The sequence below is a fragment of the Lemur catta genome, chromosome 1 (assembly GCF_020740605.2).
Source record: "Lemur catta isolate mLemCat1 chromosome 1, mLemCat1.pri, whole genome shotgun sequence".
In the NCBI taxonomy this organism is placed as follows: domain Eukaryota; kingdom Metazoa; phylum Chordata; class Mammalia; order Primates; family Lemuridae; genus Lemur; species Lemur catta.
This window is the reverse complement of record NC_059128.1, coordinates 126,450,114-126,522,202: the sequence shown is the minus strand read 5'-3', so window position 1 is coordinate 126,522,202 and position 72,089 is coordinate 126,450,114.

Below are 72,089 nucleotides of genomic sequence, written 5' to 3'. Positions count from 1 at the left end.
TGTGATTACGAAGGCTGAGAATTCCTGTGATCTGCCGTCTGCAAGCTGGAGACCCAGGGAAGTCAGTGGTTTTAGTGAGTCCAAGTCCAAAGCCTGAGACCCGGGGGAGCCATTGGTGTTAATCCCAGTCCGAGAGCAGGAACGATGGGATGAGATGTCCCAGCTCAAATGTGAAGCAGGAAAAAAGGGGCCAATCCCTTTTGTGCTATTCAGGCCCTCTGTGGACAGGATGGTGCCCGCACGGGGGAGGGCCACCTGCTTTACTGAGTCCACTGATTGGAAACCTGAACTCGTCTGGAAACACCCTCACAGACACACCTCGAAATAAAGCTTAATCGGGCACCCTGTGACCCCATGACCCAGTCACATAAAATTAACTTTACAGCCAGTTCCTAGCATGTGACTTTGGACAAGTTACTTATCTCTCTTGTCTCAATTTCTCTGTTTACTAAATGGGTGTAAGAACACTGTATAGCTCATAGTGTTGGTCTAAGGATTAAATTAATGGATACATGCAAAGCTATAGAAAAGTATCTGTCAAACTGCACACGATCAATATGGATTATTATTCAATAAAGATGGCTCTTTAAAAGACAATGAAAAAGCTCATCCAGAGTAGATCCTGGGAATCTACATTTAAAATAATTATTTCTAATGATGCCAGTGGCTTGTGGGCCATCCTTTGGGAGACAGTGATCTGGAGCAGTGGTCTTCAGGGGGGTGGGTAAGCGGGTGACTAGGATGACCCTTCGGGCTTTAGGAGGGAACGTTGGAATTCTCTTTTTGTTTACTTTCTTTATCAAAAATAAGAAATTTATTTTATAGTATTTACAATACTAATTGATACTAGGGCCCCCACTGGTCTTATATGGTTTGGATGCCCTAGAGGGGTCTCTAGGAATTCCCTGCCAGGGGAGCGTGGGGGTCCCACAAAACAGGGGCTGGTGGTGGTCCCCTCGCCGACAGTTTACGTTCAGTGCATTGTGATACATTGCAATGTTTATTCACGCTGAATGGAACAAATTTATAGATTATATATCTAATTATAGATAAATTAGATGTATCCTTACAAAATAAAAAACTGGCTTGAAGTGATTTTTGCTAAAAAAATTAGACATCAATGATAATGCTAATGATTTTAGGAAAAGTGAAGAACAAGGAAATGGCAACATTGCCATTTGCCTTGGTTTTGACACAACCCCTCTGTCAAACACGTCTCCAATACAAGCCATTTTCATATAATCCATCTGACGAAAAAGAGGCCCCCAAATGATGCATTTATCAAGAACACTATTTGAAATATTAATTGCTTCTGCTCTAGTTAATGACGATTTCATCGCAAGTATATGAGGACTGCCCTGAAAGTGTCCTGCCGTGGTTAATATAATTTTTCATATTCCATGGTGGGATGCTTTCTGGACACCCCCCGTATATTATGCTGTGATCTATTAAGGAATGTTATCAGTGCATTAAAAAAGTTCAGAGAGCATTAGAGTAAATTTTAAGATTCAAGATTCTCTTTGTCAACCAGTAAATTCACATGCACAGAGATCAATAACAAAGTGAGAGATGTTTTCTTCCTCTCTCTCTCTCCCCCTCCCCACCCCTACTCTACTGTTGATGGGTGGCTGTGAATTGTGCTTTTGGGGACTCACTAAGCACAGAACGTTGACACTCAGAGTAAACTAGGTGCTGTAACTTCCAGAAGGGAAAGGAACTAAAGAAAGGCCGGCCTTCTATTCCTTAACTGTCTCCCATTAACGGGAAAAGCTGGGTGGGGTATGCAGACCCGTGCTGTGCGGGGCCCGGGGAAGGGCACCTTTTGAGGACTCTCAGGCAGGAAAAACTCCCAAACACAGAAGGCTCAGAGGGGACTGATCTGACAGATTCAAAGGAACGTTCACTCTTTCATGTTCAAACTGTAGAGAATTTCTATAAAGTCACACAGCAGAATTTAAGAATTTCTTAGAAAACAGTATGGAATATACACCAAATACCAAAATCCGATCACATTCATTAGACTTGCTCAAGCTTCCTGCACCCGTTTTTGCACTTACCAGAGAATGTTCGTAACCATAATTGTCCTACTTAACTAATCTGGAAACCCTCCTGGGATTTAGCCCAGAGATTAGCTCTAGCAAGACTTGCTTTAAATTCTGATAACGTGGTTGTACCTCTCGCATATGCTCAATAGACAGTATTGAGCACACGGGTGTACATCCTGCTGGCCTCCCATTTGGTTACCCCAAGGGAAACAGATTTACAAGGTGTGACTGTAAGATAATGACAAAGCTTTTCATAAACACTCTCTTAGGGTAATGCCAACCGTGGCACCAACTATATTCCAAACAATAACCTCATCTTGGGAATGGACGTATAGGCTCCTGCAGAGACCAGCTCAAAGGAAAATTTCGTTTGTTTGGTTAAGCTGCAGTCTGCACATTCACACAGCAATTTCATTTCTCTAAGTTTACAAACTTCCTGACCTTGCTAGGCATAGATGTCTTTTGGGAAGTGAATACTGTATATTCCATTTGAAAGACTTTAAAAATTAAATGAAATTGCTCTGTGAATGTGCAGACTGCAGCTTAACCAAACAAACAATTTTTTCCTTTAGAGTTCAACTTCTTTTTGCAGGGGCTTCTTGCCTATGAGGTTTTTAGCCCAGGGTTTTAGAGATATTACATTTATGAGGGTGTTAAATGCAGGTATAACATTCAGGGCTCAGGGGCTGGCTTTGGAGCCCTGGGCTGGAGTTGAGCTGCTCCCCAGTGCTGCCATGCCCAGCCGGACTTGAGGATTGCTTGGCTCTAGAGCTGATTATTTTAATAATTTTTGGTTTCCAAAAGTGGCAATTCATATGATTCAACCTTTGCCAACTTAGGCTTGTTGTACCTATAATTATAACCATTAACCAATATTTAATTTTCATAGGCAGGTTATATAGTTAGTATAGTACTACAGAACAGAGGATATATTACCATTTAAAAGTTCAGGAGTGTCAGGAGCCAGCTCAGCCTTATGTAGGCGCCATTTTAGGCTTAGGCGCCATGTTAGGTCTTCTTCTTCCTCCTTGCATAGAGAAAGCCCGCGAAGAAAGCCCGCGTAAAGCCTGCAACACCCCTCCCACTTCTCCTCCTCATCTCACGCCACCCCTCTCCTCCTATCAGCAGCTGCCACAAGTCCTTATTCCTACCCTCCCCCGTTACAGTGCATATAAGCAGCCACCCAGCAATAAAATTTTGGGGCTTGATCAGAATTTTGTCTTGCCTCCATTTTGTGTGTCTCTTGTCTCTTTTCTTTCACCAGCAGCAGGTAGTCCTCCTCGCACCCCTGCGTTGTATGCCCCGCTGGTCGGGACATAAACTGGTGCCCAACGTGGGGCACGAGGCACGGAACGGCGCTGTTGGCACCTACTCGGAAGACGCCCCGGCCGGGCACCCCCTGAGCCCAAGAGCTCGCTTGGAGCCCGTGAGCCATCAGCCCACGGGATAAGACTCCGCGTTGATCGTCGCTGGATTGGCCGCCCCAGCGGACATCGGAACGGTGAGTAGGTGATCATAATGGGACAAGAATTGAGCTCGCACGAGCTCTTCCTTAATGGTCTTAAGGATTCCCTCAAGGCACGCAGAATTGAGGCTAAAAAGAAAGATTTACGTAGTTTTTTTAGTTTCCTGGCTGATGTCTGTCCCTGGTTCCCTCAAGAGGGCATCATTGATCAACAGTGCTGGAGACGGGTTGGTGACTGCCTCAATGACTATTATCGCACCTTTGGCCCTAGCAAGGTCCCTGTGTCTACCTTTTCCTGCTGGAACTTAATTAATGATATTTTACAAATTCATTCTCAAGATTCGGACATTAAAAATATAATCCAGACGGGCGAGGCGGCTCTTAAAGCCAGCCCCGCCCCCCCTCGGCTTGCCACTCGGTTGCCATGGGTGTGCAGGAAGAGCCTAACAACTCCAATATTGAGCCCCTCAAAGAAACTCTCAAAAAGAGCCCAAAATTATACCCTCCCCTCACTTCCTCCCCTCCTCACGATGATCAGCTCCCTCCTGAGGACCAGGAAGTCTTAGACGACCAGGCAGCTCATTACCATGATGAGGAGGACCCCTGGCGGCTTACTGCGCCAGTTCTTCATCCGTTACCCCCTGCTCCCCACAACCCCCCCCCTTATTGCTTCCCTTCACCACTTCCACCGTTTGAAAACCGTTTGCGCCCTGTGCCACACCCTGCACCCGAGACACGCCCTCCTAAAACAAGAACCTGTTTCACATGTAGACAGCCTGGCCACTTCTCGCGAGAGTGTCCAACAAAAATTCAAAATGCTTCCCAAAAGAAAGTCAAGCAGTCCCGACATCAGCAGTCCCGACCCCCTCCCTCCACTGTCTGTCCTCGCTGTAGGAGAGGGAGACATTGGGCATTTAATTGTCATTCTAAAACTGACATAGATGAAAACCCTTTCCCTAAAAAACGAAGAGGGCGTTGCTTACACTTTAAAAGTGTAACTACAAGTATAGATATAAATATAAATATAACTACAAGTATAAAAAGGTTAACCTTAAAGGTATAAATATTAAGTACAATGTGTGTGATATTGATATTTCTGTTAATACTGATATTTCTGTTGATGTATGACATTGATGTTGGTGTTGATGTTAGTCCTTATGTGTATAATATTGATTATAATATATACTTAATAAAACTATGATTGTAGTTGATATTGATTATAATATATACTTGATAAAACTATCATTGTAGTTAAAGACAAGGTCCCAACTTTGTTGCTTAATAAGCTCATGACATTCATCAGACTACAGATTGAGGCCATTCAGGCTAAGCCTATACAGGTCCATTATCATCGCCTTAAGATGAACAAACAGGGTGGTTCATGCTTCTCTTAAAATAAAAGATGACACATTGTCAGCCACCTCCCTGCGAGCTGGACTGGACAGCCAAAGACGGGTAAGATTGGGTCTAGACCACACCAACCTAAGACAGGTCTTAGTCGCTCTGAGGACTATCGACCGATGACGGGTACGGGTGGTTTCCTAAGACTCGACAACCTAAGACAGGAGCAGTCCCCGAGGAGAACGCTCTCGGCATTAAAAATAATAAAAAAGGGGGACCTGTCTGGAGCCTTAAGGCCCGGCTACAACATTGCCTCTGACCTTGAGCTCAATAATTTTCCACTCCATGAACAACAACACAGTTATCTCCACCATGAGAGGGACTAAAAGAAAATAACTCAGCTTGATATATAATGATATAATGTTTGATAATATTTGATGATGTGATTGATGATTGGTGTGGTGTCGTGATCCTGATTATAATTGTGGTGTTGTATTATATTGTGTTATATTGTGAAGCAGTTATTAAAATAATAATTATTAATAATAATATAAGTAATAGGTGATTGTTGTTTTGGTGATTGTTTCGTGGTGTGACACGGTGTGGTATGGTATCGCGGTTGTAGTTAGGATCATGGTGTTGCATCGATTGTCGATTACATTATCAAATAATAATAATTAAAATAATAATTATTGAAATAATAATCATTAATAATAATATAAATAATAAATAATTATTAAAAGGAATTATTTAACATAATTCAGCCAATCCAGGGACAAGTCCCTGAGAAAACTTGTTTCCTTCCTTACAGGCAATGAAGCTCTGCCTCTCTATCCTCCTTATATGCTCCTCCTGCACATACGCAGGCTTCGGGCCCCCGGTGGATCCCCAGGAACTCCTAAGACGCCTCTATGGTAACCTCTGTGACTGCGGTGGAGGTACGCATAGGGTTGCCCCCACCTCTTACACTCGTGCAGTTGACTGCAACACATACAAGGCCTACTTGGCCTTCGATATACAAATTACAGGGACTTCCAAACAACAATGGCGCTGTGTACCCAAGCCCACAATTATCCCCTCCACAGATGGCCGTCCTGGGCCTTGTCCTAGCAGCTGTTCGCGTGGAGTCTATGACGCAATCCATTCAAGCTGCTACAGCTTTGCTCAATTATGCACCCTTTGGGATAAAACCTATTACACTGCCATCTTAGAAAAAAACTATGCTGGCACCTTTGGCAGTATCTTAGATGGACAAAAATATGCTGAGGCATCTTGCTGGGGAAAAGTTGGAGAGGACGTATGCTGGCACACCGTTGCCCCAATTCATATATCGCACGGTGGGGGCCCCAGCGACATTCAAAAACAAGCCCAAGTCGCTCACCGCGTAGAGGAACTTGCCCGACACCTATATCCTCTCTTAGATTATCACCCACTTGCTCTCCCCAAGCCCAGAGATATTGATTTAGACCCACAGACACAAAATATACTCAAAACCACATTCTCCCTCTTCAATGCCACTAATCCCTCCCTTGCACAGGATTGCTGGCTGTGTATGCACTCTGGTACGCCCTTGCCTACCGCGATCCCTACCTATAACGTCTCTTATATGCCCTTCAACGATAAGACTAATTGTTCACTTTCACCCCCTTTCAGACTACAACCTGTAGGCTTTAATTCCTCCGGTTGCCTCCAAGGACCATTTCAAAATAACTCTTACGATGTTGAGGTTGGATTCATTACCTTCTCTAACTGCCATGCCATAACTAACATCTCCACCCCTGTTTGCTCTCCTCTGGGTCAGGTATTTGTCTGTGGGGGCAACCTCGCCTACACTGTACTCCCCACCAACTGGACGGGTCTCTGCATTTTAGCGAGCCTCCTCCCCGACATCTCTATCTTCCCCGGGGATGAACCTATTCCCCTCCCTAGTTTTGACCTTGTGGCGGGACGTCACCGACATGCCCTCCACTTCATTCCCTTGCTTATAGGTTTGGGTATAACAACTGCTATGGCCGCTGGAGGTGCAGGGCTCGGGGTTGCTACCCATACCCATAATAAGTTGTCCCTCCAATTAATCAATGATGTTCAAACTCTTTCTGGCACCATCAATGACCTACAAGACCAAATTGATTCACTGGCCGAGGTTGTCTTACAAAATCGCAGAGGATTAGACTTACTAACTGCGGAACAGGGAGGAATTTGCTTAGCCTTGCAGGAACGGTGCTGTTTCTACACCAACAAGTCTGGCATCGTCCGGGACAAGATCAAAAAGCTACAAGAAGATCTCATCGAACGAAGAAAAGAATTATTTGACAGCCCACTCTGGACCGCATTTAACGGACTTCTCCCCTACCTTCTCCCTGTCTTGGGCCCCCTCCTTTGCCTCCTTCTGCTCATAACCTTTGGACCCTGGGCATTTCGCCATTTTACAGATCTCATAAAAAGACAAATTGATGCTATCCTTGCTAAACCCATCCGAATTCATTACCAACGACTGGCAGTAGAGGATGGTTTTGGTGAAGATTGCTACGGCTCCCTCCCTACGGGGACGACATGCTAACCAGAGACATGTCTACCCCCTCCCTTCACAGGAGCGGGGTATGAGTATCGGGATGAGTGCAAAACAAAGTATTGCAAGGGAAGGTCACAAAAATTTCGACTTTCTCTGGGTATCCCTGAGAGCATGCCTGGCTTGCATAGAGGTTGGTATCTACTTTTCTCTAAAATAAGTTCTACTTTTCTCTAAAATAAGTTCGGCTCTGCCTCTCCTCCCCAAAAGATACCAAGAGCCATCACTGGTGGGCACAGACGACCCACGGGAGGAGCCAGGCCCCTGCTCCCTCACCCGGTTAACGCTCACCTTCTTGTTTTAAAACAGAAAGGGAGGAGATGTCAGGAGCCAGCTCAGCCTTATGTAAGTGCCATTTTAGGCTTAGGCGCCATCTTAGGTCTTCTTCCTCCTTGCATAGAGAAAGCCCGGGAAGAAAGCCCGCGTAAAGCCTGCAACACCCCTCCCACTTCTCCTCCTCATCTCACGCCACCCCTCTCCTCCTATCAGCAGCTGCCACAAGTCCTTATTCCTACCCTCCCCCGTTATAGTGCATATAAGCAGCCACCCAGCAATAAAATTTTGGGGCTTGATCAGAATTTTGTCTTGCCTCCATTTTGTGTGTCTCTTGTCTCTTTTCTTTCACCAGCAGCAGGTAGTCCTCCTCGCACCCCTGCGTTGTATGCCCCGCTGGTCGGGACACAGGAGTACAATGCATGCTTTCGAGTCATTAGTAAATGTCATAAAATACAAATATCAAAGCTCAGGTCTGAAGTAGCCTACTTGCTCTTTAAAGGTCTGAGCAATGTGAGTACCTGATAACTTCGCTACCATAAAAAAACCTGAAAGTTATTCCCTCTGACACCACCTCCCACCCCCATAATGTTAAACCAGGGGCTGATGTTCATTTGACAATGAGCACGTATTGGTTACAAAGTGAAATGATGACTCCCTGATATAAATACAGAGAATCACACACAACAAAGGGAGCCTTTCAAAACCATTTGGTCTGCAAAATTTATATCCAGCGTATAGCGAGGCATCAATCACATCAATTTTTATCTGTTGTCTATTTGAGTTTCCGAACCTCATGTATTTTCTTTTGTGTAGTCATCTCCTAAGGCTAAGGGGAGATCAACTTCTGCCCACAGAAAATATACTCAGATTTCTTATCAACTTGCTTTATTATAACAGCTTCGTAAGGACAGACAGAAAGTGGAAGCCGATCGCAATTGGGCTCTGATTGAGAGGTTGGTTTTAATTCTGTTTTATGCTCCAAGGAAGCAACTTCATTTAAAAGACATGAGATCTCTTAGATTGCATACCACACTTCTATACTTTACTTCCAGTGAGATGGTCATTTTTTTCCCAACGCTTGTCATGGATTCTTGGACGATTCCCATGAAGTTCACATTCACCCTAAGGGTAGAGTATCATAAACAGGAGTTGGCTCTGTTTTGAGTGTTTCTTATCCAGAATTATCTATTTGAGCCAATCTCCACCCGAACAACAATATCATGATTCTCTGTCATAGAGACCTTCACATTAAGCCCAATTCAATTAGACTTTAATGTCAGTTTTTAGTGCTCTGGAGAAGACAGGCAGATAAACTTTCCTGATAAAACCTTGTTCCTGAAGATTCTCTCACATTCTTGATCTTGTAGACCAGCAGTTCGTAAATTGTCTCTCTGTCTACACCACAGGGTGATCTGATTATTGGAAACAAAAAAGACAGAACGAGAGTGGTCCAGGGAATGTGCCCAGATTGTCACTTCTTTGAGTTGTGTAACAACCAGCACTGTGGCCTCGGATACTGATGGGGGTGTCTTGCATGGAGATGTTATCTGTTGAGTGTGTTAAAGGGAAAAAAGAAGTGAAGAACAGTTGACACCCAACCCACTGAGTTTAGAAGCAGTGAGATGATGCTGGTGCCTGTTTGGGGTGATACACACGGGCACTGTGCATTCTAAGAGTTGTGGAGCCGGCTGTCCTGGGTTACCAGAGGGCCACTCACCAATATTGGCAGGTCCAGCTTGTACTCAGAATTGCTTGGCCCCAGAACTGACTTTTGACCAACTCTGACCAACAGAAATTGGAATGTCAAGTGGTTCAACTTGATGAAGCTCAGCTGCCATCCTCCCTTGGTGCTGCAGATACTTTCTTTGCTTACGCCAACCCTCTCCAAGCTCTGCCTGTGGTCGAGTGGCCTCTTGCTAGATCCTCTATTTTGCATTGTCCTTGAACTTTCTTCCTTTCCCTGCATCACAATCCACTGTTCTCCAGGTAGGGATCACACTTAGGTGTTGCTGCATCTTCATGCAGTACTCAGCTTCCGCTCTCAGATCGCAGTGGAATCCAAAGAAATCCACCATAGGAGAATTTTTAATCAGAGCAGGAAGGCAGAGAGGAGAGGACACCTTTGGATAAATGTGGGCTGATGGGCAATTTTCTTGGACCCAGATTCTAATCACAGCCAAGTGGCTGCCTGCCTCACCTAGACATACGACAGTCTTTTCACGAGAGGTGATTAGGCAACCGGAGAAAATATTACATTGTTCTCCAGGCCACGCTCAAGAGGGGTCTATTTTTGCTGCTTGTTTTGCAATGGCTTTAAACAGTGTACCTGGAGAGGCATTTTGAGATCAAGGAATTTACCTTTGAGATAATTTCTCCTCTTTGTCAGCTTCGGGGCCACTTTTTGGCGCAAGATGCATGCTGTTATGATATTGCAATCTACTGGGACAAAAATAGCTCATGATGTCACCCCCTCGGCTGACAGCGCTCCTGAGGAGCACTGCCCTCAGGAGATGATCTGCGAGGAGGGGAGACAGGGTGGGCCAGCCCAGAGCCTCCGCAGAGACAAAAATAGAGTGCTAATGGCCTGCAGCGACATGGACGAGAGTGGGAAGTGGACAGATATATTTTTAAAGAGAAACGGCTCTGAGCATCTGCTAAGTCCCCATTCTCTTCTTTTTCCCGGGTCTATTTGTGGCTCCCGTTTGCACAGCGCAGGCAGCCTTTCTCCCGCCTGCCCCGGCCTCCAGAGCTCAGAGAGCCGGGCCTGGCTGGTGATGGGCGGTGTCTGCAGTTCTCACTGAAGAACAGTCCCCTGAAACGGCAAGGCAAGGCACCCGGAGCGAGTGAGCTCATCGCCATTGATTCCCCGCCCCCCAACTTTTCGGTTTTGTTTCCCCACCGTGGAACTCAGTGCAGCAGCATCGCTCAGCGGCCCAGCCCAGAACTGCAGAGGGGAGCGGCCATGTGCATGAGCTCTGGGCTCACACAGCAGAGCTCAAGGGAGTAGAGTTTTAAACCTTTATCCAACGGGGTAGATGAGAACAATTTCCACCTCTGTGCTTCTCTCTAGACTGAGGGTTCGCAGTTTCCAATCCGTGGGAGTGAACTCAACGGGCACCGGTGTGTCACGCATGCAAAAGAGGAAGGAGAGAGAATCAGATGCCACACACTTACCTGCAATTTCTCTCCAGAAATAGAAGCATGAAATGAAAATCGGATTGCCTTCCACTCAATTAAGATTTTTCGGAGGCAACACTTACTTGGAAAAATATGTTAATGTGATTATTTTGTGTTCACAGAGGGTGACTCTACTTCCAAACACTGATGAATCGTTATCATCAATCATTTTAAAGATCTCAGAGTAAACTCATTAATCAAAATGTAAGCTTTCTGCTTATTTTTTTAAAACTTCATATATACAAATACAAACTCACAGACTCAAAAGATTAGATTGTGATTCTGCCCGTTGTGGCAGAGAAAAAGACAAAAGTATTCTAGATTTTCTAGAATGTTCATATTCTTACTCCATGCCTTGGATGCAGCCACAAGGATAGAATTTTTCCTCTTAATATGCGCACGGCAAACCTCACAGAATACAAATAAGGGATCTTATGAGATTGCAAAATAAGGCAAGGAAACTGACCCCAATCTGCATCTATCCCTGAAGATTCTAACCAAAGAACTTGTCTGCCTCTCAGAAGAATAAGTGTCTCAGTTCATTTTATGCTGCTACAATAGAATACCTGAGCTTGGCTAATTTATAATGAGCAGAAATGTACTGGCTCACAGTGTCAGAGGCTGGGAAGTTCAATGTCACTGGGAAGTTTAATGTCATGATGCCGGCACCTGTCGAGGGTCCTCTGGTTGCAACCTCGCAGGGCGGAAGGTGAGAGGGTGACAGAGGGTGTGAAAGGGTAGGACTAAGGCACCAGTCCCACTCATGATGGTGGAGTCCTTGTGGCCTAATCACCTGTTAAGACTCCCACCTCTTAATATTGCTACCATGGCAACTAAAGGTCAACATGAGTTTTGGAGGCACAAACATACAAATCATAGCATAGCATAGGGGGGATGGCTCTCAAGGAGATGAGGGAAACAGTTACAATTTATGTTCTCAACTCTGCCTGGTCAGGGGGTCAAAGCACTGAAGCTTCTGGCGGCAGAAGCCTGACCCAGTAGAGAATCTATCCAGGCAGGCAAGTGGCTGCCAGAACAAGGTCTCTCAGGGTAGCACCTGACGTGGTTCTAAAATGTCTCAGCCTTGCAGGTTTTAAAATATGACTGGCCATTGCCCAGGGGTGGTCTGACTCTTGGGGACCGAGTTGCATTCACGGCACTTGAGAAACTGATCTATAATCCAGAACTCCAAATGTGCAGTGAGAAATAAAACTACCAGAAAGAACAGGAAATATTCTTTCTACCTTCTCTCCTTGCAGAAAAGCTACATGGGAAGATGAACTATAGTTGGAAGATGGTTTGGTGATGGTAAAATCAAAGTGTGAGGGTGGAGGAAATAAAATTATCTCAATGGCCAGGGTCACTGAGCTGTGATTTACCCATCTTGACTAGGACATACCTGCCAGACGTCCATTGTCTTGGATTGGGGTCCCCGGAAATAGACTCAGAGACAAGGGTCCATCTGAAAGTGATTTTTCAGAATGTGTTACCAGGAAAACTGGTAGGTGAGTGGGGGGTGGAGCGGGAGTGGGAAGTAAGCTGTGCAGGCAGGTGAGATTGGTTCAATCTCACAGGAGAGCTCTGGAGACAGTGGAGTTCCCACATCAAACGGTCCCAATCAGGGCTGTGGGAACTGGACTCTGCTCCTGCACCCACGGTCACTGGATAGGAGCCACCACGTGTGCAGCTCAACAGGCTCTGGCAGCCTTCACAGAAGCCAGCACTGGCCTGGGGTCAGTACCCAAAGCGACGCAGGTGCCGGCGTTGGAAGCGGGGCCTACTGGAAAACCAAGCATGGGGATGCCTGGGTGAGGTCGGCATCTCCCTGATGGAAGCCAGTGCCTCCTCCCCTGACTGTTGTGGGGATACTGAGTCACAAACTTACTCTCAACCACCCTCCAGTCTTGAACACCCCCTGAGGGCCACCCCTTCCTTCACTATGTCCTGGTTTCTGAACGTGGGCATCATAACCTATGTCCACCCTTCTATCAAATACAGCTTAGGGTGACTTTGTCTATGTACAGTCCAGCTTGACTTTGGCATGTCCACACACCCTTGTTTTGTACTTGGACTCCCTAGGTGCTTGTAGTCTACACTGCATAAAGTGGGGAACAGAGGTTTGGGAATTGCATAGTTAACAAAGGCTGAGCATTTGGTCACCGTCTCCCCCTACATGTGGCCTAAATATGAGACTGGGGTGACAGTCACTTAAATGAAGAACCCAAATGTTTGCTGCATCCTCCTTTTCTCTAAAAGAACAGCTACAGACTCTAAAGATTTCATCTTTGACTTTAACAGATGAGGAGAGGAAATTAGCCCCAGGAGGAAGGCCGTGTGTGACCCGGTCTTTGTGGAAACACACAAAGACCCTTGCCCATGTGTGCCAGGTCTTGGAATCCTACTCAAGTAGACAAGCTTGCCAAATTCCTCTTCCATCAGCCCCAGATTGGAAGCCCAACTTTATAGATAATACTTCACCCAACCCTCCCTCTCCCTCTCTCAACCCACCCATTTCCACCCTGAACCCCACCCACTCTGTCTCTGTCTCATTCTTTACTCCTCTTTCAGTGTAGAATTCTAACATTTTAGTTCCAGGGAAATTTTTTTTTCCTAACAAAGTGTAAAGTGAAGGAGCTGCTCTTTGTGATGAAAGAACAAAAATCTTCCTCAACCTAGATATTTCTAACACTCTTCCACGAGCGTCTAAAGTGAGAAGTTATTTAAACCATTGTCAGTGGGTTTCTACCCAGCCTTCCCGAGGCAGAGCGCAGAGCAGCGACTTGAGCTGGTTATCACAGGATCTGACATCCCTTTGTTTCAGACTGAAGCTGAAATGAAGAGAGAAAAGAAACAGCACAGCTAGCAAGAAAAGGGTTCTTAGTCGTGAGGGTGGATGAAAACACTGTCAGGGAGGAGGCGATTCAGCCTGCAGCCCTGCTGAGCTGGGGTTCTGAGATTTGTTCTGCTTCCTGGGCTCACAGGACAGCTGGAGGCATTGCCAAGATCATGCAGCTTCAAACCCTGCTCCAGGACCCGGGAACCAATGCACGGGCACCACTCCTGAGTTAATCTGGTGTATGACATATGGTTTAAAACACTCTACCAAAACCTCATTCCTGGACTTCATGGTCAGTGCCCTGGTAATTTGGGAACTGGGCCAGCCAGTTGGTCCCGCTGGTGAACAGACCAACTCAGAGTTCAAGGTGAGGCCTCAAACCTACCCTTACATACCCCAACTCTTGGTGGGCACAGCTGCTTCTGACACAATGGTCCAGTTTTCGCATGGCTGGAATGTTGAGAATTTTCCTGCCTGGAATGCCTTTGTACTTTTCCTTCCAGCTCATTCTTCTCCACACATCATTTCTTAGTCTATAATTCCTATAAAATATTTAATATCCAGCTCGAATGCTCATCCCTCCATAATTCCCATCACAAACCTTTTCATCTTAGGACCTACAATAACTTGAAATAATCTTCTTCTGTGGAAATTGGATTTTTTTCCATTACGTAAACACGTTGACTCAATTTTATTTCTTTAGCATCTAAGCAGTAACTTTCTGTGCCTCATGTTTTTCAACTATAAATTGAGGATAATAATAACAGTACCTGCCTCTGTGGGTTGCTGTGGTGATTAAATGAATTAATATATACAAGGCTAAATGACTTATTAATAAGTAGCAGAAAAGAACTAGACACATAGAAAATGTTCAAAGAAGTTAGCAATTGTGATGATAATGTTTATTGTTATCATAGTAACCTGACATTGTCTTAGTAAATATTTTGGGATGGATAAATAGGTAAAAATAATTATCGATTACCCCAAAGCATGAGTGACTTGAAAACTCAGTCCCAAGACCCAGACTGCTCTGAGGATTTCTGCATCACCACTGGGCTCAGCTACAGTCTGGATTGATCTGTAATGATCTCCAAGCCTGTTGGATAAAACCAGGTAAAGTTAAATAAGAGGGACCCAAAGACAGTGAACTCTTCTCAGAAAGAAAGGAAATTGCCATTAGTATTATCATTGCTGTTTCAGAATAATAATGGTTTCTGCTGCTACTGGATGTTTGAGAGTCTGGAAAATGACAAGGAACCTCATTGCTCAATTATAACTCTGGTTGTGTAAACCCAGGAGACTTGGAACCTCTTGAAACTTTTTAAAAGGAGGGCTGATTAGGCCAGGTGTGGTGGCTCATGCCTGTAATGTCAGCACTTTGGGAACCTGAGGCAGGAAGATCATCTGAGGTCAGGAGTTCGAGACTCGCCTGGGCAATACAGTGAGACATATGTGCATGTGTGTTTATTTGTTTATTACTGCACATATGTAGTATGGCATTATATGTAGTATCATATATACTACATATTATGTAAAATGTCTATATATAATGTATTAATATATGTACATTACATGCCTTTTGAATATGACATTATATTAAATATAGAATAGTGTATATAGACATTATATAGAGAGACATTATATATATGATATATATAGTCATGCATCATGTAATGCCAGGGCTATGTTCTGAGAAATGTGTCCTTAGGTGATTCCACCACTGTGCAAACATCAGAGAGTACTTACGCAAATCTAGACAGTACAGCCTACCACACACCCGAGGCTACAAACTTATGCAGCATGTTATTGGACTGAATACTGTAGGTAATTGTAACACAGTGGTAAGTATTTGTGTAGAAACATACCTACACAGAAAAGGTACAGTAAAAATAGGACATAAAGATGGCGCACCCGTACAGGGCACTTGCCATGAATGGAGCTTGCAGAAGTTGCTCTGGGTGAGTCACGAGTGGGTGGTGAGTGAGTGTGAAGGCCTAGGACCTTGCTCTGCACTTCCTAATAAACTTTACAGACTTTATAAACACTGCATACTTAGGCGACACTAAATTTATTTTAAACTATTTTTTCTTCAATAGTACATTAACCTTAGCTTACTGCAACTTTTTACTTTATAAACTTTCTAATTTTTCTTAACTTTTTGACTCCTTAGTCGTAACACTTAGCTTAAAACACAAACACATTGTGCCGCTGTCCAAAAATATTTTGTTTCTTTATATCTTTATAAGCTTTTTCCTATTTTTAATTTTATTTTTACTTCTTCAACTTTTCTGTTAGAAATTAAGACACAAGCACACACATTAGCCTAGGCCCACACGGGACCAGGATCATCAGGACATCACTAGGTGACAGGAATTTCTCAGCTCCATTATCTTTTTATGGGACCACCTTAGTCTATGCTGTCCACTGTGGACCAAAATGTCATATGGAGCGTGACTGTGTGTGTATATATATCTGTGTGCATAGACATTATATATATGGAGCATATATAATGTCATACTACACATATACAGTATGACAAGTGGAGATAAATTCTGTAAAGAAAAATACAGTAAGTCACAGGAGATAGAGCAGCTGTTTCTATAGAGTGACCGGGAGACCTTTCTGAAAAGCGGCAATTGCGGAGACATTTCATCTAGAAGGATGAGTGAGGAGGCCCCAGAGCTCTCAGGACCAGTGAACTGCAGGCAGCAATAAAAGCAGGTGTCGTGGCCCTGAGGTAGGTGATGATGGGACATCCAGGAGCCCGGAATGGCTGCAGATGAGCAGGTCAGGTGGAGGCAGAAACGGGCAGGGACGGCCCGGCTCACCATGGGGCCTGCAGACAGCAGGAAGGACGTTGACACTCACTGTCCCTCAGAGCAAGGCGGGACGCTCATAAGGATCTGAGCGGAACAAAGATGTGCTGAGACGTGTTGAGAGGATCACTTAGGCTGCGGGAGGAGAACGCAACGGATGCCAAGAAGCTGGTGGCGACATCCCAAAGCTTAGGGAGAGCTGTGCAAAAGCCACGGTGCATCCTGGACTCTTGATCAGAAATAGGTCAAGAAGGGAAAGTGCAACACTAGGGAAACAGAGAGCTGAAGAAACACACATCAGGGGACATTTAGTGAGAATTCATAACATCAAAAGCAATTTGAAAATTCAGGGTGGATTTTTTAAGCCAAAACATACATCAAAGCTCCCCCATGCCAAGCTGCCTTTGGGTGGATTCCATGTGGACCATGTGGCAGCCACAAACAAGCACAGGGACGACAGGGACAGCCACCAGCGGGCTCTGCTTGGCATTCACCTGCCTCTACTGGGAGCTGGTTTTGTTGGGCCAACCTATGCCCAGTGAGCCATAAAATCTGAGAAATGGGACCCGGAATTTTCTCCATTTCCATTTCCTCTGCTTCAATTTTTCTCTCTTTTTCTTATTCCTCTCCTCCTCTGCCATCTCATGAACTCACTCATTGTTTTGAAAAAATTGTGCACACTCCTCTGGAAGAATTTAAGCAATGCTTAAAAGTACCAAAAAAACAAAAACAAAACATTTTTTTTTAAAAAAGCTACCACATAGAAACAATCACCATTAACATTAAGTGAACTGATAGAAGAGCGTACAAATAACACAAATGTACTGTATTATGTGTAGGCCACAAGTCTGAAATGCATCTCATTGGGTTAAAATTGATGAGATTTTAGGTGTCTCCAGGGCTACATTTCGTTCTGGAAACTCTAGGAGTAAATCTGCTTTCTTGCATTTTCCAGCTTCTAGAGGCCTCCTGCATTCCTTGGCTTGTGGCCCCTTTCTCCATTTTCAAAGTCAGCAACAGAGCGTCTTTCTGGGACTCTGTTCCCACAGTCTCATCTTTCTCTGATCGTAGCTGAGGACGAGTTCTCCTCTTACGAGGACCCATTTGATTACCTTGGGTTCACCCAGGTAACCTCCCCATCTCGGGGTCCTTAATCTCCATCACATCCACAAAGTCGCTTTTGCCATATAAGGTAACAAATTCACAGGTTCTGGGAATTAGGACATTTTTGGGGAGCCCATTGTTCTGTCTACCAGATAGACAAAATGCTTTTATAAAAATGCAAAGATGTGGAAACAACCAAAGTGTCCATCAATACATGAGTGGATTAATAAAATGTGGTATATGTATTCCATGGAGTACTACTCAGCTATAAGAAATAATGGTGATCTAGCACCTCTTGTATTTTTCTGGATAGAGCTGGAACCCATTCTACTAAGTGAAGTATCTCAAGAATGGAAAAACAAGCATCACATGTACTCACCATCAGATTGGTTTCACTGATCATCACCTAAGAGCACATTTAGGAATAACATTAACAGGGTGTCAGGCAGATGTTGGGGGGGGAGGGGATAGGTGTATACAAACGTAATGAGTGCGATGCGCACCGTCTAGGGAATGGACACGCTTGAAGCTCTAACTTGGGGTGGGGAGCAAGGGCAATATACATAACCTAAGCTTTTGTACCCCCATAATATGCTGAAATAAAAAAAATGCAATATACTCTTTTTGTTATTTTTAAAAAGTGTTCAATTTTACCTAAATAAACAGATGTCAGAATTAATTGTTGCAGAGAGACATCACTTAGTCCTGCTGTGTGTGTTCGAAGGCAGATGTAATTATAGAAAGCTAAGAGGCTTAGATCAAGGCCGAGAACCTGCACAGCAATGAGAGAAGGCATTGTGCAAAATCTACGTAGTGCTAAGATAAGCATAATGGAAGTCTTTTTTTGAAATATCAACTAATTAATTTAAACGGATACTCCCTTTTATCTCTAGACCCTATCACCCCCAACCCACCCCACCTCCCAAAATTGTAATCTAATCTAGTTTCAGCTTTTGAGTTTCTGAAGTTCAGGCCCAAGGGGAATAGAAAGGAGTTGGGACATATAGGACATTGAGTGCCAACCAACTCTTCCTGCCCATTCGTGGTCTCACCCCCTGCTGCCATGATGTGAGGAAGACCTACCAGCCATGTGGCAAGATCTACTAGAAGAGAATTAAAATCCCTACCAGACAAGCCCCAGCTGAGTTTGCAACCGGCATCCAGCCATGTTAACGAGGACACCTGGAACCTTCCAGACATCCCAGTGCTCCAGCCAACGTCATGTGTAACAGAACTACCTGGTAAACCTACAAAATCATGAGAAATTATATATTGCCTGTGATTCAAGCCACTAAGTTTGGGTGTGGTTTATTATGCAGCAATTAAATAAATAAAATGGTGTGAAGATGCTGGTAGAAACCAAGCCTTCGATGTAGAGGAACAACCTAGGTGCTCAGGTCCGGCTTGACGTATGGTGGACACCACCTCACGAATGCTCATACTGTGATAATTGTTCAAGGGAGGGCACCACAGAAGACAGTAACTGTGAAATTCAGCCTACAGACCTTCGAAAGCAAAATGGGGACCTTTTGCCTCCCTGGCTGTGTGCATTTGACACCAAGGACAGCTCCCTGGACGCTGGCTCACCTTTTAAAATGACCTCTGATTGTCCTGCATGAGCTGTTTGGAAATGGATATTACCTGGAGCCCAGAGGGACATGACATTTTGGCCTGCTCGCTTGATGGCTCCCGGGGACTTTCTTAGACTGCTCCAGGGATGAGCTTGCAGACGCCTCTGAGTGAGGAGAAAGTCACATTCATAAGTTTACCTGTAGTGACAGCTTGGCCACAGTTCCCTACTGAAGTTGGAATTTCTGTGACCACTTTGGAGAAAAACAAGATCCGAAGAGGGTGGCAGAGAGAAGGGCTAATGAACACCTCTGTCGAAGTAGCAAGGGTGGCCAACAGGGAGGACGTAAGAGGACATCACAAAGAATCTATTGAAAAACAGGTTGTCACACAAATGGCAGAAGGATAAATTGAGCCTGTCTTCACTGCCCAGATGGCCCCTGGGTTCTCCACGACCCTCTGCCCCAGCCCCGCCCACAGTGCGGACCCTGACAAGCCGTGGACTCCCCCTCTCACACCCTGGGCTCTGACATCCCAGCAGTAGGTGGTGCCACTGCCCTCGGCCCCCTCCCCAAGTCTCAGGGCTTCCAGCACCGCCCCATGGGGCCCCGGGACTCACTCTCTTGCTGTAGGATGTGACCTTCCAGCCTGTGACACACACTCATGATGGGAGCAGTGTTGGGCTGGCTTTGGGTTTTCCTAACTCAAGAGTTTCACTCTTTTATGAGTTTAATCTGGACAAGCTTGTTTACCACCAAGCTGCATCACACAGAGGGACGGGGTGTAGGGGAGACAGTTTTCCATGGGGCTCCTCGGTGGAAGCACCTGCTGGCTGAGATTATCACCAGCTTTTCCTCTGGAGGAGGGCTGGGCCGGTGCTCTCAGCGCTCACCTTGCACAGAGCCACATCACGCCTGCCTGGCCTCAGTCCCCCAGCCACCCATTGTCGTTTTCAGGGGAGAAAATGACAAGACTGGTGACGCCCAGTACTGACCTGGAGAACCTGACTTCCCAGAACTTCCTTGTCCAATGTGCATCTCAAGATCCCTTGGACTGTTTTTATTATGACCCTGGACTAGGTCCTGGGAACGTTCCCAGGATGAGGTGGCTCTGTTTGGATTTCAGATAGTTCTGGGGCTGAGTGGTTGTGGCATGAGCAAGGCAGACCCGCCCAGCCTGAGTGCATGGGCACAGTGAGGCTTTGGGGAGGAGACGTGGTTGTGCCCCTGAAGAAGGAACAGCTGAATCCACTAGATGAATGGACCACAGGTAGATGGAGACATGCAAAACTATTAAGGTTTTGTGCAGCCAAAAATCTGACCCGGCATCTATGTTAAAAGGAAAGGCTGTTCTGACACTGGCTGTTTCTCTTCTTCCTCGTGGGCCGGACTGTGCTCTGTGGGAGCCCCGACCTCCAGTACCTGCCAACGTGACCGTATTCAGAGACAGGGTCTTTCAGGAGGTCGTTATGTTCAAATGAGGCCATTAGGGGTGGGCCCTCATCCGATATGACTGGGGTCCTCTTAAGAAGAGGGAGGGACGCCAGGGTCGTGCGTGCACAGGAAAGGCCGTGTGAGGACACAGCGAGCAGGCGGCCGTCTGTAAACCGAGGACAGAGGCCTCAGGAGAAATCAAATCTGCCAACACCTTGATCTTGGACTTCCAGCCTCAGGAGCTGCAAGAAAATGAATTTTTATTGTTTGAACCACCCAATCTGTGGCATTTTATAACGGCAGCCTGAGCACACCGATACAGAAAGGACACAGAGCTTCCACCCAGCAGCCGTGCGGCCGGGCTGTGTCTGCTGTGAATGTGCTCAGGTGTCCCCGAGGGAGGTATGAGGTCGTAGCTCTGGTCACACTCTCTGAAACCAACGAGGGTGGAAGTAGGAGATGAGGTCGGGAAGATAACAGAGAGATAAGATCACGTAGATCATTTTAAGGGCTTCTCTGTTGAAATGTTTTTAAAAGTTACAGTGTCTTGGCTTAATACACCACTGGAAAAATAGAAAACATGAACACAAATTAATTGAGTTCATTTAAAATGGCATCTGTTCTCTTGTCTCTGCAGAGAAATGAACAAAGGGCAAATGACATGAGTCTGAAACGCTCGGAAGAGGAGCTGTGACGGCGTCATACAGGGGACGGTGCAGGTGTCTGAACGTGGATGACTGTGCCTGGTGGCTGTTGTTTGTTGTTCAAGAAAAGGAAATGGTGGGGAGGGCAGAGGACATTCCTAGTCCTGGCTCCTTGTCCTGCCATCCTGCCTCCTACCTGCTGTCACATCAGTGCTTCCCACTGTCACAGTAAACGTGGGCAGAGGAGCCCCTGCCCCAGCACCATACCCTAGCAAATGACCCTGTGCCCTTCCCCAGCCAGGCTGGTCACCCTGGGGTGAGGGGTCCAAGGAGCCAAGTCCCCCAGGCCCCATGTACCCACTGCTGGACCACACCATCTGGTCCCTGGGACTCTGGAATTATCTACCCCGCAGTCCCAAGTCCACTTCCAGCATCTCTGCAGCCTCTTTCCAGGGTCCCTCTTCAGGAGGGCTGAGAGACTCCCATTGCGCGCCGCCCCCCCCCCCCCGAGGCAGGGGCCGGGGGTGCTGCTTCTGGAGCCTGGGTGTGAAGCTGGAACATCCACACACCATCAGCCGCCTGCCCAGGTAGGAGGGAGCCGGGTGAGGAGAGAAGCGGGGAAGAGGCTGGGTGACAGGCTCGGGCACGCAGGGCTGGTTCTCCTTGCGGTGGGCTTTCTGGCCCTTCCTATGGAGGAACTTGACTTCTGAATCCAAACCTGACATTCCATGTCCTTACAAAGTCATGTTTGCCAAGGGAGGAGGATAAAATGTGTTTTACGTATCAGCGTGTGGCTGGATCTGTCACTTTGCTTATGGGACATGCGGTGTGTGCACCTCCGAGTGTGCCATGCTGGGGGCAGCCTGCCCTCCCCCGACTCTGAAACCAAGACCCTGTTAGGGGCGACCCCAAGAATTCGTTTTCCCTTGATTTTAGATCATTGCATCTAAATTTGTCATTTCCTCTGCAAAGCATTGAACAGTGATGTTCTCTACTGGTTATGAATAAATATTGGGATTTGTGCTGTTTTCCCTTTGTTTACATATGTGAAGAGGAAAAATGATGGATGTCGTTTTGGTGTTAACTCAATGATTTAGCATTTGTATTCTCCTTTTCTGTTTTTCCAATATCCTATCAAGCCACACTGTAAGATTGTTTTTCCTTCTAATCCTAATGCCACAATGATGGCATTTAAATGGAGACATCTGTCTTAGTCTCCATCCGTCCAGAGGCGCTGGGACAGGCGGCACGACGCGCATGTTCCCTCCTTGGATCTCAGGGTCGCAGTTTTACGTGCAGTGACGGAGTCTGGTCAGCAGATGACAGCAAACATCTTATGAGAAAGAAAAATAATTAGGTTGAGTTAAAAATAAAGAGAAGGAAGGAGAGGAAAAAAAACCCACAGGACCCGTGGAGAAGCAAACTGCTACAGGACTCTGCCTTTCTTGCAGGACGGGGGAATGCACAGGTCTCACAGCGTCCATGCGGTGCGATTCCTCGTTCCACCACCCCTTTCTACCTGACCCTGCTCAGTGGTGACCCAGGTTGGCACAGGCAAAGTGGGGAATTCTGAGAAGGGGAGGTTGAGGCAGGGGTGGCTTGGAGCACAGAAGGTTGGCCCCGAGCGGCAGCCCCCAGGAGGGGCCGCCTGGGCTGAGTGGCACTCTGCCCCTCCGAATGTCCCCTCTGACCTTGTCCCCACTGCAGCCACTTTGCTGGTCCTCCCTGCTGCTCTGTATGCAACGAGCGTCCCGATGGCTCTGAGCGCCGACACCCGGCCCTCCTCCAGGACTGAGAGGAGGCGACAGCTCATTTAACCTGTGTCCTCATCTCCAGGCTCAGCTGGCGGTTGCCATGGCAACCCCCAAGGCTCCTCAGGCTTTTTTCACTGACTGACCAGGCCTGGAAAACCATTCTGGAATTGACAGAGCTCTATTCGGGGAAAATTTAAAGAAAGAGCAGCCTGACCTAGTTTCAGTGCTGCACAAACGAAATGGCAGGGACGTGAGGTGTTACGAAACAGAAAGGGACAGTTGCCACCGGGAAGATTGGAAGACTTCAGTGACTGAAGGGAGCTAGAGCAAGGGCCCCAGCCTTTGTTGTTTCCTCGTCTTCCAATAAGAAGAGCTCAACACCAAAATGCAGAAATATAGAATAAGTCACTGTCTTTCTTTTTTTGCAACTGAGCCTGCCAGCAAGCACGAGAGAGTGCGGAATTGAACACTTCTGCCCCAGTTGAGCCTTGGGATGACCACAGCCCCAGCTGACAGCCTGGTTGTACCCTCACAAGGGACCTGGCATCACTGGACACCATTGAGCTGTGCCCCGAGTTCTGGTCCACAGAAACTGTCAGAAAATATTAATGAGAGAGTGTGTGTGTGTGTGTGTGTGTGTGTGTGTGTGTGTTTAAGTCACTATGTCTTAGGGAATTTTTGTTACACGCCAATAGATAAGCAATACAACCATTTGCTTATTTCTCGTGCTTCCATGGTTTGAATTATTGTTATGGGTATGTGCCCTTAGAATCCACCTGGTGATCCTCCTGCCTCAGCCTCCTGAGTAGCTGGTATGTGCTCACTTTTGGTGCCACCTACAATGTACATCCGTGACAGAGAAAATTCAGAGACTTAATGAAGTTGTTTTCTCTCAAGCTAATAAATACTGATATATCATGTGTCATTGCAGGCCTCAAATTCAGGCTGCTGTTGGGAGTGGTTTGTTGCAAATATTAACTGAATACTTAAATGTATTAATTGTACAATCCTACAAGGTAGGGACTATTAGACTCATTTTCTGGCTGCAAAAAACTAAGGACCAAGGAGGTCAAGTCACTTGCCCAACCACGCACAAGTAGTCAAGAGGAAGAGCTGAGTTATAAAATTCGGCAGTCCATCAATGGAACCTTGGGGAACTTCTCCAAGGATGACAGACTCTCTGGGTTATTTTTCTAGAATTCAGCCTCATTTTGATAGCAAGCTTGTATTCTGCTAGGTTGCATTAACTTGATCTCAGTCAAAAAACCATGATGTCACCCATTTTCCCTAGAGTTGTATCTTAGTTTGTCGGGGAACTCAAATGGTGCTTTGGGATCTAGGTGGCAGGGAGGAATCTTCTCTTTGGCCATCAAAACACAAGTTGTTGCTGTGTTGCCACTACAGGTGGCACTCAGGTCTGACTCCCTCTGAGATCCCTTGGGTGCTTGAGAAACACTAGTCAACACCACGGGCTGGAGTTTCAGAGACTCTGAGAGACCATCCCCTCCTAACATTCCCCACACGCAGCATGACTCCAGGTGCTGTCTAGATCCGTCACCTCCTCAGCTGTCTGCAGGAAGAGGGCCGAGGGGAACGAGACCTCCAAGCCATAATCTCGCCAACCTCCCTTGACTCAACTGAAGCAGTCGGGGGATCAAGGAGGCATCAAGTAGCAGCAAGGACCACAGGGCCTGCATGTTTCCATTGCTAAGGCCTACCCACCCCACCCCAGATCTGCTGAGGAAGGGCCTGCCCTTCCCTAGACTTTCATTTACACCCCCGAAACAAGCAAAGCCTCCCCCCAAGAGGCCCCTCACCGAGGTTTGACACAAGACAATCCAGGCTCCTGCCTGGGACAAAGACGTTTTGCTGAAAGACTTGTCAGTTTGGATTTTTGCCTGAATTTAGTGGGTCCTCTGGAGATATTTAACCCTGAAAGTCTTTGAAAAGCAATGGTTTGCTTGAAGAGAGACAAGAAAATGGTGAAAGAATGGGCAAAAGAGGGAGCTGAAAAGACTAAGATAAAGGGAAGGGCCTCATTCATGCCATCATCGTCGCCTTCATCATTGCCATCTACTGGCCGGCTCCTCTGGGCCAGGCACTGGGTTACGGGATTTGCACACATCATTTCTAGTCACGTGACCAGAGGTCAGAAACTGGCGGCCCGAGGGCAGGGTAAGCTCCCCAAGGCAGGCGGCAGCCAGCTCACAGGGACGCTGTGGGCTCACGTCGCTCCTGCAGGTGCTGGCCAGGCCCCACGGGCACTGAGAGGCACAGAGCCCAGTGTGCTGGGGCAGGCCCAGGTGCAGCTCTCACTAGATGTCACAGTGTGACTGTCACACACACAGAGTTTGGGTGTGTCTCTGCCCAACTTTGGACTCTCAACAGGAGTCTGCAAAATTCACTGAAGCAGATGACATCCAGGATCTTAACGCCAAGCACCCTGAGTCTCAGAATTGTCCCTCCCTCACCAACTGTCTCTTCTATTGCAGTCTTGTTAGGTGGGGATACAGAGGGAGAGGAACAGATGGCACTAGGAGAGGCTTGGTCGACAATAGGAGGAACAAACTGACCAGAGGGGGCTTCCAAGATGGAACAGATGACATGTCAAGGGGGTCTCCAAGGACTGACCAGCCAGAAAGAGATAGAGAGGCCACAAAGTGGAGATATGGCCAAGGCCACAAAAGGGGGTCTTTGGAGCATGTGTATAAGTAGGGTGACAATATCCTCAAGTGACCTACCCTCATTAACATAGTAAAAATCACACCCACCATCACCGTGACAGTTTGCAAATACCTTGGCAACTCCTGGAAATTGCCTTACAAGGATGGAAAAGGGGAGGACTCGCCATTCTGGGAATTTTTCACCCCTTGCTAAGAAAAGCTATGAATATTCCTCCCCCCACTTTACATATTATTAGGGATTAGTGTAAAGGACAGACCCTAACCCTGGGGTGACGCTATCCCTTAGTGGAGCAGTCCTCTTTCTACCAACTTTGAGAGTGTCCTGTACTTTCTATACTCTGTCTTTAAACTCAGGGTCTTCCCCACTGTTGGAGGTAGACCCATTCCTTCTCCAGAGCATGCTATGTTTGCTTAATAAACTTTGACACTTTGCCTGCTTGCGTCTGCTTGGTCTGCTCACTTGCTCCATCAACTCGGTACCAGTAACCATTCTTCGGTACTAGGAACCAAGAACCGGGGAACATGGACTTGACATCTGGTCCCCACACCTGACAGTCTTGCGAGTCAGGGTTAGTGGTGACTTATCCCTCTCTCTCCACTTAATGCCGTCTCCAGCAGAGGTTGGTGTGGTTTGCGGATGGCTCTTCCCCAGGCCTCACCCCTCCCCAGTAACCAAAAACCAAACAGCCACAAAGTTCCCCAGCTGGTTTTGTGCCTTCCTCTTCATCCTACATTTTGAAAAAAGAAAAAAATTAAATAAAAGGACCTGATAGAATATTTTCTCAATGAGGTAATTCATTTAAGCATTGACAGCCATTCATGCATCATTATGAATTAATTTACCAAATTAATCAATCAATGTAGTCCAATAATCAGATCAAGCAGATAGCAGGCCAGCTCGCTTTGGCTCAATGCGTTAGATGACTAGAAAGATCAGACGATTAGATCAGATTCATCAAATGTTTTTCACAGGCCTTTGCGGCACCATGAGCTAAGCCGAGAGTGCCGGGAGGGTTGGGCTTGCCAGGGTCTGCCCTGGGTCCCCAGCTCCAGCCTCAGCTCAGGCTTTAGACGTCCTGCAATTCCAGACACGGGCTGAGCAACCAGGTGACTGGACACCTGTGTTAGTTTCCTGTGGCTGCTGTAACAAACTGTCACAAGGTTAGTGTCTTAAAGCAACACACATTTAATATCTCACCATTCTGGAGGTTTTATGAGGCTAAAATCAAGGTGTGGGCAGAGCCGCATCCCTCCCAGAAACTCTAGGGGAAAATTCATCCCTCGCCCTTTCCAGCCCCTAGAAGCCGCCCACACTCTTTGGCCCGTGGCCTCATCGTTTCTGCTCTTTGCTCTGTCATCAGTCATATCTTCTCTGGCTCTGGCTCTCCTGCCTCCCTCTTTCACTTATAGGGACCCTGTGATCACATTGGGTCCCCTGGGCAATCCAGGGTCAGCTCCCATCTCAAGAGTCTTCCCTTAATCTCCCCACCACGTCACTCTTGCCACATAAAGTACCATGTTCACAAGACGTGGACATCTTTGCAGGGCCGTTGTTCTGGCTCCCACAGCAGCCGACTGCCATTGCCAGATTCTCAGAAGCCACAAGGGCGCATCTGATCCCCTGCAGACACCTCTGTGCTCAGAGACACTGAGAGGCCTCGTGGGATGAAACCACGCACCCCCCACCCCCGATTCTGCCACAGCTCCTAAAGCTCTTGAAATTAAAGCAGCCCCTCTGCAGTAAGGCTTGGCTTCCAGAAAACTCCTGCTACTTTGGAAATATACAACCTGGGAGGATAAATACCATGTTCCCATCAACACCCTGCACCTGTCATTGGAGAACGATGGGGCGATTTAGCAAATTTCACATGGTTAAGAGGTTCTTTGTACCCCCTTAATATCTTGAAATAAAAAAATTAATATGTACTAATAAATAAAGAATCATCTACTAAAAAAAAGAGGTTCTGTAAGTAATTACGTGTTGGGAAGAGATCAGGTGAGAATGCTCAGAACATTGGACCCCGGGCCCAGCTCCAGACTCCAGAAAAGACAGAAACGTTGAACTTACAATTATGTCTGCCATAAATTGTTAGCTGGGGACAGGCTCCAGTAACAAACTCAGCTATATATGTATTATTATTATTAATATATTAATGTTATTAACAATATAATATTGTTATTTATATTAATATATATTATATATATAATCTTGTGTTTTTCCCATGTGCTTGGAACTTGGGTAACGTCTACAGGTGAGAATGCAAACAGGTTAACATGTGCTCTGTCCTAAGTGAGCAAGGAGTGACATGGCAATTAAAAGCTGGCTAGGTCTTCAAGGAAGTTGTATCAGTGTGTCTGGGCTGCCATGACAAAGTACCACAGGCTGGGTGGCTTAAAGCAACATAAACTGATTTTCTCACAGTCCAGGAGACTAGAAGTCTGAGATGGAAGAGTGGGCCGGGCATACACCAATCCAGTCATACTGCATTAAGGACCTGCCCTATTCCAGTATGATCTCATCTAAACTAATCACACCTGCAAAGACCCTGTTTCCAAAAATGTCACCTTCTGAGGCCTCTCTCCTTGGCTGGTCTAGTGCTGTCTTTCCCCTCTGTCCCACGTGGTCATATCTCTGAGTGTGTCTGTGTCCTAATCTCTTGTTATAAAGACACCGGGAATATTGGATCAGGGCCCACCCTAATGACCTCATTTTCTCCTAATTACCTCTTTAATTGCCTTATCTTGAAATAGTCATATTCTGAGGTATGGGGTTAGGGCTTCAACATGTGAATTTTGGAGGACACATTTCAATCCACAACAGAAATGTAGGCCTCAGCAAGGAAAGAGGAGGCCCCAGAGGTGGCAGGGGACAGAGTGAGTCTACGTGGCAGGAAAGGCTCAAGGGGGCTGTAACCTGGACAAAGAGTTTGATCTGCTCTTAAGTAGAGGGGGGACACGAAACCTAGGGAGACTGGGTGGTAAGAAGGCTCTGGATGCCTCTGGATGGTTCACTACTGAAAGTTTAGTTTCGAGGTTTTTAGGTCTTCTTTCATCAACAGTCTCCTTGTCGTAGCACTTTCTAGAACCCCCACATTGCAATAGCACCCAGACGATGTCTGTCTCTGTCCAGTATGAAAAACTCTGTCTTTAACCTTCTGTTGTGAGACAGTCGGTCAAAACGGGGGAGACATGCGAGTTCCCAGCTTACTTCCTGGGAGACAAAACCCTGACATGTAGGAGACGAGCAGTGTCCTGAAACCCCTCTACCTTAACTTCCTCGTCTATAAAAAGGGAGGATATCCTGGATGAAATAAAATTCTGTTATTTAATGGGGTTGGAAACTCAAATCTACTTATGAGTCTAGAGAAAATTACTTAACGTATGCTTCCCGGGGAAATATTAAATTAAAATCATGACTGCATAATGGCTAACTACCAAATGAGGATGAACATGAAGGAAAAGAAAAGCAACTGGCAACATGATCAATTGATATGCTGTTCATATTTTATTATTAACATCAGTCACTTCCTTAAGGCAACCGCGGCCTGTGTGAGTTTGCTGGGGCTGCCATGACGAAGTCCCACAAACCGGATGGCTTCCATGACAGGCAAGTATCACCTCACGGATCTGGGGATCAAGGCGCCAGCAGGAAGGACAACTGGGCACGCCAGGAAAGCCCGTGTTCCAGGCCCTCCTCTACCTTCCGGCAGCTGGTTGGCTTGTGGCGTGTAACTCTAGACTTACCATGGCATTCTCCGCGGTGCTTGTCTGTGCCCAAATCTTCCCTTATGTAGGGACACCAGGCACGTTGCATTAAGGGCCCACCCTACTCCAGTGTGATCTCATCTACACTAATTCCACCTGCAACGACCCTGTTTCCAAATAAAGTCCCCTTCTGAGGTTCTGGGGTGAGGACCTCCCTGTATGAATTTTGCAGGGGACACTCACCAACACACAACACTGCCCGTCAGTGGATTAAACAAACCGTGAGGACATTGCACTCTCTCACCTTGTCTACTTCAAAAGAGAGACTCAGCCTTGGTCAACGTGTACGTATACAGCAGTCCGCCTTATCCATGGGGCTTGCTGTCTGAGGTTTCAGTTACCTGCGGCCGACTGCAGTCTGAAAATAGGTGAGTACATACAGTAAGGTATTTTGAGAGAGAGAGACCACATTCATCTAATTTTATTCCTGTATATTGATATAATTATTCTATTATCTCTTATTGTGCCTAATTTATAAATGAAACTTTATCATATTAATAGGTATGTATGTATAGGGAAAAACACACAGTAGTACATACACGGTTCAGTACTATCTTCAGTTTCGGGCATCCGCCGGGGGTCTTGGAGCGTAGCTCCCCCAGATAACGGGGGAGGGGGTGCTGTATTTCTGCAGTGACACTTTTAATCACTAATGAAATCAAAGCAGTTTTTTTTAAAAAAGAAAACCTACATCAACCAACAAAAAGAATCTTGATTATAAAATGGTTCCTCCTTCACATCTGTGTAAAATTGGTTTTGCTTCTAGAAGGAAGAGAACCAGTCCTCTCTGGTAGCCCAGAGAAACCCCAATTTAGGTGTGTTGGGTAAATCCGAGGGGAGTCTTTCTAATTCCGGTCTAGACTCACTCAGCAGTCTCCTGAACACGTATTTACAACAAAACAGCTGACACCTGAGGCCAAGGTGCATCCTCTCTGACTCACATGGTTCCCAAGCTCCCGATGGGAGGAATCCGCCAGCACTACCCCAGGCCCAGCTGCCCTGGTCCTGCCACCGTCTATCTGCTGACGACATCCATTCATCTATATTCTACCATCTGCTTATCTTGCAGTAAACACTGACAAGACATTCTTTTCTTTAATTCTTCTTAATTTTTAATTATCTGTAAAGGCCATGTGGCAGCAATAGCATTTTCTGATAACTTAAGAATCTAAGATGGCCACGAAAGATTCTTACTATTTAGGAAAACCACAGTTTAATATGGACCTTTAAAAAAAGATGTACCTTTAGCATTTGGGAATATTATTTTAACTATGGTTTGGAGATTCTACTGCTACGAACATTTAATACCTGCTTTCTTAGGGGCATAACATTTCTAAACCAAATTTAGAGCAAGGATCTCATTAAATATTACCTGGCTAACATCCTCACATTAAATCAATTGAAAAGAAAAGAAAAAAAGTCTGTCTAGATATAAAAAATATCTTCTAGGGCTGTGGGGACATCTTGTGGCCAATCTTATTAGAGATTTTTAAAAATGAGGTAAGTTGGTCCTTCCCATCTGTGGGTTCTGCAACCACGAAGTCAACCAATCTCACAGATCAAAAATACTTGAAGAAAATCTCATCTGGGCCGGGCTTGGTGGCTCATGCCTGTAATTCTAACGAGGCGGGAGGATTCCTTGAAGTTGGGAGTTGGAGACCAGCTTGAGCATCTCTACATAAAAAAGTATATACATAATATATATATATATTATATATGTTATCCAGGCATGGTGGTGCATGCCTGTAGTCCAAGCTACTTGGGAGGCTGAGGCAGGAGGATCGCCTGAGCCCAGGAGTTTGAAGTTACAGTGAACTATGATGACGCCAGTGCACTCTAGCCAGGATAGAGTGACAGCGTGAGATCCTGTCTCAAAAAAACAAAAAAAAAAAAAGAAATCTCATCTGTACTGAACATGTAGAGACTTTTATTTTCCTTGTCATTATTTCCTAAACAATACAGTATAACAACTATTTATGTGGCACGTACACTGTATCAGGCATTATGAGTAACCCAGGGATGATTTAAAGTACATGGGTGAATGCGTGTAAGCTATATGTTATCAAGTGGTGACAATGGACATAGCATAGTATGGAGATGGGAAGTTGGAGAGTTATAAGAAGGCATCACCTTGAAAGTGTCACTCTGGAAAAATACTTGGACAATCTTGATGGATCAGGAACATTATTTGAGGAAGAACAAATCTGCAAAAATGAGATCATATACGAGGCTCTTTACCCTCCCTGAGAGTGACATCCCTCCATTTCAACAGCTGCAAATTTGCTATTTGTATAGTTGTAAGTTCATATAGGAGGAATTTCATTGTTCTGCTGGGAAAAAAGGTCAAAGGTAGGAGAAAATTTTCAAAGATGAGACATTTTGAATATGTGCATATACAAAACCTATGGTTTATTTCATTTGAGTGTCTCTGTGAGTTTCACTAATTTCACAGGTTACTTGCCAGTGTTTAATCTTCAGGCTACATCTGGGTGACACTTTTCTTCCTGTACATTTCTGCTTAGGAACAACTTAAATACTTTCTCCATTCTATTTAAATGCTAATAACTTTGGCACTGCTTTAAAATGGTGTGATAACTGATTTAATGATTTTTTATCATCGTGATTAATAATTGTTCAAAGTGTGACCATTATACAAGGCATCATATTAGGCACGAGTGTCTAATTTCTCCCCCCCCCACCCACACAACACACAATGATTTGATGTTTTGTTATCTTACAGAACAGCATTTAGCACAGTGTTTTTCTGTTTTTCAGTTAATCCTGATGCAGAATTGAGACACAGATGTTACAGTCAGGTTGACAAAGCAGTAATGAAAGTTCAAACATATTCTTATTTATATGGATGAGCATGATAGTGAATTATGAGAAGTGACATAATTTCAAATCATTCCTGCTACTGCAGATCGTATTGAGTCTGTATTTCATGAACATTAGAATTAGGAATTTTTAAAAAAAACCAGTATGGTACTGTAACCCTGTTTCAGAACTACAAGTACATTCTTTCCATCTAAATTTGATTTCAACCGTCTGAATAGCTAAAAGCTACTTAACGTTTCTGTAAGAAATCTATCAGTACCAGAAATTTGATGACTCACTCTCCTATTAATACTTAAGCAAATACAACTTCTTTTTAATTGGAGGAAATTATTCACAGCCTAAGAGTTTAAGGCAGATCTTCAAAATGAAAATGTAATTGGGGCAAATTATAATTGAATTTTAATATAAAATTGCTGTACTGATGCTGTTGAAGATCATGGATAAATGTGATGTGTTCTTCTTACTGAACAGTTGGTAGCAGAGTCACCAAAAGCATGTGATTTGGTGACTGGACATATTTATTTTCAAAAAGAGTATTAAATGTCAAATACATCCTTCGATAGTAACACCCAATGTGACTTGGGGACTTCTAGGCCCCAAAGATATTTATGGAAATTAGCTTGTCACAGGTACTGGGGAATTATCCCAAAGAAGTTTAAGTGGTATTGTCTGGCTTATCATTATCAGTGACTGAGGTCCAAAGAAACCAATTTGCTTCCTGACACATCATTTGATTTGGGGACTCAATAACTCACACCGAATTGAAGAGCTGGGGTAATGTGCGTGCTTAATTCCAAAGATAAGCACTGCTCTTAGTTCAGAGACAGCCTGTAGCAAATCAGGGAGACTATTAGCGAAGTTTAAATTATAAAGTCTGAGCTGAGAACTGTGATTAAATAAGGACCAGTCAGTCCCAATGAATCACTAAGTAAGCTAGTTTTTCCCCTGTGTTTCCTTCACTCACTCTGACGGTGGTTATCAAATGAGGCTGTGGAAAGGATTTGAAGGGGAACTTAAACAATTAGCATTTCAGGTGGGGAAGTTGGGTTAGTACATGGGGGCCGCTCCCACCTCTTCACCTCCTGCTGCTGAATTGTAGCAATGATTGGAAATTTTATAGAAGTAAAGGAAGCATAAAACTAAAATGGGCAGAAACAGCATAGGTAAACCAGATCTCCAAAACTTCCCTTCTCCTTTTACTTTGAGACACACTGATTGATATTTCGGCAATTTAGAAATGCATTCAGGAAAAATATTCATCCTCTTTTTTTAAAAAATGGGCCTATTTCTGGGATGGTGGAGAACTATAAGTGTGAAGGTGTCACTGGCCTCCAAGTGGAGGTATTTCCAGGTTCTTGGTGATTGTAGGAGAAAAGGATTTCAGGACACACCACGTGAGCTGAAAGGAAACAGCTTTTGTTAAAAGCAAAAGTGAAAGTCAAGAGAGAAAGAGCCCGCAGGCTCAAAAAGAACAACTGGAGTGAAAGAAAGGAGTTTTTTGGACTTAGGAAGTCCTGCTCATTGAGGATGGAATATTCAAGACCAAGGCGTTGTTTTTTACTAAGAATTTGGGTAGTAATTCCCAGAATTGGGTTCCCTCCCATTTTCATACTTTGTGTAGTTGTTTTGGAACTGTCATGGTGATTTCAAGGGTGGAGAAATTTTAAAACCACAATGAAAATGGTATTGCAACTAGCCAAAGTTCACAGAAGGTGACCTAGATAGCAGGCAAGTGGTTGAAGCTGGTTCTTGTCTGTGATTATCAACCCCCTTAGTTAGATTTTAACGCCTGCGCCCATTCTGCAAGCCCCTGCATCTGCTCTCCTCTCAGCCCTGTCTCCTGGTCTCCTACTCTAACAAAGGTGATCAGTTGAGAATCACTTTGCATGGCTCCCAGGTCCTAATGGAGACCAAAATGTGCCAAAGGGATAAGCATTTTGATGAGGGGAAGTGTATGTAGGGAATGATTCTGGAGTCTGGGTCCCTTTGGGGAAAAAGAACCTGAATAAAAACAACAATAAGGGCTCAAGAGAGCATGGAGAAGTTTCAGAAAATAAGGTGGGAAAAACCAATGCCCAAATACCAAATATTTTAATTTAGTCTTGTCCTGTACACAAGAAAGAATGATGGAATAGTCTCTGAAATGTTCTTGATATCAACAAAACCAGTACTGTTATGGATGAAATAAATGGTTGTCCCCTCACCTGGGACAATAAATAACAAGACTTTGTTGGTTTTCCAAAAGTATTTGATTGTTCCAAGCAACCAATTTGTAATGTGAACTTAAGTCTACATTTCGCGAGTAAAGTGAGGGCTAGGTTGCCCACATGTATCATTCACAGGAAATTTTTTCACAAGTAATTGTTTCTCTTGCTGTTATGTTTATTTTCGTCCCAGTGATTAATGGCGCCAGGGCAGGTCAGCTATTGTGCATGATTGCTGCTTTCTGAGCTGCTGTTGTTTTGTGATTAGAGATGAACAGGTGACTCAAATATTTTATAACAAGGGCCCATCTCTGGCATTTCTTGAACCTGCATCAGGAGAAGGAGAAAGAGGAGGCCGGGGAAGGAGATGCCCCTTTCAGGTTTCAGAAGCAAATACTGATGGAAATATTAGCAACCCAAGGGGGAGATTACTTCTTTCCCAGCCCCAGAACTGGATGTTTCTTTGAGAACAGTTCACAAATGGTCTATTATTCGTACTGAATTTTTATTTCAGTTGTCAGTCTAGGAACAACATAGGAGATCTTGATATTTGATTTTGTTTCCTCAAATGCACTGAGCCTTAATTTAAATGTTCTTATTTAAAATTATTACTTCAGTTAATTAAATAAAATCAAAGTTAAATGACAATAAGAGAACAATCCATTAAACAGTTGAGAGTTTCTTAAAGTTTAAAAAAAAAGACACATATTACAGAATAGTAGATTCTCTGGAATGAGCAGACTCCAGAGTGTGTCTCCTAAAATAAGAAAAAATGAGCCTATCTCCTAAAACAAGACTGGCAGTAGCATAACATAAGATCACTAATTCTGTTAGTAAATGATGCTTATTGGCTAGAATATTCTTAAACCCAAGTTGAAGGTGACTTGAGACATCCAAGCGAACAGTGGAACATATGAATCAATAGATGAAGACTGTCTTCAAAGCCATCAAAGGGCACTATGGACAACAATAATTACTAATAATTGCATGTTTCTTAAATACATATAAGTAGAGGAAGCTTTGTATTGAGGAGGTGAGAGAATATATCCCCCTTGCCAATTCATTTGCCAATAAAGATTTGTTGAGCCCCATATTGGAGCATTATGCTGGTGTTCGTAGTCTGCAGAATATATATAAAGAGCTTTGTTATAAGAAATTGGCTCACACGATTACAGAGGCTGAGAAGTCCCAAGATCTGTGTCTTCAATCTGAAGACCCTGAAGAGCCGATGGTCTAGTTCCAGTCCAAGTTCAAAGTGCTGAGACCCCGGAGAACTGTTGATATAAATTCCAGTCTCAGTCAAAGTCTGCAGGGAGGAGGAAAACTGATTTCCCAGCCCCAAGACAGTCAAGCAGAGAAAGCGAATTCTTTTTCACTCAGCCTTTTGTTCTGTTCGGGCCCCCACACGTGGAAGAGAGCAGTCTGCTCTCTCTCCTCAGGCTGCCAGTGCAAATGTTACTCTCACCCAGAAGCACCTCACAGACACACACAGAACAGGGTTTAACCAAATATCTGGGCACCCCACGGCCCAGTCAAGTTGACAAACCAGCACAGTTGCTATACCTTGTCCATATTCTATTTGTCAGGTTAGAATCTCCTCACTCTCTGTGGTGAGCCTTCCTCTGAACTCTGATTCTAAACATCTCAAGCCGGCTTGATCCCACCCCTGGGCACCAAAACTCACTAGATCACTTCCTGTTATTTAATGATTTGGGCAAACTACATGGAAAAGAGTCTTCCTATTACTGTTCAAACCAAAAACATTTGTACAAGCCATTTGCAGAATCGTGGAAATTCTGAATTCAGTGAAAATGGACTAATGACAGAAATTGCTCGATTTTAACCAGAATGGTGTTTAGAAGTCATGAAATCACTATGTGCTAATTTAGGTACTTAAGAAAGGTACATTAACTCCAGGTTTCTGGGTGACACCACTGAGCACGTTGCTCCGGCAGTATTCCCAGTGGCTGACCTCCAATCCAAGAACTAACCAGGCGTGATCCTGCTTAGCTTCCGAGATCAGATGAGCTTGGGCACGTTCAGGGTGGTATGGCTGTAGACCCCAGTGGCTGGGCTCTAGGTAAAGTCATGTGCCTGGAAAACTGCTTGTAGGTATAAATACAATAAGTAACTCACCTTCCATATCACTTGCTGTCATCTACACCAACAGAGATCTTTGAACTGAATTCAAAGACCATCAGGTAAAACACTATTCTCACCGTCCTGTCTTCACTCAACCAATAGCTTTGGGAGCCCACTGTGGACCTGCAACTCTTTCGAGACACATCAGTGAGCAAACTGGGCAAAGATAGGATTCATATTTGAGTGGATGGAGAGAGGGGACCTGACCAACAATAAACAAAAATACATTAAAAAATAAGAAAATACCTAATATGATATAAGTAGGGGGCTATGTAAAAAAAAAGTAAAGTAGGTAAGAGGAGTCAGGAGTGTTGGGGGAGAAGTTGAAATTTTCAATCAGGGTGAGGCAGGCCTATTCGAGAAGGTGAGAGTTAAGAAAGACTTGGAGGAGGTGAGGGAAGGTGCCTTGAGAATATCTTGGGATGAACTTTCCAAGGACAGAGAACAGCCAGTGCAAAGACTGTAATACTAGAGCTTGCTTTTGTTCACACCGTCATGGTTTCCATTCGTTTATTCACTTGACAACTATTTATTGAATACTTACCATATGCTTAGTACTGTTTTAGGCACTGAGGACAAAGGTCATGCCCTTGTGGAACCTACATTATCCTAAACAACAAAGAAGTAAGTTAGGAAGTACATAATGTGATGTCAGGTGGGGAGAAGTACAATAAAGAAAGTTAAGCAGGCTAAGAAGACAGAGAGTAACAGAGGGGCTACCTCCATTGGCCATGGAGGACTTCCTGGAGGAGGAGTCATTTGAACTATATCTGAATAAAGTGAGGGGCAAGCCATGTGAATGTCTGAGAGGGAGTGTGTTTCTATAAGAAGGAACAGCAGGTGCGTGCGCCCTGGGAGAGCAATGTTTGGGGTACAACCAAAGGAGACAGGAGAGACAGCCAATGCCATGCAGCAGAAGGAGTCAGGAAAAGTCAGCCAGTGACGTGGAGATGTAGCACGCTAGAGTCAGACCATGGTAATGTCTTGGGCTTTCCCTTGGAAGGAGACAGATGGCACGAAAGCAGTCGGGAGTTGAGAGCGGAGGTGTGACATGACCTGCTTGATGTCTGAAAAGGATCTCCCTGTGGGCAATATTGAGACTAGAAGGCAGGGTGGCATCTGGAAGAGGAGAGAGCACTTTGGAGGTGACTGGGAAGAGCCCACATGAGAGATGCTCATGACGTGGACTAAGACAGTAGCCGGGGAGACGCGGAGAGGGGGTACTTCTTCCCGCGCATCCTGAAATTGGAGTCAACAGGATTTATTGATGCGGTGAAGGTAGGAGTTGGAGGGAAAAAAGAAAATTCAGAAGATGACTCCAAAGTGAGCCTGGTTAGCTCGATGATTGGGGGTGTGACATGCTCAGAGGAGTGACGCTCACGGGGAGGGAGCAGATTGGGGTGGGCCAGGATTATGATTTCAGTTTTGAAGAGGTTTGGTGTGAGATGCCCGTGAACTGTCCAAGTGGAGACAGCAGCAGACAGGAGGGTCGACCCCTGGGGATAGGAGAGGGGTCTCTGGGCTGGGATTTAGATTTGGGAATCACCAACACGTGGATGCTATTTACAGCAATGGGGCGGGGAGAGCCGTGGAATGAATGTAGATGGAGAAGAGAAAATATCTGAAGACTGATCCCTGGAGTGTGACAGTGTTTATAATTTGGGAAAAGAAGAAGAATCCAGCAAAAAATAAAAATAAAAAATAAAACTGAAAAGAAACAACCACGGAGGTAACAGGTAAACAAGACAGTGCTGTGCTTCAGAAACCAACTGAAGAAAGTGCTTCAAGGCCAGGGAGACCCTTGTGCCAAATGGTCCCGAGATACCATCGATAGGGAGGGCAGAGACCTAAATGTTGGCTTTGTACTGTGGAGTCCTTGTGACCTTGGTGAGAGAGATTTCTTGGGGAGATCGGGGTGAAAACGATTGGCACATAGTCAAGACAGCATGGGAAGTGAAGGGGTATTAAGAAGAGACCAAGACAAATCTTTTAGAGAGTTTTGCTAAAAAAGGAAACAAAGAAATAAAACAGTAATTTAAAGGTGTGATGAGAGGAGAAAGCCTTTGTTCAATTTCTCGGCAGGGGCATCACCGTAGTTGAGAAGGTGAGAGGAGCTGGGAATCTGCACCGTGACCTTCCATGAAGCTGTGGCCACGTTACCCACCGTGGTAGGAAGGCAGGCTGTGGGCAGAGATGCAGATGTATCCGTAAATTTAAGGTGGGAAGAGTGAAAGTTCTGCTCTGATCACTTCCATCATTTTAGGAAAATAATCAACAGGAATCAGCTGAGAGTGAGGAGGTGGAAGGAATGGTTTTGGAAGAGAGGAGGAGAGAGTAGTCTTCTGGGAGTGACGTGACCAAGCTTTGTGGACAGTGCTGAGGTCCCCTCGGAGCTTGGGTTCATAAATGCACAACCACATAGCGTGGATGACTGGGTTTTCTCTGTCCATATTCAGCTCCTTGGACACAAGAAAGGACTAGGCAGAGAAGTGCGTCCAGTCCTCATAGAGGTTTTGCCAAGTGTGTAGGGTGAAGGGACAGAGGGGCAAGAGATTGTGACATGTGCAAGGCGGTCAGGATGGGCCATGGAATCTAATCTGAGTAAGAAGAGAAATGAGCACTCAAGGGAGACAAAAACAGTGGAAGGGTCACATGAGCGGATTAGGAATCTTCTCCTATTGGAATTTCCCAATTTGCGAGGGAATTCTACATGCAAGAGGGAGTACCAAAATTGCTGCTTCTTTTGGGACGAGAGTGTAACATCAGAAAAATTTCTTTATCTCCTCCTCAACCTCATCCTCTTTTTTCTCCTCTTTCTTTTCTTTTAGAAATTTCACACATACTAAAAAGTGCTCTTGGACTAGACTATTCACTGATGAAAAGGCATGAATCCTGGGAATTGATTGTTTCTGGTAACAATATCTAATCCCCTGCCATCTCAGCTAGAATGCGAAAACCTGTTAATTGGGTCATCTTTCAAAACAAAAAAAAAATTATCTTAAAAGGGGAAGTTACAAATTCAAGTAAGTCATCGCTGGAATGATGCAACAACGCCAGCCTATCGGCTGCTGCAATTTTTCAGCACAAGGAAAGTTTCACTCAGTCAGAAAGAGCCGCGTGAAGTCAAGAGCAGATGACCAAATCGCTCAGGTTCATTTCCCTCTCCCCATGTGAGCACAGCCTGAGTCATGGCTCAGTCCTGCGTTGGGTGCTTAGAAAGGCAAATTAACTATTTCAGGTCAGCAGGAGACCATCGCACGCACAGCAATAGTAATTTTAAAAGTGCTAAAATTGAGTAGCACTGACAATATGCTTTCTGAGCCAGAAGGAATTTGCCATGATGCAGAATACAGCTCAGTGGCCCGTGGCATCCTGTCGAGTCAAAGCCTCTTGGAAAAGGTTTGAGCAAAGCAGAACAATGTGATCATTGAGTTCCCCCAGATACGACCTAATTTTATACATGGGGAGGAACAGCTTAGACATCCTTATAAATATAAGCTAGACATCTGATCTTGGTAATTTTTCTTTATACCTCTTTTACTCATCTTCTACATTTCTCTCAGCTACATTGCCTGGAGTGTAAGGATTGGATTAGATCAGAGACATTTATGGAAGGAAACTCATCTGTTGTAGGCTGGTGTTTGAAGGTATAAATTGCATAGTCTATAAGGCTGGGTATCCCAGTAGCCTGTATGTGTTATAAAAACTCTCCCCTTAGAAAGATTCCATGTTCTGAAATAGCATTTTGTCTGGCCTTCGAGGCCTTGAACATTTGGGTCCAAGACTTCCTACCTTCCTACTCTTGTCTCCCATGAGGAAGAAGAAGGAGCTGGGGCACCCACCACGGATCACATGCTGCTCATACACGGCTACTACACAGCAGGGGTGGGTATTATTAGACCTTCATTTGACAGGCGAGGAAACCGGGTTTAACACGTTTGCCCAAGTCACACATTAAACAAGTGGCTGAGCTGGGATCCAAACCCAGGCTCATACATTTGACTGACTGAAAAAACTCTTGCTCCTTCCACCAAACCAAGCTTGCTTCACTTTGAAAGCCGACTCCTGACTCCTCACTTCCTTTGTTCAAAGCCTTCCAAGTTTGATGTGAACTTGAACACCTTAAAATCCCACATCCTTGGAAAACCCCCATGAGGCTGCCTCCGCTCTTGTGATGTTTCTTGCTCTTGTGATGTCCTGTGGCCACAGTGCATCTCAGACAGGAGCAAAGGCTTTCGGTTCAGGGAGACCTGCCAGGAGTCCCAGCTTTGCCTTGTCATAGCTGGGTGACATTGCTCTTAACCAAAAGCCTCCATTTCATTCAGGGAAGAAAATGAAAAACACACTGCTACTTAATTCACGGGGTAATTGTGCAGATTGAGATACAAATACAAAGGATTTAGCATAGTGCCTAAAAAAAACAGTATTGCATATTATCTTTAAAAAATGTCAGCTATACAAATTTGATCGCTTTATCATTATTTTAACATTCTGGTGGCATCTATTTACTGTCTTCCATTTAACCTTTAATCCACTCTCATCTCTCCAAATTGTTTAAAAGCCTTTAAAGCTCGGATTGTGTTCTATTCTTTTGTATCCTCTACACACAGAACAGGTTCTCCAAAAATATTTGTCGAGTTGATTTTGTTTCCTAATGTGTTCTTTTTAAATAGCAACAGGAAGAACAATTCTAGATAGACCGTGGCTTTTGATAATGAGTTTCTTTCCTGGTGATTAGCAGCTCTTTGTCTTGCTTTTGTCCCTCGGAACCTATGTTCTGACCTAACACGTGGGGGCAGCATTGAGTCATCTTGCACTTCGCTGCTGTGGACTAAAAGGAAATATGAAAATCCAAAGGTAGGGCCTGACAGGAAATGAATAATTCTCCAAACACATCATGAGCTTTAAAATGACTATGCACTTTGCTACAGAAATCTATCTAAACGCAGCACACCTCCTGGGAGCTTTGGAGGATAATGACTTGTTTTTCTCTCCAGCCCTGGGCGGCAAAGCAAACTGTAAGACATTTAACCATTTACTCACACAGCAAAATGGAGCAAACGTGCACGCTGCGTTATAAAGGAAGATAAATTTAGCACACATCAATGATGTGAAAAGGCACGTCGGCTGCTCTGGTGATTAAATACCACCTTAGTCATTGGAATCGGTTAAATCAGCTCAATGAAATATTGAGTTAAAATTTTCCATTAGCCAGAATTTTGCCCTGTGACACTAAAGAAAGGTAAATGCAGTAGCACAGGTAGATAGCAGAGGTTTATTTAGTCAAGCAACTTCTTGAAACACTCTCTGTCCAGTACAGATGTTACTCAATGTCCTACAGCTGCAATTGCATCTCTGTGGGTATCAGCTTAGATGATCTGCGGATGCTCAGAATCTTTGCTGCTGGGTATAGCAAGATCTTTACCAGTCAAACTATGTGTGCTAATTATCAGACGAAACAAAGTGGACTCAGGCATTTAAAAAAAAAAATTTAATGTTACAAAGAAAACTCACGGAAGACAACTTTTCTCAGCAATTTGGCCCTGTGTTTCCTACCCGGAGAATCTGAAGAGTGGCATACATTTTGCAGGGCTTCTGTGAAAACCAAATGGAAAAGTGCAAGAGTATATACCGATTTCTTCACAAGCCCACAGCCTAATTTCTGTTATACTTATTCCCTGATTTACTATAGAGGCATTTATTCTTCATTGATTCATTCAGCAAACATCCACTGAACATCCTCTATGTGTCCAGTACGGGGAATGTTAGGATGAAAAATACATTATCTGTGTTCACAGCATAAGAAGAAATGAACACACGCACACAGGAGCACACACACTCCTGCAAATAACTGCAATCCTACTAATTTCTTTTAGGCTTGGAATCTCTTTTCATATCTAAACAAAATTACGCTTCAGAGTGTAATCTCCACAAGCATAGATCTCACTTTGCAGATGTGGAAAGGGAGGTCCAGAGAAGGGACAGGACATGCCTGAGGTCACACAACCATTTAGTGCAAAGCCAACAGAGGAAGCAGTTGGCCCCCAACTGATACATTTCCACCACATGCATCATCACCCTTGAATGTAAAATTGTTGCAGTGAGGCACTATTGCTGGCATATTTTTGTATACATGAAGTCCCTAGTAGAAATTTTGATAGACATTTATTTATTGACTTTAATATCTCTCATGCTGTCATCTGTCCAGATACAAATCTCACCATTATGATGTCTTTCATAAGCCAGCTCACTTTTAAACTATTTATGCTTTGAGATTATTCTCAGTTGACCAAAGCAGACATTTTCTTTTCACCAATGCTTGATTTCCCAAGCCTTGGGGCTGGGAATTGATTGAGGACAGACTAATAATGGGCATTTAGATGCTAGTGCCTCTGAATTTGACCTTGACCTTGCATTACCTTTCCTACTTTTCAGCCTATTTCCAACCAACACGATCTCCCTATCTGCATTCTGGGGATCCAACATTTGAAGTCACATCACAAAAAGCCTGTTGGGTAGTTTGTACTTCTGTGCAGCTAGTAGCATGCTGGAAAATACTTAAGAATAGGTCTAAGGCGGAAAAAGAGCCCTAATAGGTAGCATTTGCCAATTGCCCTGGTGTAAATACTTTCATTATGGTCAATTTCAAGCTACCAATGGATCAATGTGCACAGAACTCAGTGCAAGGAAGAAAAGTGAACAATCAGCTGTCCCTAGTCAGTATAAGCCAGTTTCAGCAAACTACTGGCCCACATCTCTCAAAGATGTGAAGACTCAGCAGTGATCTGCCATTGCACCCATCCCCTGACACTCTTGCGGTCATTGATCTATATGAGAGAGTGTCAGGTTTGGCTTGTGGGTTTACTAAGTACAACCAGCAAGAGGCCTAATTGTAAGACAGAGTTTGAACTGGATAAGAATACAAGGGGGAAAATCAATTATTAAATTAAATGAACTTATTACATGAATGAAGATATAGAAGAGGCAACCAACCACACCCACCTGATAATTATCATGGTTTTGACGTACACGCATGGCTAGCACTCACTGTGAGCATAATCGAGAAACTGCCGGCCAACATCACAGGTGCAGGCCTGACTGTGAAAACCAACAGATCCCTCGTGGTTTGCATCTGCAGGTTTAGCTAATCAGGCCCGGCTAAAATGTGGGCATTCAGGAGGCTAAGAGAAGAATAATGGAAGGACAGTGAGAATGACTTGAAAGCAGAGATACAAAGCTTGAGCAAAAACTTCATTCATGCGTTTGCTCAGGCTGTCAGCCAGGGAGGTGTTTGTGTCCCCCACAAATTAGCAAGATCAAGTCCTAACTCCCAGTGTGATGGCGGTAGGAGGTGGGGAGATTGGGAGGCGATTCAGTCATGGATGGGGATGGGATTAGCGCCCTTATGAAAGACGTGAAAGCTTCTTCTCTCCCTTCCACGCGAGGACACAGCCAGAGGCCGTCTGCAGACCCGGAAGCGAGCACTCTCAGAACCCAATCTGCCAGCACCTTGACCTTGACTTCCCAGCACTATGAGAAGTAAGCGTTGTTTAAACCACCCAGTTCATGGTAATTTGTTAGAGCAGCCCAATTCACTGAGACCATAGGTATCTATTCAAGACCAAAGAAAACCTTTAATCTATTTCCTTTCCTGACCTCTCCAAGGTTCCGGCCTGCTTCGGGGCGGTTTTGTTTTTACAGCGCCCCCTACCGGGGGCTGTGCCTGGCCTGCATTTTCAGTACTTTGCTTCAGTGCGGCTTTAACATCGGGAGTTCTTGACTGTCCCAGGCACCATAGGAACCCTCGACAGGTTGGTTGTCCCCAGATACGAGCAAACCACACATGCACTGTGTTCAAAGCCGTGTAATGACTCATAGGATTCCTTTCCACTATAACTTTATAAACATTCATATTTAAATTATATCTCTTAAAAAATTACATATCTAAACAGAGCTGCCGGATTTTTTAATACTGGTTATATTTTTGATTCTGCTTTTTGAATTTAGATTATAAAACGTATGTATTATCTAGAATACATATTAATATATCTTATGGTAATGTGAGTTCTCATACTTTTATTCCTTAATAGCATATATTAACAACCCCACATGTTCTGTGTAGACGAGTACACCTGGTATGGTGTAGACACATCCCCAACTGGCTGCTAAACCAAGGAACAACTGTGATAGGAGAGACTGTTCCATACTTTAGTTTGTAAGGAGATATTTTGGGCATGAGACAATAAAACCTGAAACAAGGGAGAAAGATATTGTGAGAGAAAAAAAATTTCTTTCCACGACCCAACTCTCTCAAATTGTGATGGGGACAGGAGGCAAGAGAGAAACTGCTCTGCAAGTTGAGGGAACTAGTGAAAATTAATGCTTGTTACCTTCTCTGGCAGTTGGCATCTCACACAAATGTCAGTGAGGGGCCATGGGGCAGTGTGTGTGCCCCCAACAGCCTTGGGTTTCCCAGAGGCTCAGAGCTGAAGTTGGGGCAGAGTCTTAGCCAAAGAAATTACCATCTATTGTGAAAGACACGTGACTATGGACAGCCTCTATGCACTGATGGATAAATTTCCCCTGATGCCTCCCTCTCTCAGCCTCCAGGAAAAGGTGGAGAAGGGGCAGAGTCTTTGCCTCCCTCAGTTTGAGAATTGTGGAATTAGACCTTGACTGGAACGTAGGATAGAGAACAAAATAAGATGTAGCGATGGATTGACAGAGAAATTGCTAGACTGGATAGAAGAAAAATCTCAGAAGTGACTAAGTTACATTTTCTGCCAAGAGTAGAACTGGGCACTAAGAATCAAAACTCCACTGAGTTACAGAGATAAAGAAAGCAGTATCTTCCAGACACCTGAGTCTCGTCAACTATCATGACCATGAAAATGTATGTCTATCATGCAAATAATCTACTGTAAACTTAGGTATTTAGTGATATATCATCCAAAAATACCTGCCCCCACCATCCTACCCCCTAGTATTAATAGAAACATGGTTGACTGAATATTAAATCTGTTTTCAATCACTTAAAGACCATTGGTGTTGATGCTGTTTAGAGACACAGACTCTATTGTCTATTGTGTTTATATCACCTGTGATTATTTCTGGTAGATGATGTTAATTCTGAGTTTAAATGTGAAGAAAAGAAAAGCTCATTGAAATATATTCATTTTCTACCCATCAGCTGTGAAGGGAGCTAAGGAGTCATTTTATATGATTATTAGCAAATATGCATTTAAATTCCTTACCCATTAGGGACTCCCAAATCTCCATATAGATTGTCTTGTGAAGTCGATAAAAGCACCCAGGGACTGGGAGGCTGGATGTGTTTTACTGGGTCTGGCAGTGCTAGGGCATCTGAGGTGTACGTGAGGACCGACTCTGGTTTTAAAACAGAACTGGATGTACTTGTCTGGTGTAAAAGGACTTTCCCTTATTAAGTTCCAGAAGAGAAGGGAGGAGGGGAGGGGGAAATGGAAAGGAGTGGAAAAATCCAACTGAAATCGTCCAAAACTTCTTTTTTAAAAAAATCCAACTTGCTACATCAAAGTAGAACTGACCTTAGGGATCATGCTTCTTTTGGCAAAGGTGGATTGGTACATTCAGATGAGGCTAAATTGTCCCTAACTGGTGTCTAAGGGAACGAGATAATGAGACAAGAAAAGCACAAAATTCTTCCTTTTTAAGGCGTCAGATACTCCCCTCAAATACTGCCACGTTAACCATTCACCTAAATCTGAAATATTTGCTAATCATAAATAATTCGAGATAATGTTTTAAAATAATCTGATTTGAAAATCTTTGTTCTGCTCGTCCATAGCCTATGGAATATCTGTTTCACCGTTAAATGAACGTGCCTAACTCACCGTTCTGTTCAAGGGCCGTGTCCCCCGCACTCGGGTGCCCCTAACAGAACACCAGTGCTATTTACATTCCAAGAAGACCCAGGAATGTAACCGAGCCTTTGCAGAGGCTCCCAGGCCATCCCTAGCATTTCTGCATTCATTCATTTACTTACATCACAACTAAATTCTAATTATTATTAGAATTATTCCCCATTTCCTCATCTTTCTTTGATAGAGAGTGAAGCCAAGTCTCGGCAGGAATCACAAGTTCTCTCTCTCCCCCTAGGACTGTCAAAATTCCCCCTCTCCCCATCTCCTCCTCCCCAAGCCCCCAAGAGGGAAAAACACTGTGTGCGTTAGAGGACGCGTCCCTCTGTCACTGCTATGGGCATCTCCCCCCAGCCACCCCCAGCCGGGTGCCTCCCCACTGTGCCCATAAATGTGCTGTCTGTAACCCAGTCGTTCCTGTTGAATGACGATGCGAGCTGCGGGGCTTTTTCCTCCGCTGGCGCTGGCGCTGCAAATAGATTAGGCTGCTCGCTTTTATGTGTGCAAAGACATTACCCAGAAGCCCCCAGGATTCCATTATCAGCCGCCAACAGATGGAGCCTATCTGGGCGCTGTCAATCATCCCCCACCTGTGGCTCGCGCGGCCCGGCCAAAAAATTAATTGCTTAGAAATATAACATCGGTAGGCTCAGATCGGAAGGGATTAGGAGAGAAGAGGTTAAGCGAGGGAAAGCAGAGGCCTGGCTGTGCTAGAGGACCTTATCACCGTGGGCCCATCTGAGCGTGTGACGTAGGCAGCGTTTGATTTGGTTTCCAAATACAAGAAAGACAGCAGGATTAAAACTGGAAATGTTTGGGAAGAAGCAAAAAAAGGCAACCTACAAGAAGGCACAAAGCCCTTTGCTTCAGATTGGGTCGTTTGCATGTGTTCTAAATAAAAAATAAAAATTAAAATAAATTTTCCTCTTCTCTTTTTATGTTTTGCTAGTGCAATTTCACATTTCATTTGTTGGTGTTATTCATTCTCTGTATATTTCACTTGCCATATTTTTCAGGACCGGCAGAGAGAGGTGGTTATGTTTTTCTATAATGGCATGGGACTATTTGCAGAACTCATATTTTCTTGTTTCTCTTAAGGTTTTTTTTTTTTTTTTTTTAAATAAAAAATGATAGTTCTGATTCTGATCTTGTCTAGGTCACAGTTAATGAAGAACGATTTTTCCTCACTGTATGTATGACCTTTAGTTCTTTATCTTTTTTTGATCTCAGTTACCTGCAAAATGAGGCGTGATTGCCAAAATCTCTCACAGCTCTTAAATTGTATGACTTTAAAATCAGTTTCCTACAGTATTTAGAAATGACTTGGACCTGCATTCCGCCCCCCCCATCCCCTACTCCCCCCAACCCCTGTCCTTGGAAAAATTGTCTTCCCTGAAACATGTCCCTGGTGCCAAAAAGTTGGGGACCTCTGACTTGCACAAGATATCTGGAATATGGTAATAACGGAGATGTGAAAAAAGGAATTCCTAAAAGGATTATATGTTACATTGCCCAACACAGCACTCTTCCTTTGGAAATTTCTCCAGCAGAACAACAAAAATCATTATTAAGGGTCACAGCAAGGAAGCATCAGTAGTTGGGGTAATTTTGATGCCGTAGTTGGCACGATCCTTACCAACTTAATTCGTTAAAATTATATTCAGTTTTTGTCAACGTTTTGATTTTAGTTTTAAAGCAAATGTATCTTTGAACCCGGCACAGCAAAGCAGTACATCTGAATTGAGACAACCAGTTTTTCTCTGCAAATAAGGCATTTAGGGGCAATTTAATTCAACAAACTTTTATCACATGTCAACTTCTAGCATATGCTGGAAATAAAATATACTGCCTTTCCTTGAGATATTTAAATCTAGTGGTAATTTGAATAAAAACAGTTGCATGAACAAAAATGATTAAAAAAATACTGGCTACCACTTATTGAGCAATTATTATATGTATTCAATCACTTGTTGTACATCTAATAGACCTAATTTTCAAAACAAACTGCAAAGTATCATTATTATCCAGATGAAAACACTGAGTTCAGTGAGGTCAGGTGACTTGCTCAAAGCAACACAGCTTGGCAAGTGTCAGAGCTGCACTTTGAGTTCAAAGCTCTAAACACGGCCTCCTACCTGTAGCACCAGGAAGTAAATGGTCATGTTTCTCTTGTGATCTTGTACTTGGAGGAGAGATCACTGCCCATATCTGCCCAATGCTAATAGTCGGATCTGGGGAAAGCTGGGAAGGAACTCAGGGAGTTAAAAGTCCTCCGCTCTGGGAGCTCTTCATCCCAACTGCATTTACACAATTGTTTCCCAAACACTCGCCATTGTCCATGACCCTCTCAAGAAATATGGTTGAGAGGGGATGAGAAAAATACAGCTATTGTTTGTGCCCTTCAGGAAAAAGCTAACATGCTATATTGATTATGGCTTGTTGCAAATGATATTACAATATTTAGATTAACTACTCTTAAATTTCACAGACCCGGCTGGCACAGTTCCAAAGAACTTGGCTATTATCTTGGTTGGAGACTTTAACACCCTGTCTTCATCTTTAAAATATACAGAATTAGAACAATGACATGAACCGCCCAAGATGGCACCAGGGCCCTCCCTACTATTGATTACTAACAGTCATTGTTATTGTCAGAGGCTGGTATGCTCGTCTCCTCTATTGGATTGTGAGGCCCTGGGGGAAAAAACTGTGAACTCTTCTCTGTGTTTTCCTATGTCTCCCCCATGTGGTTCTATCAATAAGCCCCCAAATTAAATATACCTTCCCATGGTGAATTGACTATACCCACCATCTCATCAAGGCCGATGGCCTAACCCTGTTCAGCAAAGATCAAACAAAACCAAATTTTAGGGATCTGTTTGTGACAAGAGCATTTAACTGTGACTTATTGTGTCTTCTGGACTTTTAGGTAACAAAGGAGATTCTACAAACAGCGATATTCATGACTTGACTCTAAAAATTCTCAGCTACTCTTTCTCTCTCACTTCACAAGTCATATTCTTCCTCGTTGTTAAAAAACATAGAATCCAGATCCAGACTGTCTCTGTTAGAATCCTGGTTCTGCCTTGGTCAACTTACTTAGCCTCTCTGTTTCTCAGTTTTCTTATCAGTGAAATAAGGAAAATAATGGTAGGCTATCATGATAATTAAATGCGTACAAAGTGCTAACACAGTGAACCTGCTCAATGAATCTTAGCTATTCTTACACAATTTTTTTTGCTTATATGTGACCTTTCACCTTAAAAATATTCCTAGGTTTTTTTTTGAGATATAATTGATTTATTATTACCTGGGTGTGTCTTAGCTTTTATTTCTACTTAAGATCTCTCACACCAAGCTATAAAAATCCAATTTAACCAACATTTGATATCTGTGAAAGGCCTGTGGTTTTTAGCTGGAAAAAGTCACTGCCCTTCTATAAAATATTACTTAAGATATATTTGGATTCTGGGAGCACAGGTCATGCTGGAAAACCATGATCTTTAAGTCCTTTAGAATTAACTCTAAAAGGTGTTTTGTAAAGCTTGAAGTGAAAATGATCTATCAGTGTGGATAACAATACATTGCACAGAAAGATGGCATCTTTAGAGAATGTGTTATTTACTGTAACTGTCACCGAGGCTCATTTGCTATGGTCAGTGGGGGCATTCCATGACTAGATATATACATGAAACAGATCAAATGAGACACTTGACATTGAAAAACAACGTGTTGTATTGGAATGAGAGTGGCCTGGATATCAGAAGACCCGAATCCCCATCTGCACGGCTATTAAATTGTGTGATCTCGTACAAGGGCTCCTCACCTCTGTGGGGGTCTGTTCCTTCACCTGTAAAAGACAGTGATTGGATGGGACCGTGTGTGAAGTCTTTCTAGTTCCACGACTCTATAGTTTATACCTAGTCAGCATCATCAGCCTCAGAGATACCTGGGTTTCATCAAACCGGGAAGGCAGGACAACTTGACTTTTTTTTTATTAGTTGATGATGTACTTGGGGTTTATTTTTCTCTCTCTTTTTCTGTCTTTAACTGTCTCATCTAACAAGCAAAAGCCTTCTGTGTTGCCTTCTACAGACAGTTTCAGGAATTCAAGATTGCACGTATTAGAAGAAACAATTATAAGATAAATAAACATTGTTTTCATTACTTAATTCTAACAAGTATTTTAAAGCCCATCTTCTGGCTCTGCGCTTTAGTAGATCATATAAAAGAGAGGACCCTGTTTAGTTTCCTGGTGCCATAGTTTTCAGTTTTCCATTCTGAAAAACTGATGGAGCATTCTCATTCTGAGATAAACATTCATTCATTCATTCATTCTTTGCTTATCTGTAAATGGCGTTGTACATTTGTTAAAATTTCAAGGACTGAAATGCAAACTTCTCAACAAATTCAACGCAAGTTGCAAAGCATTGTCTCTTCTTGCTTATGTTGTGCTCCTGTCTAAAGTAGATGACAGTACTCCCTGTGAGCCCCAGGAAGGAGAACAGCGCCTTTGACATTTCTCTGTTATCCCCAAGAGCGATCACTGCAGACGCTGCAGAGGGAGAGCCTTTATTTCAGATCCTTTAAAATAGTATTTACTTTCCTTCTGGTTAGAAAAATATTCTATTTTATTCTATTTTATTTTATTTATTTATTTTTTTGAGACAGAGTCTCACTTGGTCACCCAGGCTAGAGTGCTGTGGCGTCATCATAGCTCACAGCAACCTCAAACTCCTGGGCTCAAGCGATCCTCCTGCCTTAGCCTCCCAAGTAGCTGGGAATACATGCGTAAGCCACCAAGCCCAGCTGATTTTTCTATTCTTAGCAGAGACGGGGTCTCGCTCTTGCTCAGGCTGGTCTCAAACTCCTGACCTCAACCGATCCTCCCACCTCAGCCTCCCAGAGTGCTAGGATTACAGACGTGAGCCACTGTGCCTGGCCTAGAAAACTATTTTAAATAATATTTGTTTCTGATTATAAAATAGCACCTGATTATTATAAAAACTTTGAAAAAGTATTTCTAAGTCATCAGAAGTACCAAAATTACTTGTAAACCTACCAATCAGAGATAAATACCATGAATACCGTGGTACATTTCTTCCTCGTTTGGCAGTTTTTCCTATGCGTGTGTGAACATGCACACACATACACACGTGTGTGTTCTTAAAACAAGTATCATGCCAGGTAGCTGAATATACTATTTTGTGACTTTTCATCTAAGAATATACAGGTAATATTTTCTAATATCTCTAAGTATTAATAAAGGCACTGTTTGAACGGTGGGTTGGGGCAGAAAAAGTGAGACACCTTTCCTCACTCATCACGAGGGTCATGGCTGACACTTCTGTAACAAAAGTTAGGTTAACAAGAGAGAAGCATAGCAAATTTATTTAATCAAAATTTTATGTGGCACAGGAGTCTTCAGAAAGGAAGACCCCAAGACCCAAGAGAAGACTATTTTTATGCCTAGATTAGGTGAAGACTGGACAGCTGTGTAGAAATGTGATTGGACACAGAGGGAATGATCTAATGGGAATAGACTATGTAGGGGGACCCAGCAAGGCCTATCTCTTGGGATTCTTCCTGGCTTCCTTGAATGGCATTCCTTCCTCTGGGGAATAGGGCAGGACCTCTCTGTAATGAGGTAGGTCAGAGAACTTCTTTACGGCCAGTTCTTTCACAGAAAGTCAGGGGAGAAGTACAATAACATTCCTAGGTCTCATAGCTAGTTTAGAAGAGGACCTCTTGTTCCTAAGATCCACCTTAGGGAAGAGGGATTCCAGTTTCTATGGCCTGCCTTGGGGGAGGAAGGGAAGCAGGAGAGAGAAATCTCAGCAGGAGACTTTGCTTCTGAGGCCTTCCAATGTCCTTCAGCTCAAAGTCCCCAGCATGCCAAAGTGTCATCCTTTGGGCTGGAGTTCTCTGAGCCCTGACATGGCATAGTGTTCCATTATATGAATGTACCATAATTCATTTAATTAACCTTCTCTTGTCAACTGTTTAGGTTATTTCTATTTCTCATGCTTATAAATAAAACTATGGTGTATATCATTGTGCATAAATTATTGTACACATCCATGATGATTTCCTTGGAAAAATTTCATATCAATGGAGTTACCAGGTCAAAGGATATTTTTCTTTCCCTCCAGCAGCCACTTGAAAGGTCTTATTTTATTACCTGCTCAACAAGTCTTCAAATTATCATTTTAAAAACTCTGTCCATTTGATGAGAGAAAAATGATAATTTGCATTTCTGGGATTGCAGGCACAGTAATTTTTATCATGCTTGTATGGGCTTTTCTTTTTTTCCTTGTCTATGTGAATCATCTATGTGGATGCTTTTTGTGTTCATAGTAAAACTGCTAAAAGAATCTCAAAGAACTTTTGCGTTGCCACACGGTGTACCACTCACTACATGAGTGGCAGGTTCTGGCTCCATGAAGAAGGTTCAATCTTGAGCAACTCCTATGGCAAACTCTTATATCACCAGCCTCATAAAGGTAAGATACTAGGACAATATATGTCACATAGACAGTGGACATTTTTCCTAGCTGCTGAGATGTGTTGCTCTTGATACCAAAAATTCTCAGTGTTATGATTAAATTCAAACTAGAGACTTGAGTTAAGAAAAAGAAAACACTAAGAATTCTTTGACCACGGTTGTCTATTTTAGCACCACAAGGTCTTAGAAAAACTTTCTGTAATGAGTGTCAAGGCCTACATGGGATTTAGGAGCTTTCCTAGTGTGGCATGAAGTTGCGAGAGACATTCTGATATTTTGTTGACAGCTGAATTCCTACATGACAGGCACTAAGTAAGAGATGAGTGTCTAAGGAAATCCAGGAAAATACCACAGGAAACAGGTGTCTCCACACTATGAAAATCTGGGAGTTGTGTAATACTTTAGTATTTAGTATTAGTCCATCAAACGCAGGACTATCAGCCTCTCAGTTTTGCAGTGATAGGGTTGTTTTATTGTTTAAAATTCAGTTTGCCTTTTGGGCTCAAGTGGCTGACTCAGCCAACTGCCTTAGTGAGCACTACTTTTGTTAGATTCCTTCGCAACGTTATTCTTGGGGATCATCTCTCTTTTCTTTTAAGGAGATAAGAAATCTGCTATTTTTTAAACCTCAGACTCTTTTGTAATGCACCTATGTGTTGCTTTTCAGATTCACAGATTCTTATTTTTGTCCAAATATATATAGCACAGACCTCAATTTAAGGTTATAAATCACCTAAAGACATTGCATTTCAAGATAAGAGGATTCCTTATCTTATTTAATTACTGAAGCAAGGTGCCAAAGGACAAGATCATATTGCTGAATGAAGTTCATATTTTTAGCTATGTTATATGGTTGATGAAGAAACGTCCCATCGAGTGCCCTGAGGCATTGCCTGAGTCTTGATCTGTTCCACTTGGTTCTTGGTGAGTTCCCTTCAGGGTGAAGAGTTTATTTCTTGAAGGTCAGTAGGTATGATGTAGGGAAAAGGCAGAGGGAGAAAGAGAGTCAGGATAAAGGCAACTGCAAAGCATAGCAGAGAGACAGGCATGGTGCTGTGCTCCGGGCTTGGCTGGGTCCACATCCTGCCTTCGATGGAACCTCAGTGGCATCCAGAGACAAGTGAGTCCTAGAGAACAGAACACACTTTCCATGCGGCAGTGGATCCACTCATTGGAAAGGTGTCAGACTTCCAGTGGGTCTCAGTTGCTTGCATATTTCTCCCCACATATGCAAATTAAAGAAATGCGAGAGCAGTATAGCAGCTCTGACATTCCTGAGGAAAAGTATACATGAGTATCAACATAAAAATCCTTCCAAAAACCTCTTTAGTTGCTTCCTATGCTTTAATCTATTGCCAATGTCAACATTATGGCTTATTAATTTTCATATTATTGATACAACCAAATTTCACAAGATTGTAATGAACTAATTTCCTAAAAGAACAGAACTACTCAACAAAGAAGGAAAGCAGAAAAGAATGATTTTCTTGATTTATTTTTCATTTAAAATTGTCATTGTCATAATTAGTATCATTTTTACTCTTGGTTTATTTCTTTAATTTAAACCATTTCTAAATGTTTTCTTTCATTGTTTTAATCCCAGTTTAGCTATTGTATATTTTCCATTGGCATTTTTTTCTTTGTTTAAATATTAACTCCCCTATGTTAATCTTCCTAAACACAGTCCTCATTTATGCGAAGTAAGAGTTGCCATTTCCCTTAAATCATCTTCTATTTGCTTTCTTTTTACTCTTTTATTTTGTAGACAGCTATTTTATTTCTTTCTACTTTCATGCATTATTTTATTATACTTATTCTGACTATGCTGTGGTCAGAGGCTGGAAGTGAGAAAGACATCATTCTCCACTAGTCTATGCCCTTACAAGAGGGTAATACTTTATAAGTCTGGGTCTCATATAATCTTTCCTGACCTTCCTTTAGAGAGTAATTTATATTCTGCATGTTTGGAAAATTAATTTCACAAGAAAATATCTTCTTACTCTGTAGTCTATATATTTTTGGCATGCTTTGTGTCATCATTTCCAAGTTCCATGATTCTTTTTCCCCCCATTAACTGTCTTCTTTATTTATGCCTCTTCTTTGGCTCTATCTATCTATTTATTTAATTTCAGAACATTACGGAGGTACAAACACTTTGGTTACATAAATTGCCTTTGCACCACTTGAGTCAGGGCTACGAGTGTGCCATGATTCTTCTTGACTGCTGGTATGGTTAGAAGTCTCTGCCTTTCTTATTTGGGGACCCCCATTCTCTGTTCAGGTCACAGACTCAGCTTGCTCTCTCAGTGTGCTTCCTTCTTTCTGGACTTACCAAAGTCAGGTCTCTGCTGCTCTCACTGGCGACTCCTGGGTAAAGGAGGGAGGAATGACCTGGAGGTCAGGCGGGTAGGCTGATGGAAGCAGAGCCGGTGAGGACAGCAGCTTGTTTTGCTTTTGTGATTCCATCTTAGTGAACTGTTCATATAAATGCTTTGTCTCATGATGAAATTGTTGTTCTTTACTTTTCAATTTCAGCTGACGTGTATGCATTCCTAGCTTTGTATTCTGAGTGAAGCCATTGCTGATAATGTAGGTCTGGATATTTGATATCTGCGTAAGAGAGGATAATTATGTTCATCTGTAAGAGACTATGGGCTAACAATAAACATTAACTCCAGGACAGGCCAGGAGCTGTGTGTAAATTGGATGTTTTCAGAATCAACTCTGAAAGAGTTAACACTACCATTTATTACGTAATGGATAAAAACAATTGGATTAATTAAGTGAGCAGGCGTTCTGCTTCTGTGGCTAATATCAAGGAGCAGCGTGCCAATTTATCCAAAGTACTTCTCTGACAGCCATCTGTGTATCCTTCAATGCATTTCATCTTAAAGGTTTATATGAATTAAACAATTTAAATTACCAATGAAAGTTACACTCTTCTATGCCCGCATGCTCTTTAGACATTCTGTGTGTAATTTTTAAATGGGTATTTAAATTACCTGAACTAGATTAATCTTTCCAGACTGCCCAAGTATCTGACCTTTTTATGAGCAACTTGCTGCTTGATCTCAAGTTTCCTTCGCTCTGGTGATGACAAGGGTGATATCAGTGGAACTCCAGAAACACCTGGATGTTCACCACCTGCTTGGGTTCTTTCCATTTGGTTTCAGATCAAGTCTTGGCCCCAGATACTGTGAGGCTGAGTCTATCACAGAGCAGATCCCGACGAGCAGTCTGAGAGAAACAGGCAGCAGCTGCTGGCTGGGAAGGGAGCCCTGTCTTGCTGTCAACCGCTCCACCAGGCAGATCAGCAAGTATTCAGTAAGTGCCTACTCAAGGCTTGGAATCTGAGGCATTTAAAATGTGATAGCTGCACTTCCGATTTGCCTGGGAATCTGTGTCATTTTCATGGCTGGTGGAGTTACTTGTCTTCCCAGCCTCTGGAGGTGGCCTCAGGTGACCAGTGGCAGCACGAGGGCTATTTTCCTATGTGCCCATCCTCAGCATTCACTATAGGTAAGCCATTGTTATCCCAAGAAGGCTTACTCTCCAAGCAAGATGCGGATTACATTCTTAAGTCTTATAAACCCAAACTATGTGAACTCGTGTGTGGTTCGTATGACAAGAAGTGCCACTTTTTCATTTTCTCAAAGAGAAGGCTGGTTCCTTTCCTCCTTGGAGTCTGGCGAGGGAGTGGTCGGCAGTGTCCCAGCCTCTCTCACGGCTTCTGATTCTCCCGGTTGCTTCTTCAGAGCAGGGTGAGTTCATGGGAGCATCAGGCCTTTTCCAAGTGAAAGGAGAATCTTGGCAGTGCAATTTGTGACTTCTGCCTGGGTAGGCGAAAACGGCATCACGGTCTTGAATGGCTTCTCTAGGCTGTGGTCTACACCATCCCTCTATCACGTTGGCCTTTTTAAAGTGATGTTATTTACTCCTGCCTTTTTGGCTGTATTGATTTCTGAAGGCTTCCCAGAGAGCACCTGCAGGTCTCCCTAAGTCAAACCCAAATTATTTGCTGCAAAGGCTAAGTCATGCGCAGCACAGATTCTCAATCCTTCATGAAACAGTAACACACTCTGGAACAAAAGGCCAGTGACTATTAAACAGCAAATTATAGGGGTAGGGGGAGCTCAGGTTCAGTGATTAATCTCTCTGAGTCCCTGCCTGGCTGCTGCCTGCACTAGACAACCACATTCCTTATGCACTAGGAATTTTAGAGCAAATTTTCATGCACTTTTCTTGGTACTTTAAGAAAGACAGACCATCTCCTGATGCTGCAGGGAGATCGACAGATACTGATTTGCCTGATTAAAAACACAAGCTGGACTGATTGTCAGATCTTATCTTTTGTTCTATCATTTATTTATTCATTTTCAGTAAATACTTTTGAGGGTCTACTTTGAGTTAGCCTTCATCGCCAAGCTCTGCTCCCCTAGAGTTAAAATACTTTTCTGGCCAATTGTCTTTGATTCATTGTATACTTTAAAACACAACATCTAAGCTTAAATACAGTAAGGTATGTATTTAATTCTCTCCTTTTTTCTCCAGTTAGTGTGTAGACACTATGAGGAAAAATTCTTTTTATCTTCATTGCTCAGGAGGAGATGGTGTTTTGATTCTGACATATTGAGGCATCTTTTAATGTCAAATAAAAGAAACCAAAGGCATAATTACATTTGAAAAATGCTTCCTTCAACCTAAATTGTATTTATTTGCCACTAGGCCTGATCTAACTTGCAGAAGAAATTTAATTCTTGATTTCCAAGATTTTAATTAATATTTTCGTGAAGCCCAACTTTATCTCCTTAAAACATCCTTATATTGATCCAATCACTTTTCCTCTCCTTATTGTATTTTATTTCACCCTTTTCTGGTTTTGTGCAACCAAGAACTTTCACTAGAACAGCATATTAATATCTCAAAGTTAAAATCCAAAAATGTTAAATAAAGCTGAATATGGAAAGCATGATAGTCACCAATTTTGTTGGACTCTTCTAATTAGGAATTTTGTGGCAGTGGCTTTAGCAGGGCCAGTGGTAGCTGACACTGTTATCTAGGGCATTTGAGCAAGTGAATGTGTTTTATCACCTTGCCGACAGGTTATTTGAATTGGTTTCCAGAGAATTCTGGCACTTTGAACTAATGAGTGTTTTAACAGATTCAAAGCATTTATGGAAGAAGGTTTATTGCACAGTCTCTGGCAGAATGGGAAAATATTAGGTTTCCTTGAACGTGATAAATAACTAATTTGCTAATAAATGGATAATGTCACCCTGATACCTATGAGGGTGAATGATTACTTCCCTTAGCCTTTTAGGTATACAATTTGCTTTTTTGCCAATACAAATATGATTTTTTCATAGCAATTGTTTCTTACATGGTAATTTCTCATTCAAATTACTATGGTTGATATGCAGCATGATAAAGCATCATTTGCCGATGACATATTTGCACATACAGACATATATGTATATATAGGCATACTTTTTTTCTTTTAACAAATATTCATTGAGGCTTTACTGTGTACATGATGGCAGTAGGTGTTTGTTGGGAATGAGGATACACAAGACATCATCCCTATTCTTAATGTTATATTTAATGACAGATTGTTTATTGAGTTTATAAAATGTTCTGCTAAAACACAGGCATATTGTGTTTTTCCAAAAGAGGCTGGTCTGGAGAATTAAGATTCCTTCCAACTCTAGATGTCCATAATCTGTTAGGGGATGTTGACTTGGATGAAAATTCTCCTTGGCTCTATTCACCTTTTATCTACCATGTTTAGCACAAAAGCCAATGAATAAATGAATGAAGGAATGAATGGATGAAGAAATGAACCGGTGAGATTATAAGCTGAAAAATGTTACGTGTGAAACCTGGTATACTCGGGGCAACAACTAGCCTTGGTGTAACTGATATAAATGATAGGTACTTTTTTTTCCTAGTTCTTACTCAGAACATCAAAATCTTGACTATACTTGTTTTTAATCAGTTTTGATCTTTGTCTATGTGCCCAAAATAGCCTTTTATAGTAAAAAAGGATATTTTTACTTAAATATATTTAAAGTAGTCCAAGCTGGAAATGATTCTCCCATTGCAAACTTCGATGGTATTTTTTTTTTTTTTTTTTTTTTTTTTTGAGACAGAGTCTCGCTTTGTTGCCTGGGCTAGAGTGAGTGCCATGGCATCAGCCTAGCTCACAGCAACCTCAAACTCCTGGGCTTCTGTGATCCTACTGCCTCAGCCTCCCGAGTAGCTGGGACTACAGGCATGTGCCACCATGCCCAGCTAATTTTTGCTATATATATTTTAGTTGGCCAGATAATTTCTTTCTATTTTTTTAGTAGAGACGGGGTCTCGCTCTTGCTCAGGCTGGTCTCGAACTCCTGACCTCGAGCGATCCACCCGCCTTAGCCTCCCAGAGTGCTAGGATTACAGGCGTGAGCCACCGCGCCTGGCCAGATGGTATTTTCTCTCAAACAAGTTAAAGACATTCTGGCTATTGTATTTGGTACCACCCAATCTGCATATGGTCACTGAAACAGATCTATTTTATGCCTTTTAAGCTTAGCTGTTCCTGGCCAACAGTTTGATTTCACTAAATCCAAGCTTATTGGGTATTTAGGGTTGATATTGATTCTGTATCGTTAGTGAATTTCATCTTAAAAATAAATCCTAAATTTCACTTTTAAAATGGCAGACTAAACATGTTACTGCCTCCTTTACTTCTTCTAAATTATTTTTTAAATCACAGAGAATGAACTACAAGAACACACATTTCATCTTTGACAAAGCTAGGAGATAGCTGTAACCTCTAACCATGATATATAAGGATGGTCTTCTTTACGAAGTGAAGGCCAACTTGGGCAGGGGAGGGAGACACAGGGAGAACCTGCCTAGAGCTGCGTTTCTCAGGCAAAAGGGGCAGAGCTCCAAATTTTCAGAAAAAAGTTCTGTTTAAATTTTTGAAAATTCTAAACAATGAAAGTGAACAAATGACTTTTAAGCATAAGCCACATATAATTCTCAAGCAGCATATTATGAATTCTTCATTTAATGAAGACTTAATTACTGATCAAAGCAATGAAAAAGAACAAGAATTAGTTTTATTGATTCTGGAATTTAAACAAGTTGAATTCCTGAAACTTCATCTTCTTTATTAAATGAATATTTAATTACTGATCAAAACAATGAGATTGAAAAAGAATTATTCCCCATGAGAATCACAATTCAAAAACAACAAAGACCAACACTGACCTACCCATTAGAAGATGAAAAAAAATGGACTCATGCCCCCAAACTCTCAGATGTTAGGGGTGGGCCTGTAGATATATCTATTATATCAAGAAATACAAATAAACTTTACAATAAAGAAAACAAAAGGATTCTCTGTTTGGATCACAAAGCAACATTTAACAAAATGATGCAACAAGAAACATATCTTTTTTAAAAAAAGGATTCAGAATATTTGAAAATAAAAGTTCACTAAGTACTACTCAGCTATAAGAAATAATGGGGCTATAGCACCTCTTGTATTTTTCTGGATAGAGCTGGAACCCATTCTACTAAGTGAAGTATCCCAAGAATGGAAAAATAAGCACCACATGTACTCACGATCAAATTGGGTTCACTGATCATCACCTAAGAGCACATTTAGGAATAACATTAATTGGGTGTCGGGCAGATGTGGGGTGGGATGGGGATGGTGTATACATACATAATAAGTGCGATGCTCACTGTCTAGGGGATGGACACGCTTGAAGCTCTGACTCAGGGCGGGGGGGCATGGGCAATATAGGTAACCTAAACTTTTGTACCCCCATAACATGCTAAAATTAAAAAAAAAAGAGTTCACTAAAAGCATATTAGGAAAATTCCAACAAAAAGAAAGCAGAAGTCGCAATCTTAAGAAACAGAGTTGAATCAGGGAAAATAGGCATTAAATGTGTCAAAGAAGTGCTTTTTATAATGACAAATGTTATCTTCAACAGCAAATATTTAATATTTATGATTAAGCACCAATTATCATGGCATCAATATTCATTAAGCCAAACTACAAGAAATCTGGAGGAAAAAGAAAAATAAGTGTGAGACTTCACTTCTCTCAGGCTATAAAAGATCACATGGAAAAATGGAGAATGAATTAAATTTAAGAAAATCTGAAAATAGACAAAGATAATATAATTAATATAATAACATAGAAAATAAATCCAGTAAAGTAGATCTAATTGATATAAATCAAGCACTATACTCTGAAAAGAAAAAATACACTTTCCTTTTATTTATCTATGGAATGAAGGCAAAAAATAACCACATATTGTCCACAAATCATAACTATATTACAAAACACAGAAATAACATAGACAACATTGATTGATTGCAATGCAACGAAAATAGCATAAAAATTAGTAAAAACAGTAACAACCATACCTAATCCACTTCCAGCTGTAGTAAAATTTCTCTTTACTCTTGTGTTACCAAGGAAATGAACACTGAAGATTGTGTAGTCATAGAAAAATAAAGATAAATCTTTCTATATACATCAGAGGCAAGCAATCTTGAACTTTTGGGCTTAAGCAATTTTCCTGCCCCAGCCTCCAGATTAGCTAGGACTATGGATTATTCTTCATGATAAAGGGTTAGCAGCAAAGATGAAGTTCATCATGGTATATGTGTCACAGCAAAAAGCATATTTGAAGCAGAAAAGGAATTGTAATATCTATCAAGAGAACATGCATAGCATGTTTTATTGTAATGTACCATTTATTAGAGTCCTAAGTGAGCTAGAGATTGTGCCAAAGATAGAAATGGCCGTGTATTGCTAAGCACTCGAACAATAATCTCGAAAGACCAAACCAATCCAACTCTTAAAAAAGAAATCTGTAATTGCATTTGATTTGTCCCTCCTGCAGGGAACTCAACGTGTCAGGTAGTCATTAACTGCTATTGCCACTTTTCTTCAGATTAGCAGCAGAAAGATAATTTGCCAAAACATCTGCCAAAAGAGAAGAGGGTTCCAGTTCACTGAGATTTTGCTTAGAGCTACAAATGTTTGCAGGAGGAAGAGTGAGCTATGCAGAGATATGGCAGGGAGTTCTTAGCCACAGGCCCCACTGAGCCCAATCTGCCAGCATGAGTTGTACCTACTCCTCTTTGTCAATTCCAGAAAAGTCAAGGTTGCTGCCAAGGTACCTGGTCCACAACCAGCAGAGGCACTACGGGGGGCGCTCCCCAAGCGTGTTAACACTGAGTTAGGATGTGACTGTTGTGCTCAGCTGAGAAAGGGGTCTGGCCCGTGAAGGGCCAGATACAGAGGGACTTACAGAGGCCAGTGTCTGGGCTGCATTTTATCTTTTTGTTAAAGAGATGAGTGAGCACATTCTCATAATTGAAAAAGGTCACTGTCATTTAAAAGCTCTTTTTAAAAGTCAATTGCCTATTCACTAGTACAGTTGACCCTTGAACAACACGGGTTTGAAAGCGGATTTTCTTCCACCTCTGCCACCCCTGAGACAGCAAGACCAACCCCTCCTCTTCCTCCTCTTCCTCCTCCTCTTCAATGTGAAGAAGACTAGGATGAAGACATTTATGATGATTCACTTCCATTCAATGAATAGTAAATAGATTTTCTCTTCCTTATGATTTGCTTAATAATGTTTTCTTTTCTCTAGTTTACTTTATTGTAAGAATATAGTATAGAATACGTATAACACAAAAAATATGTGTTAATCTACTGTGTATGTGATTGTTAGGGCTTCTGGTCAACAGTAGGCTACTGTTAAAGTTTTTGGGGGAGTCAAAAGTTATACTTGGATTTTTCGACTCAGAGGGGGTGGGTGCCCCCTAACCCTCACGTTGCTCAAGGGTCACCTGAAGTAAAATGATGGACCAAAATATGGAATAAAAAACTATATGGGGGAAATGTAGAATAATATAATTTTAATATTGGAGTAGAATACGATTTATTATATAAGAGGGGGGAAAAAAAGCAAAAACTACAAAGCAAAAGCTTGATAAATCAGACTAATGACACCTAAAGAAATTTCAGAAGTCAAGCAATGAGCAGGAGAAGTTATATGCCACACATTTGGAAGATAAGGAAGAGTTTTCCAGTCTATGTAAATAACTTCTGCCTATCAATAAGAAAAGGACAAGCATACCTACCCAACTCAACTCCACCGACCCCCAAGCAAAGAACAAAAAAATGTGAAAAGGTAATTTAGTAGGAAGGAGATCAGAATGACCAATGCACTTAATCTCACGGGTAATTACAGAAATGCTAATTAAAACTAGGAGATATAATTTGCAAAAGGAGGTAAAATGTTTTCTCAGTACTTGGTGGAACTGTAAATTTGGAGAGTCATTTAGCTGTACTAGTCAAGAGGAAGCTGTGCATACCTGCAGCTGTCTGTACCACCCACAGACATGCGCCTTAGAGCTCCAGCGGCTCATGTGCAGGCTGGGGTCAGGCAGCCCGGTCAGCTTGCTCTTGCCTCGAGGAGTGGACATTAAACTGGGACATTGGATAGCAATGGATATGCATGACATGGACCCAGAGGTACCAAAAGATACCCGAAATAATATATTAATATGTCTGAAAATGAATGAATGACTAGGTATGAAGCAGTAAGATGTTAGAATGCAACTCATTTATTCAAAGGTTAAAAGTAGAAGGTTTATATTTTTCTTCAAATACTTAAAAGATATACACATGGGCAAAAATGGCATAAAAACATACATGAAAATGTTATTCACTTCTAGAGGATAAGGATAACCTCTGGAGAGGAGGAGACCTGTGAGGTTATTGGGATTTGAGTGCAAAGTTTTATTTCTTTAAATGAGGGATGTGACAAAAAATATGGCAAAATGTTTACATTCTTTTAATTTGGCTGGAGGGAGTCCATAAGTGTCTGTTATATGTATTATTTGTATGTTTTTAATAGTTTGTTATTTAAAATAGAAATTAAATAAAATATTTATTATGCACCAATTTGAAATTCTAGTATTTTTGATAATTTAATTTAATTTAAATAAGCAATTCTTTAAATAATACTGCAAGTTTTTTCATAAGCTTAAATATGATAAGGACTTGATTAAGCCCAATTCAATCAACCAAATGGCATTTTACCATTTGGGACTCCAGAGAATTTCCTCCCATAAAAGTTACCTAAAAACATTTGAAAGGCATGGGATTCCCCACCCTCTTTCTTACTGAACTGGGCACTTTTTCAGTGGCTGCCCCATAACTCCAAATTAATGAAAGAAGGCCTCTCAGACGATCCTACTCTCATACCATCCTCCAATCACTTCTCGTGTGATCGAACTCCACAAAACTGTAATGTTCAGGAGTTACAATGCCCCAGCTTTTTCTGTGACATACAGGTATCTAACTGTTCAGGTACCTGTCAACATTCTCATTCCTCGGTTCATTAACTCTGTATTAACGGAAATGTTCACCACGACATGGTTCATCTACCTTTTTTTTCATTTGATAAAGAAGGGAAAATAGTCCTCTTGCATATCATCAACATAGTCATAGCTGTGCTGTAAAACCATCTAATGCGTGTTACCTGTCCACGTGCATATATGGTATGTGTCTACTACACATGCATGGCAACCCACCGAGCCCTCGGCTGTGCAGGGCGTCTTGCCGCCCCCATTAGAACATACGCCACTAGAGAAAAATGACTCTAGGAATACTGTCTGATGTGGCTATTGGATGACTAAAGTACTGACACAGGCCTGTTTTGGAAAGATCAAGACTTAGTTCTTCGGATAACGTCAGGCAGGCCTGTTGGCTCTGACAGATCTGGGAGAGCTAATGCTATTGACTCTGTGTCCCATCTCAGCCATAGACGATTCTATAATAGTGGAATCGCAGTCTTCTTACAAACCGTCTGTACTGCTCTGAATAACAGTAAGTAGATAAATAGGATCTGGATGTGTAGATATGTGAGGTCTATTTTGCCATCTAATGGTTTCTGACTTCCAAATCTCTATAACAAAGAGGAAAATAATATCAATGTTTCATAGAAATGAGTAGACTAGGAGCAGGAAGTTTGTGGCAGATCATGGGCATGCCACATTGCCTCCTGACATGACCGGCCCAGTGCTTCCATACAAAAATGAGTTATCATTGTCTATGGGGTCGGACACCCTTGCCTGGAATGGTAGCGTTATCTCACAAGGGAGACTCATAGCTCATGCTAACCAAACACATTTCCAATCTCCAAGCTGCGATTTATATTCTGGGAGTGACCCACCATTTGAACTCTGATTCTCCAAGCTGGTGAAATCACTCTCAGCTCAAATCCTAGGGAATGTCTCTCTGCACAGCAGACACTTAAACCAAGCTGTGTGTTCCGTAACAGATGCGGCACCAGTGCAATGGAATCTGGAAGTACAGACAGGCTGCACAGAAGGTGATGTGAATCTGGCCCTTTTGCAAGTCCAGATTGTGTCACTTGTGTTTGAACGAGTTTGTGTGTAGCAGTTGGCCAACATACTCTCTGTAGTGATTTCTCTGGGAAAATAGCAGACTTGTATCTGTGGCGTAGCAGAGAATACTGCTGCTGTCTGATCGAAGGGCACCCAAGGAGACTTATTGTCCTTGTGCTTCCATTGGGTTTTTTTTTTTTTTTAAGAAACTGGAAGTTGAATAGCTATGACAACAACAACAAAACATTGCTAATAGGATTCCATTTGGAGCTGAGTCATTATTTCTGCAAATCATTCACTCTCGTCTCAGTAAAATAAACACCCAGACCTGGAATCATAGAATCTAGAGTTTAAAGACCAGTTAAGGATAATTCCAGATGACATTAAGGACCTTAAATGTCATCTAGAATTACCTCTCAGTAATTGGAAAAATCACAGGAAGTCTGAAAATAGGACTATTTTTCTCAATCTCTCTTCTCTTTTTATTTTCCTCTCCTCTCTCTCTCTCTCTCTCTCTCTCTCACACACACACACACACACACACACACAAGCATTTCCCTGACTTGTAATGTGGTTCACTTATTGATTCTACTTTCATCTACTTAAATAATAAAAAAAACCCACTTTGTTCTCTATCTGGCATGACAGTGCTTCAACTATAATGGCATTTGGATATTTTTTTCCTTCTAGCTAAATAAACTTCCCTGTATAGCTTGATTTTATGGCTTTACCCTCTCAGTCAGTCCTCACTGGATGTACTCTAGTGAGAGAAGAAAACTGTCTTTAGTTAGTATTATTTCAAGATATTTAGAGGTTTAGAACAAAAATTGCCTTGATACTAAATGTGACTATCAATTATGCATATCCTATTAAATGCAAACTAAGATTCTGCAGGGCCATGTTTGAACTCAAATTCAGGTTTTCCTTCTATATCTCATGAAGCATGAAGAACTCACCTATTTGTGGCACCGGGTACTCCTGATAGAGGTTTACCTTCTTGGTCTTAAACTTAAGGTCTATCTATGAAGACCAGGTTAGAGGTTAATGCTAATGGTCCCTTACCACTGCTAATGTTGAGAATATTAATCGTGTTAGACATTTCCTTTAGGTGCTGCCTAAGACACAAGATGAGTTAGACACAATATTGCATCAAATAACTTAGCATCTAGTCTGGGAGGACTAACAGAAAGAAAAAAACAGAGTACATATATGTAATAAGGCAAAGTCAAAAGCTGAAAAGTATGTAATTATCCCAAATGTTTTGCATTTTTTCAGAGTTTGTTTTTGAGTATATTTGATGGCCCATGCCTACTGTTTATCTCTCACAAGGGTGCAAAATGCTCCTCAAAAACCATTTATACCTAAAGATAAATTTCAGATCTATACTTGGCTTGGAGCTAGTCTTGGTATAAATACCTCAGTTGATTTTGCATGGGTAGGAAAAGAGCTAATTGAAAAGAAGCAAATTACCAGGCAGTGGACGTTTACTTTTTAAAGGACAAGATTGTTAAAATTAAACCATTTCAGGGGAATTCCTCCCATATTCTATACTCACCTGACCTCTTCAATAGATGAACTGAGCGTAATGTGACCTTTCATTGATGACTCGTTGTCAACATCTGCACATCAGCCTTTGCACTGGGTGATAACACAGCAATACTGTCAGGGCCCACTGGAGTAGGGCAAACTGTTTGTGTTATAATTGGGACTTGTGCTTCTCAAGGGTTCAGCTTTTGGCTTTGTATTGGGACCTCAAGTTTACTGATTCAGTGCAGTTTAATGTACAAAATTCTCAGCCCCCTCCTCTGAAATGAGGTACTTCTGTGCATCTTTTTAGGGCAAGGTTTATGGATGTTGACATAACTGTCCTTAATCAGGAAAGAAATAGTATGATAGCTCTTAGCAAGTCACCTCCAAATTTTATATCATATTTAAACTAACATCAAGGAACTCTAGATTTAGAGGGAAATACCGGTAGTGAAAAAATGCTTTGAAAGGGTAGCATGAAGTCTAAGAAGTGCCCGTGGATTGGCATGTGGTCCCTGTGCTTCTCCCTCTGCCTTACACTAGCTGCCATCCACAGGTTTGCTGTTCAGCCCAGCAAACCACCGGGTTATTTCCCTTTCCTTAGCCTTGGGTCTGCTATTCAAAGACATTCACACTTTACTTGGGATTCCTGCTATCTGAGTGATTGAACTAGCCAACATTCTGACTGCTAGACAAAAGATGGGTTGTTATCATTAACCCAGAAATTCTCTTAGGATTTTTTTAAAGAAATTTTTTATGCCTTGTTTTAAAAGACAAATATAAGATAGACATTAGAATGTCAAATGTGACCATCTATAGTCATTCAATCCAACATGTATTCATTAAGGGTCTGCTCTATGCCAGGTGCTTGGGCACACAGGTGACCACTCAAGGGGCTGACAGATTATAAAGGGAAACAGACATATAAACCAGCAACTACAATTTGATGTGTTAAGTGCTATATTAGGCATGGAAATTGAGCTAGAAAAGCATAGAGAAAAGTCAAATGGAGAAAGTGTTAAGTAGGGCTAACCGACTTAAGGGATGGAATGGAATTGAAGGAAAGAAGATGGGATTTAAGGTTGGTTTTTATTTTTATTTATTTATTTATTTATTTGAGACAGAGTCTCACTGTGTTGCCCAGGCTAGAGTGAGTGCCGTGGCATCAGCCTAGCTCACAGCAACCTCAAACTCCTGGGCTCAAGCGATCCTCCTGTCTCAGCCTCCCGAGTAGCTGGGACTATAGGCATGCGCCACCATGCCCGGCTAATTTTTTCTATATATATTTTTAGCTGTGCAAGTCATTTCTTTCTATTTTTAGTAGAAACAGGGTCTCGCTCTTGCTCAGGCTGGTCTCAAACTCCTGAGCTCAAACGATCCGCCCACCTCGGCCTCCCATAGTCCTGGGATTACAGGCATGAACCACTGCACCTGGCCGGAAAAGGTTGGTTTTTAAAAGACATACAAAGGTGGAGGAGAGAGGGCAGGACAAGGTTGACAAAAGTGACAACATGAAGAAAGCCCCGTGGAATCCATGCACCACAGATGTGATGGGGACATAAGGTTTTTGGAATGTTGTTTAGAGACTGAGTGTCAGAGACTGAGTTGGTCTTAAATTGAATCCCAGGGTAAGACATTTGGAGAATTTGGGGAACCATTACATATTTTGAATTAAGAAAATAGCAAGGTAATTTTTAGTTTTTTTTTTTTTTTAATTTTAAAAAGTGAAAGTGTGAAAAAAAAGGCCTGGAACTGAAGAAACTAGAAATGGAGAATCCAATTAAGTGTGTGTTGGGCCAGTTTAAGCCAGGGGTGTGGACGGCCTGCTATGCTGTGGTGTCAGGTCTACAGAGGTGGAAATGTATTCCAGGGAGCAAAGAAGTAGAACTGGATGGGTTTGCTTGGAACTGAAGGAGAAGATGGAATTTAGGATAACTACCAGTTTTCTGGTTTGTGAAACCTACTGGACTAAACCACAAGTCTGAAGGAGAAAATGCTGGATTCAGTATTGCAGGTAAGATACCTTTGAGATGACCACAGGGCACATAGGCTGCCAGTTCTAACTGGCAGCTGGAAATATGCCTCCTCTCTGAAGTCAGGCTGTGACTGACCACCTGGACCAGATCAAACAGGAAAAGACTGCAGTGAGTGGCAGGCAGTGTGCCTGTGTCCGAATGCAGCGCATGTCTGATGTGTAAGTTCAGTGACTGTATTTCCCCAAGCCCATAATTGGTACTTACTCTGATAAGCATGTATGTGCTTTCAAGTATAAAAGAACAGGACAAATCCTTTCACATGAGGACTGCCCCAGAGAATATTGGTGATATGGTTGTTTTTTAAGTGTACAAACACAGGATCAAAGCAGGCAGAGAAACAGTACGGTTGCGATTGCTCTGGGTTGCAAAGGAGACTGCTGTGATTGCTTGCCACTGTTTTTGCAGGTGAATGCCCAGGTGGTGATATTCTCATATGTTTATTTCCATAGTGCCTGCGTTCACTTCACTTTTCATAAGGTGGCAGGTCTGCACAGCCAACACCACTTGTCCTGCCTTCACCAGCTGTGCAGCTACCATTCCGAGTCCCGGCTAATTGTTTTGCTGCCCGTCATTTGGACTGCCCGGCCCAGTGACCACTTTGAACTTCAATGACCCCACTTTCCCTGCTATGGCTGGTTCTTTAACTCTTTTTCACTCTTCTTCTTCTTTTTTTTTTTTTAAAAAAAAAACTTCCTCAGCTCTATTTATTGGAATAAAAAGAGTTCTGCTTTCTTACCATTTTTCCTTTGGCTTGCTTGGGTTTTTTAGCTTTTATAAAGTCCAACCTAGCTTTTATTAGGTAAAAAAAAAAAAAAAAAAACACTTACAACAAACAGTTGGCCACTTCCTTCTCAGAAAGGACCAGGGGTTAGGGTACTCACGCTACTGTAGCTAAATATTCATGGAATCTCTTTTCAAGGGCGCTTGGTTTTCCTGTATCATCGGTATCTTCAAAGGAGGATGGTCTGAAAAAACGAAAACCTAAGGCCTAACTCAATAAACCCGCAGAAACAGAGTCCACACCTGCAAACACCTCCACCAGCCATTTCTGAACATGCAGTCCTACCATCTTTGTCAAACGAAATACCAAATTCACACAGGGGGAATGCTAACAGCATGCTTTGTTTGCATGCAAAGTATCTCTGCGTTCATCAGGCTTTCTGAGGCAGGGTGTTTATTTTTTCTCAAAATGAAAATGTCAGAAATGTGATAGCCAAGTTCATATATTTAAGAGAACCAGCCACAGATAGGAGGAGGAAACTAGCATTCTAGTCACAGGCTGCAAGCAGTTTATTCTGGAGTTCATTCTGAGGAGGTAATGACTAGGAAAATGACAAAGAAAACTGTTACTGACCATTACTGAGCAATCACTCTGTCATATTACGGAGATAATTTAGATAAATGCAGGGTTTTGCTGTCTCCTAGGCAGACGGGCTGCTGACGTCTTTGATAATGGCAGCCTACTTAAAGGTTGCTTTTGACAAATGTATTTTTTCATTACACAGATGTAAAATAGTCATGTTTATGCCTGCCTGTTGGATGTAGCAATAGCTCTTTTTAGAGTTGCTTTTCTTAAATCTTTCAGTCCCCTGTGTTGGGTGCCCAAGGACACATACTGAAATGCCCCCTGTGAAGATTTCTTAGCCACTGTGAAAAGCAGTGTTTGGAAACATAAATGAACACCGGGCATACCACATTTTTGTTCAATTGACTTCTATTATTTTAGCAGCTGCTAATTATACACTGTTGATATTTGGAGGCCCGTGGCAGATTTCTCTGTTCCATCTGGGTAATCTGGCTTTTCAAGAATGGACTTTTCCCCACCCTGAGATGAGTAGAAATTTGGCTGTCACATAGTGAGGAAAATGATCAAATCAAGTCAAAATGTGGAGGCAGATAGCAGTTTTCAAGAAAGGAGATGAAATTTACCTACTGGTGTTTGCAAAATATTTTATCTTTGATGTCATCGTGCACCCTCAAGGGCCATCTAAGCCATTTTAGTGCCAAGAGAATATAGGAGCACCTATGCTCCCTTGCAGAGTGAGTGACAGATGTGTAAATTCTGAGAGTATTTTATCTTGAGAAAATACTGAGCATAAATGGCCACAGCCTACATCCTATTTATCAAGCTGTTAGAGAAACTGCATGGGCATGGAATTGGGCATTTGCAGTCCAGTAAAGAAGAGCAGATCCGGTAGCTGAGTGTCTCAGCCTTGAAGCCAGACTGCAGGGGTCAAAGCCTGCTACTGCAATTCACTAGCTCTGCACATGGGGATGTTTCTCCGACTTTCTAAAATGGGGTTTGCTCATATGTCAAAAGGGGTGAAAACAGCATCTAATTTTTAGGATTGTTGTGACAGTGACATAAGATCACGAATGTCAAGCTGTGATGATAATGATGGTGACAACAACGATTTTAAAGTTGCAAATGCCACTTGAAATAACCAAAGGTGGTTTTGCTTTGATGCAATGTCTTTGCGGGGAACAGGCAAGCACCTCCTTATTGGCCATCCTAATAGGAAGGCTAAGAGCTACGTAGAAATTTTAATCATTAGCTTCCCTCTTTGTCAACTATTTTGCTTTTTACTTGATCCTTGCACGTGTAACATGCACATTCATTCCTTACAAATAATAAGTGCTTTAACGTGGCCAATTGCTCAGGTGAATGGCTGCCTCCCACATGAAGACTGAGCAGGGGTCTGGGCCCGCAGTGGAGCCTGCAGCTGAGCAGAGGGGATGCAGGGCCAGCCACGCATTTAGGGACATCCAGTTCACAGCATATGTGGGCTCAATCACCATCAAAGAGAAGTGCATTTTCAGAGACTCCCAAATCCCCACTCTCAAAAACTACTCTTAGCAAAATAAATTGCACAGAATTCCTGCAAGCACGACATATTCTAAGTGGAGGTTTCATTTACATAGAAAACATTACAAACTCTCTAACTGCATCATCCCCTTTAGGCATAATTCCTGATGATATATTTTGAGGATTTCGTACACATTCTTGAAAGTTGAATCT